Below are 68,064 nucleotides of genomic sequence, written 5' to 3'. Positions count from 1 at the left end.
CGTGCCTCAGCCTAGAAGTCCTAATTCTCATCCCTTTAACCCTTGGTGTTATTCCTGTTTAGCCCTTTAACCCTCGGTTGGAATTCCTGTATGTGGGATTCCAGGAACATGACCTTCCTTCTTATCACATTGGCACATCCAATGGGATCAGTTTGCCTGGCTATGAAGTTATCACCTCGGAAAGTAAAAAAAAAAAAAGAAAAAATGGAATAAGATGGGTGAACAATGAATTTCAGGGTTGGGGAGAGGGTAGGGGGAGCATGAGAGCTGGGCAGCCCCTGGAGAGAGGACTCCAGCAGACCTTGAAAGTCCTTAACATTTTTCCCTGCATCTCCAAAGCAGTTTACAGTTACTACGTCCATCACTTTCCATCATCTTTCCATCAGTTGCTATGTCCATCATCCAGTTTACAGTTACTTTGTCCATCACTTTCTTGGTTCCTTACAGGGTAGAACTGAAGGTGTTCTGATCTCACTTTATTTACTTATTATTTTATTTTATTTTGAGTTGGATTCTCGCTCTGCCGCCCAGGCTGGAGCACAATGGCACGATCGCGGCGCACTGCAACTTCTGCCTCCTGGGTTCAAGCGATTCTCCTGCGTCAGCCTCCCGCCTAGCTGGGATTACAGGTGCACACCACTGTGCCCGGTTGATTTTTGTATTTTTAGTAGAAACGGGGTTTCGCCATGTTGGCCATGCTGGTCTTGAACTCCTGACCTTAGGTGATCCGCCCACCTCAGCCTGTCAGAGTGCTGGAATTACAGGGGTGAGCCCCCGCGCCCGGCCAGGCCAGGATAATTTTTGTATTTTTAGTAGAGAAGGGGTTCCACCATGTTGGCCAGGCTGGTCTCGAACTCCTCTCCTCAAGTGATTCTCCCGCCTTGGCCTCCCAAAGTGCTGGGATCACAGGCATGAGCCACCGCACCCAGCCTTAATTTCACTTTATAGGTGGGATGGAGAACCTTGTAGGAGTTAAGAGCCTGGGCCACCAGCTTATTAGAGTCAGGGGCACCCACCCGGGTACCAACTCCACACTTCCGTCTTCCTCGCCAGCTACCAGGATCAGCATGGGGTGTAGAGCCTCCTGCGTGCAGAGGTCTGTGTGAATGTGCCTGGGTGTGCACTGTGTACCTGGAGGTCTTTCTGCCTGCTGCCCCGCGGGGTACTTTGTGGACTGAGGGGCCTTGTGCACCTGGGGGACCAGGGTGCTCGGGCACCCACACAGTGGTGAGAAGATGGAGAGGTCTTGGCCTCGCTCTGCCCTTTTTGGCCTCTCAATTTCTGTCTCTTGATGTCTCTTCGCCTTCCCGGTGTTCTAAGATTTCTGATTCCCTCGATCAGTTTCCGGGGACGAAGGCTCGGAGTCCCCTTCCCAGCCGCTCTTACAATGGAGACAGGAGATTTCATTGAGGCGTGGCTCCTGGAGGAGGGGGATTTCGGGGCAATGGGGGACCCCCGGACAGAGAACAGAGGTGCTGGGCGTGGGGTGGGGAGATAACTAAGCCAGCAACTTCATCATCACCACCACCAAAACCCGAGACATCCCGATCCCCAGTCCCACTCCCCAGCCGGGACACGGGGCAGAGTCTCGCCAGTAGGGCTTGAAGGCCACCCAGCTGCCCAGGGCGCACCCCGACCCCCGGCCCCGCCAGCAGGGCACGAGTCCACTCCGGATCCGTCCCGGGTTTCTCCCGTGTCGCCGGGGTCTCCGCCCCTCTAAGCTGCCGCCGAAGCGTCGCCGCGGGAGCCACGCGTGCCACCCGAACCCCTGAACCGCTGGGCGCCCCGGCCCGCGTCGCCAACGGAGCTGCTGCACAGCCCCGGCGCTGACCTTCGACGTTCGAGTCGGGCTCCGACAGCGCGGCGGAGTCCCCGAGCGTCATCCTCCTTTGATTCTTGGGGGCTCCAAAGGGACCTCTCGCTTGGCACCGGGGGTGTCTGCGCCCGCCGCCGGCCCCGATTGGCTTTGCGGCATCTCCGCCCTGGCTCCAGCTCCGGGTCCGGCGAGGTAGGGGGGCGGCCGGGCCTGGGGAGTGGGGAGGGGGCTAGCGTGCTCCTTCACCGCGGAATGGGGCAGCGGAAGGCCACCGCCCCCCAGGGGGACCAACAGGCTGCGCCTCCTTCTGCCCACCCCTCCCAGTCCGGTGACCCAGAAAACTGAGTCAGAGGCTGCGCTTCAGGTGTCCAGAAGTGCTCCCCCGCCTCCCTCTGTTGCCATGTCGCTCCCACCGGTCTCCAGGGTCCGGTGCCCAGGGGAACCCCTGCCAAACAGACCGCTCCCTTCGCAGTCTTCCTCTCGCCCAAGCCCAAGCCCCCACTCCGGGATAGAGGCAGAGGGCTGACCCTCATTCGGGAAGACCCTCCAGGACAGCCTCTGTCCTCCACGACTGTGGCCCTCTGGGGCCCCCACCCCCATTCGCTGGGCCATCTTCCTCAGCCCCTGCCTCTGCCCACTCCCTAGGCCTTCCCTCCCGCCCCCACTTCATCGCCTCTTCCTTGTCTCTGTTTCCAAGGTTGTTCTTTTCCAGCTTTTTTTCTGACTTTCTTTTCCCCTTGACCCCTTCCGCCCCCGGATCTCCGCCCTCCACACCCCAGGGCGAAGGGGGTGTGTCACGCTCCTTTCTATTTACAGTGCCCCAGGGGAGGGGGTGCGTGCTAGGATTTTTTTTTTTTTTAATCTGCTGGGCCCGGAGTCACGAGGTGTCATGTCTGTGATTCAGTGTCGAAGCCTCCTCCCGCTTCCCGGTCTGTCCCCTGCGGCCGCATCTCCTGTCTGCTTTTGTCTGCTCTCTGCCTCCATTCGCGTTCTTTTCGCTCTCATCTTTGGGCGCTTTGTGCAGTCGCCTTCTTTGTCTCCGCCTCCCCGGCGACTGGGCTCTCCCTTCCCTCCCTCCTCCCTCCCCCAGTGTCAAGAAGCCATCGGCCTCAAGGGCATCGATATTTCAGGTGTGTGGGGGTGCGGTGGGAGTGGGGTGCGGGTGGGTGGGCTCCCGGCATTCCCAGCTCTGACTCCGATGATGCCGAGCTATGACTCGGATCACCCCCTCCCCAAAGCAATCATTCATATTTATCAGATTTAAAGAATGTCCCCAAGGATGTGGGGATAGGGATGAAGAAAGAAATGCTGTCCCTCTTTTTTTTTTTTTTTTTTTTTTTTTGAGGGCATCTCACTCTTGTTGCTCAGGCTGGAGAGCAATGGCGCGATCTCGGGTCACCACAATCTCTGCCTCCTGGGTTCAAGCGATTCTCCTGCCTCAGCCTCCTGAGTAGCTGGATTACAGGAATGCGCCAGCCCGCCGGGCTAATTTTTTTTTTTTTTTTTTTTTTTTTTTTTTTTTTTTTTTAGTAGAGACAGGATTTCTTCATGTTGATCAGGCTGGTCTCCAGCTCCTGACCTCAGATGATCCGCCTCCCTCGGCCTCCCAAAGTGCAGGGATTAAAGGCATGAGCCACCTTGCTGGGCCAAGAAATGCTATTCCTCTTTTAGGAGGGCACTTGGTCCAGGAGATAACTGGACTACATCCCCCACAGTGCCCTGGACTCACCAGCTGCCTCCACCTCTGCCTAGACATCTGATGAGAGTTAAGAGTTCCATGAAGCCAGGCTGGAGGGTGCTGGACTGGAGGGTAGGAAGCGGTCAGCGTGTGAAGCAAGGGTTACAGGCCAGCCCACAGGTTTGGCTTGGTCTGGAATCCCTGACCTGTTTTATTACCCACTTCCTCCAAGATTTAAGGACCTGGGAAGCTTTGTTCATGTCCCCAAAAAGGCAACAGGGTAGAGGTGGTGCCTAGGTTGAAAGATGGGGGATGCATTGGAAAGTTCTTCCTTCCCGGTGACTCTGGGAACTCCCCACATCCACCCCTACCCTTTCCTCCCGCCACAAACAACCTTATCTGAGATGTAGACATACCATTTGAAAAAGGTCTCCCCACTGTAAGCAAGGGAAGGATACTGGAGCCGAATGTCGTGAATGAGTCAGGTGGGTTCCAGTCTACCCGTTGCTCACACCTCATCACCTTTGGAGGCAGCGAGGGTATTGCTGGAGGCACCACTGAACCACCAGCTTGCATTTTCCTGTGAGCCATGGACAGCTGGTTCATGTTGCCTGGAGCTGCAGATGGAGTCAGGAGCTAACTTGCTCTTCTTTGGGTCGCATCGTCCCCAGAGTGCGGTGCAAGAGGTCTGGGGCTTGGGTTGGTCCCAGGCATGGAGGCTTGTGTGTTGGCATAGGGATTGCTGACCGTGTGGGCCAGACAGTGAGGGAGTTCCCAGCAACCCCATCTCTGGTTCTTCATCATCTTATCCCACCTGGGCCCTTCAACTCCTGTTCAAGGACCCAGTAGTTACCCTCCTTGCTCTTCAGGCTGAGTTCAGAGATCCAGATACACTACAAAGAGATCTTGGCTGGGCATGGTGGCTCACACCTAATATCCCAGCACTTTGGGAAGCGGAGGTGGGAGGATTGCTTGAGCCCAGGAGTTCAAGACCAGCCTGGGCAACATAGTGGGACCCCATCTCTAAAAGAATTAAACATTTAAAAAAGTAGCCAAGTGTAGTGGCACACGCCTGTAGTCTCAGCTACTCGGGAGGCTAAGGTGGGAGGATCACTTGAGCCCAGGAGGTTGAGGCTGCAGTGAGCTATGATGATGCCATTGCATTCCAGCCTGGGCGACAGAGCGAGGCTCTGACTCAAAGAATAAAATAAAATAAACAAACAAGCAACAACAATAATAATAAGAGGTCTTCTCCCCTGGCCTGGAAGCCAAGGAAACTTAACTTTTAGCCTGGCTTTACCCAGACTGAGTCACCTCAGGCAAGGCTAATCTCCTTGATTGTGAAATCAAGGGTAATCTCCTTGATTGTGAAAACAATGGGTTGAAACTTGATGGTCCCTAATGGCCCCAGCAGGGGATCTAAATCCTCTGAGCTTGGCTTCCTCCTCTCCTCTGATAATTCTGGCTCCATATCCAGGTAACCTCCAGGTATTGGAATCAGATGAGAAAGAATCAGAAAACAAAGAGGGAGATGGAACTCTTTTCTTGAAGCGTGGTTTGTATAGCAAGCATATCGCGTTTAGGCAAGCTCTGTTTATGACTTGGAAGTGCAAACCACTCCTTGGTCCCACTGCTGGTCAACCTTCCCCAAACCTAGGAACCTAGGTCAGGCTTTTGTAAAAAAAAAAAAAAAACTCCAGTTAAGTCAATATCACCCCCACAGAGTAGCTGGTCTGTTTGCCCTTGGGATGTTGGTTAATGAGGCTTAATGTAGGTTATCTGAGGTGAGCATTACCATTGGCTGAAAGAGAGAGGGGGGATTTGATTGGTCGATTTGGCTGATCTGGAAGAGACAGGCCCAGAAATAGAAGTCGCTGGGACTTGGATAGGGGGCTTTCTCTTTCATTTTGATGGAACTCGGACAGAACCCTTTTCAAATGGTTCCTAGTCCTGGAGTGGACAGAGCCCAAGTCTCCCTATGGGGAAGAGGGGCAGAAGGAAGGAAAGGAGGGTGGGGGGTGGGGGTTGATTGGCTTAGAAGGAATGGCTCAACCTTTGTTTCCTTCCTTCCTTCCTTCCTTCCTTCCTTCCTTCCTTCCTTCCTTTCTTTCGACACAGAGTCTCACTCCATTGTCCAGGCTGGAGTGCAGTGGCTCAACCTCGGCTAGGGCTCACTACAATCTCCACCTCCCGGCTTCAAGTGACTCTTGTTCCTCAGCCTCCCTAGTAGCTGGGCTTACAGGCGTCCACCACTATGCTCGGCTAATTTTTGTATTTTTGGTAGAGATGGGTGCAGGGGCCATTGGAAACAATATGCTAAGAATAGATAAGGTTCAAGGACAGTATCTCTAGCTAGTTGCACTTTTAATGAACTCCAGTAGTCAAGGACAGTATCTCTAGTTGAACTTTTAATAAACTCTAGTAGGCGCCAAGAAGGCAGACAAATAAGAAAGAGCTTAGAGACAAGGAACTAAGCAGAAGGTTACATCTGGGTGCAAAAAGTTTGTTTTGCATTGTGTTATTTTTGCTGACGTGGGGTTTATGGAGTATAAATAAAGTGAGGCGGAGGCTCTAGGCGCGGCCTCCATGTTCTCTTGTTTGTCTTTGTCTCTTGTGTCTGTTCATTCTTCACCACCCCCAGCGCGGTCCTCAATAGATGGGGTTTCATCATGCTGGCCAGGCTGGTCTCAAACTTCTGACCTCAGGTGATCTACCCACCTTGGCTGAGCCACCGTGCTAGGCTGCCTTGACATTTTCTAGTGGAGCTGTCTATCTTGCTTATATTTGAATGTGTATGTCAAGAGGTGGAGGTGGGGGGACGGGGAACTGGGGCAGCAATATGGAGGATATTTGGGATCTACACCCTCCTCCCTTTGCCCTGGCTGGGATTGTAACTGGCAGTGGCAGGAAATGGGGGTGGGGGTGAATCATCCACTGTTCTCTGGGAACTTTCTTGTGTACAGAGGGGAGTTTCTTTCTCATGTTGTCCTTGCAGAGGTCTTAGAGAGGTTATGGGATCCTTGAAGGAGTGTGCCTCTTTTTTTTTTTTTTTTTCTTTTTTTTAGACAGGGTTTCTCTCTGTCACACAGGCGGGAGTGCAGTGGTATGATCATGGCTCACTGCAACCTTTGCCTCCTTGGCTCAAATGATCCTCCCACTTCAGCCTCCAGAGCAGCTGGGACTACAGGCCCACCGCACCACCATGCCCGGCTAATTTTTTTGTATTTTTTGTAGAGACAGAGTCTCACTATATTGCCCAGGCTGTTCTTAAACTCCATGACTCAACCAATCCACCTGCCTTGGCCTCCCAAAGTGCTGGGAGTACAGGTATGAGTCTTTGTGCCCGGCCTTCCTGTTTTGTTTTTTGGTTTTTTTTAACTACCCCCAAATGCCTTTTTTCTTTTGCCTGGGACCCTGGTTGCTGGCTGGGCCTGGAGGAGATCTGGGGCTGGTCTATGGGGAGCTCACAGGGTTCTGAGTTTCTGACTGTTAGGGAGCATCCCGTAAGAGTGGAGTGGGTAGAGCTGAGATTTCTGGAAGCTGATGGGAAGAGGGAGGGAGCTGGGAGCCCTCCACTCCCAGGGTCTGTGTGGACAGCAGAAAAGAAAGGGTGTTTGTGGGCCAGGTACAGTGGCTCACACCTGTAATCCAAGCACTGTGGGAGGACAAAGTGGGAGGATCTTGAGCCCAGGAGTTCGAGACCAGTCTGGGCAACATAGTGAGATCCCTATCTGTATTTAAAAATAAGAAGAAGTGAAGAAAGGGGCCAGTGCGGTGGCTCACGCCTGTAATCCCAGCACTTTGGGAAGCTGAGGTGGGAGGATCACCTGAAATCAGGGGTTCAAGACTAGCCTGGCCAACATGGTGAAACTCCATCTCTACTAAAAATACAAAAATTAGCGATGGCAGCACCGTGCCTGTAGTCCCAGAAACTCAGGAGGTGAAGGCACCTCCTGAAACTGGCAGGCAGAGATTGCAGTTAGCCGAGATCGCGACACTGCACTCCAGCCTGAGCAACAGAAGGAGACTCCGTCTCAAAAAATAAATAAATAAATAAAAATAAAAGAAAGAAAGAAAAGAAAAGAAAAAGAAAGGGTATTTGTGTAGGAAGGGGCATTAGGATCGTTTGTGTGCAGGGGCCCAGATGTGGAAATGAAGGGCTCTAATCCAGGTGCTGCATTCTCTTTTTTCTGCAGGGTCATGAAGCTGGAAGCCAGCTGTGGCACAGCCACCTCAGAGGTCACTAAGCCGGAAAAGGAGGCTGCCCAAGATGCAGAGCCAAGCTCTGAAACCCGGCCACAGGAGGTGGAGGCCGAGCCCAGGTCCGGATCGGGGCCTGAGGCTGAGGCTGAGCCCCGGGGGGCCGAGTCAGGGCCTGAGGCCAAGGCCGAGTTGTCGGGGGCCGAGCTTGGGTCCGGATCGGGGCCTGAGGCTGAGGCCGAGCCATTGGACTTCGTGGTAGCCACGGAACGGGAGTTTGAGGAAGTGCTGGCCATCTCGGGGGGCATCTACGGCGGCCTGGACTACCTTCCCAGCCGCTACCACAGCTGGCTCCGGGACCCCGACCGCACGGTGGTGCTGGCCAAGCGCAACGGAGGCGTGGTGAGCCCGGGGGCAGGGCCCAGGTGACATGGGGTGAAGCCACCTGCGGGTGCGTGGACCTTAGGAAGAGGAGGATGAGAGCTTCTCCCCAGCCTTCGTCCGGATGCTGAGGAAGCGCAGGGCTTGCAGCGCGGATCCAGGGGCTATGTCAGTGAGGGTGGGGTGGAGGACTCCTAAAGCAGAGGAACCAGAGGGACAGGTGAGCGCTTGAAAGTTTGAGGATCCACTGGAGGATTTTTCTGGGGGTAAAAGCAAAAGAGGTGGGGAGCAGGAGAGACAGGGTAGGCTAGGGGTGGGAGCAGGAAGAGCTTAGAGTTGGGCTGGGGGAGAAGCTAAGAGGAAGTGGGGCGTGGCAAACTCCCGGGTGAAGGAGCCAGAGAAGGGGCGTGGCTAGCGGTCCAGGACTTGACACACTAGGAGCTGGAGCATCTCACCAGGTAGAAGGGCCCGGACGCGTCGGCTCATGCCTGTAACCCCAGCTCTTTGGGAGGCCGAGGCTGGAGGATCACTTGAGGCTAGGAGTTCCAGACCAGCCTGGGCAACATGGGAGACCTCCGCTCTAAAAAATAAAAATAAAGAAAAAGCCGGGAGTAGGGGTGCGTGTCTGTGGTCCCAGCTACTAGAAACGCTTGGGGGTGGGGGGCAGCGCTTGAGCCCAGGAGTCTGAGGTTGTAGTGACCTGTGATCGCACCACTGCGCTCCAGCCTGGGTGAGGAGACCCTGTCCTAAATTTAAAAAAAAAAAAAAAAAAAAATGGTGGACGAGGCCCCGGCGAATGACTGTTCTGCCGGCTCTGTAATCTGAGGCCCAAGGGCCGTGCCAACCCAGGCCTGGCCTGGTGCCCGAGTGGTGACGACGGAGTGCTCAGCGTGTGGGAAGTGGAGAGCCCAGTGAGCCGACAGCCCTGGCAGGGGCGGAGGCGGGGAGGGCCCCCTGCTAACGGCCTCGGTCCGCAGATCGCGCTGGAGTCGGTGAACGTGATCGACGCCGGGGAGACGGCGCTGGTGGAGGGCCTGCGCGTGGCGCCCTGGGAGCGCGGGAAGGGCGTGGCCGGGCTGCTGCAGCGCTTCTGCTCGCAGCTGGTCAAGCGACAGCACCCGGGGGTCAAGGTGGCACGGCTCACCCGGGACGACCAGCTGGGCCCCCGGGAGCTGAAGAAATACCGCCTAATCACCAAGCAGGTGAGAAGGACCGGGAGCTCGGATGGCTGGGCCTCGTTGCTGGGGCACACCAGGAGACCCTCCCCGCCCCCAGCAGAACACGGGCTTGCTTTCTCTCTGGGCTCTACCGAGTGGCGCGGCCCCTGAGCCTTGCCCTGGGACTCCCAGTCCTCACCAGACCTTTTGACCCAGCGGAAGCCAAACTCCCGACTCCCAGCCTGAAACCCTAGTCCTCGCTTCCCAACTTCGGGCACCCTGCCTCCCCTAGGATCCTGCCTCTGTTCAGGGACCCAAGCATCCTCCTCTCAGCCTTTGTCCTCCCTCTGCGCCTCTCCAGTCCTACTGACTGATCGGCCTCCCTGGCTTTCATGTCCCTGGAGTCTCGGGGACCCGCACCCTCGGTTCCCTGGCTACTCCATACTGATCCCACCTCTTCTTGGGGATCCACGTATTGGGAGCCCGTGCCCCTGGTCCCTGTCTGGTACCCTTGAAACCCAGGCTTTCCCATACCCCACGCGGCCCGGAGCCCTCACGGTCGCTCCTCCGGAGGGACGCAGGTGGGAGCCCGTGGGCGTGAACTTGGGAGTGAAGATGCCTGCCGAGAGGCGCCGGGCTCGCTAGCCCTCCCGCGCCCGCCCCGCGCTCACTCGTGCCCCCCGCAGGGCGTCCTTTTGGTCCGATTCAACGCGTCCGCGCTGCTGGCCGGGCTGGGCACGCGGCTGGCGGCTCTGCGGACCTCCGGCACCTTCTCGCCGCTGCCCACCGAGGCCGTGTCCGAGGCAGGCGGCGACGTGGCACGTCTCCTGCTGTCGCCCTCCGTGCAGCGCGACGTGCTTCCGGGAGGGACCATCATCCAGGACTGGCAGCCCTACCGGCCTAGCGAGAGCAACCTGCGCCTGCTGGCGGCCAAGGGCCTGGAGTGGCGCGTGGACAGCCGCGCGCGCCCGCGCGTGCTCACGCTGTGCACGCGCCCCTTCCCCATCCCGCACGGAGGGGACGGCACTTGGCGCTACCTCAACATCGACGCCTTCGGCAGCGACGGCGCGCAGGTGCAGAGCCAGCTGCTGTGGCACCTGCAGCGCCAGGCCCCGCGCCTCGCCGGCCTCAATGTCATGTGCCAGCTCTTCCTGGAGCCCCAGCTGTGGTCGCAGCTGGCTGACTTCTGCCAGGCCGGGCTGGGGCTGGAGCTGGTGAAGGGTTATACTGAACAGTACCTGCTGGAGGCCGACATCTGAGGCCTCTCCTCTGGCGGGGAATAGGAAAGAGAAGTACTTTGGACCCGCCCCCTTCCACAGTTTCCCCCACCAGCCTCTTCCCTGCCATTTCCGACGCTGCGTACCCTGGGAAGTTCCCTCTGAGTCCTGCTCTCCTGCCCTTACCGGCTCAGGTCCCCCCACTCTGTCCCTTTTCCCCTTACTATCTTGCCTCTAGCTCCCCCAAACACCATTGCCCATTCCCTGACCTGAACTTGTGGACTATTGGGTGTGGGGTGGAGGTGGGGGCCTTGAGTTTCTATTATCCACCCTTTTCCCAAAGAACTGGTCCCTGCACAGGCTTCAGAGTCCTTCCTTCCTTCTCCATCACCTCAGCCCGGGCGTGAACTCCCCCTTTCCTGGCTTCTCCCTTCTGCCCCCTCCTGGGTGGAAGTGCTCAGGAGTGTGTGGGATGCCAATCCACGTTTCTTTTCTTCCTCCTGCCCTTTCTAAAGCCCTAAAAACTGGCCCCGCACTGCCCTCTCTACCTCAAGCCCCTCCCCCTCCTCAAGTGCCAGAGATCTGCTCTGGTGCCAGAGATCAGTGCCCTCTCCCCACTTCTCTCTAGCCTCCCATCCTCATCCTCTCTGGATCTCTACGACGCTTAACACCACAGTGCCCATTTTTCTGTCCCTGTTTCTCTTCCTATCACCAGCCCAGTGTGCAATAGAGAGAGAGAGAGAGAGAGAGAGAGATCCTGTAAAATGGAATGTATTTAGATTGCTCCCCCGTTTGAGTCCTTGTTCATCTGGTGATGCACTTTCTGAGCCTGCCTCTCTCACTGGGGTTCCCTCCAGCTTTGCACAACGTTGCTATTTCGCAGGCTCCCCCGTGCTCCAGCTCACCCTGGCGCGGGGGTGGTGTGGTTCTGGCTGGAGAGTTTGGTACAGTGGAGGGCAGGTCCCTCAGCCTGGCATAGGGGTTGTCTCCTGGTTCCAACCAGGCCACCTTCTAGTGCAACTGGAATCCCCACCTCCTGGTATTTCTGGACACCACTCCCTTCCTCTGGATCATTTATGCTTTTAGAACTTTGAGAGTCTTCTATTTAATTGCAAGTAGTAACAGCTGCATCTGCACAGTGCTGTCTCCAATACTGGTTCCCCACATCAAAGGCAGAGGGAGAAAACAGAAGGCTGGGAAAGATCAAAGTGACTTCTAAGTCATTCGTAGTAGCTAGGAGCCTCCCAGCGAAAAGAACCCAGGTGTCCCAAGCCTAGAGCATGACCTAGAACTTCACTCTGTGTGATGATGTTAGCTTGAGCAATGCATAGGTGCTAGGAGAATGTTGGCAGTGAGTTCGGGGTTCGCTGGGGATGGGATCCGAGATGTGGGCAGAGGTGGACACCAGCAGGTGGAAGAATGTAGACAAGGTGGGGGAGGAGGGGCAACCGCCGCTTCGCCACTTGCCCCAGCTCTGGTTTTGCTACTGTGCTGCTCTGCTTGGCTGCCTCCTGTGCCTGGCCACGCTGCCACCCTCCTTGTCAAGGTGACCATGACTGTATGACAATAAAATGGACCTTTTGGCCACCCTCTGTGTCTGTTTCACTTCCCAGTGAAGAGGAATGAGACACATTATCTTCCCTTTTCCCCAGCAGCCTGTATCAGAGAGGATCTCTAAGCCCTGTGGCAATGGGGCTAATGACTCCCCAGGGAGAAGGGGGAGCTGGGGAGGGGTTCTGGGGAGGGCTGCGGGCTGTGCGCCCCTACCCTACCCCTGCCAAGCCGGGGAAAGAAGCCGCTGCTCAGGACTGAGGTGGGCAGCGGCGCGGCATCCTGACTTGCCCTGGGCCTCGCTTTTCCCTGGACCTGGGAGTCGGCTGCTACCCAAATTCTGTGGCATCCAAGTCCCTCTTGGCATCCAAGACCAGCTTCCATCAGCCAGGATCCAGGCCTCTAACCTCCAGTTCCAGACTCGCCCGTGGCCAGCCGGGCTTGCTTTCCCCTTTTCTAGGTGGGCAACCCGTGGTGGGTGGAGGAGGTGGAGAGAGCCTGGGCACCGCCCCCGCGAGCCTGCTCTGGATCTGCGGAGACTGCGATCCCCCAAAGTAACACGCGGGGGCGCCAGGACGTGCGCGGACGCGGGCGAGGCAGCACAAGGTGGTTTTCGTCCGTGTGAGTGTGTTCGTGGGCGTCTTTGTGTGCCTGCGTTTCTGTACATGTGTGCACGAGTCAGGGGGTGTCTGGGTGGGATGGATTCGGGACAACGTGCCTGGTGTACCCCAGAATCAGGTACCTCAAGTGGTTTTTTGCTGTTGTTTGTTTTTTTGATGAGGACGATGCTTGATATGTTACTATGTACGTGTGGACGGGGAGGCAGGCGACTTGTGTGTCTTGTCGAGTGTGCACAGCGCAGCCTGTGAGTCCCTGCAACCGCGTCTTGGATTTCTGAAGTCGCATTCCTTGAGGGTTTTGGCGCCCCTCCCTCCACCTGGTAAAAGGAATGAATGAGAACACTTAGAGCACATCTCCATTGCCCTGCACACATCTCCAGCCTAGGTCTGGGTAACTGCTAGGCTAGGTGTGACATTGTGTTTGTGTAAGTGGGTGTGTCTCCGAATCTCAGTGTGATTCTGTAGGACAGTGTGTTGTGTGTGTGACAGGTGGAAGTTGCAAGAGGCTGGTTCAGGATGACTGAAGTGGTTTTCTTTCTCTTGGTGGGTACCACCTTGATGGTGTGTGTGTCTCTGTGTGTATTTGAGTGTGTGTGTGTGTGTGTCTCTCCAGTGGCTCTCTCCTCGTGTCTCTCCCCATCTCTGTCTCTTTCTCTCTCTCTTGGTGACTCATCTCTGCGGCGTTGCCCTCCCCCGCTTGCTGGGTCTCCCCTCCCCCACTCAGGAGTGGGTGGGGGTCTGAGGGCGAGTGGGACCTCGGGACTAAAAATCAGGGTGGGCACCCCCTTCCCATCACTCATCATTCCAGACCCTCCCATAGCCCCCAGCCCACCCCTCAGTCCCTTCCCCAGGACTCCCCAGCTCTGGGATGGGGAGGGGATAGGGCAAGATTTTAAATGGGGCAATTTTCAGGGGGCTTCACATCTTCTGTAAGTTCAAAGTGGAGACCCCTTCCCCTCTCATAAAGTGCCCCCTTCCTGCCTGCCCCTCCACCATGGCTGACGCAGTTAAAGGCTGCAGAGGTGAGTCACCGGTTGGGGGGAGGGGGAGGAGAAGAGGGGAACGGTGAGCTTCGGGGTCCACAAGCCCCTGCTCTCTCTTTCTCTCCCAGACCTTCTCAGAGAAAAGACCCAGTGCTCTTGCTCACTCTCCTGGTTTTCCATATCTTCAGCTTGGATTCCTACGATGCTGGATCCCATCTTCTCCAGCTACCCTCTTGGAGGGATATTCAGAAACAAATACAAAGAGAGATGATGGATTCACACAAACAAGTCAGAGCCAATACCAGGCATCCCCAACCAGGTCCCCATATCGGCTCTGCCTTTTCCAGCACTCTGTCTCTCCCACTCTCTTCAGTTCTCTTTCTTTTTCTACTGTCTCCCTCCTTTCCCCATCCCAAGAACCTGTGCCCAGTCCAGAAGCCCCTAGAGGCAGCAGGGTATGAAGGGCACAGCTCACCCCCAGTAGAAGGGGGGAATGTGTGAATGAGCTGACCCAGTAGGGAACTGGGATGGAGAGAAGCAGAAACAGAATGAGTCCAGAGACCATGCAGACAGAGTCAAGACCCAGATTGTGGAATCTCCAAGCCTTTGGTGCCCCAGGCATTCACATCCACCCTGTCCCTCACCACAGGATGACTGGAGCCTTGAGGATGCTGATTTCTGAGAAGTTCTCCTGGGCTTTTGAACTTAAGTGGAGGAAGGGAGGGATGGGGAGTGGGGGCATGTGTGTGCTTACACACACACTGTTGTGTGCCACCAAGCCAGGTTGACTTTTTGGACACCAGCGGATGCCCAGAACTGGGTGTGCTCAAAGACTCCAAACTGCACGGGCATACAGGCATCCAGAAGAGATAAGAACCCCCCAACACACACACACACATGCACACACACCTGGAAGCAAACACAAACACAGCCACACAGACCAGAATAGAACATCACAGTTAAATTGGAAACACTAACATGCCCATCCACTCTTGATCTGATTAAATGCACAATTGCTTCCCCCCATTCCCTTTATTTTTCTCCCCGCTCCTGGCCATGTATCTCATTCATCTCCATACACACATAAACACACATGCACAAGCCATGTACATGTACACGCAGGTGTGTGTGCACACACAAGCCCACAGCCAAATACAGTTTCTCTAGGTGCCTGTCTCCTCTTCTCTTGCAACTTGGTCTCTAATCCCCATCAGCTACTCAGTCAGCCCCCTTGGCTGGCTCCCTCCCCTCTCCCTTCTCTCTTGGATGGCTTCCCCTCCCCCTCTCCAGATGTCTGAGCCATCTCTCTCTGATTCATCCTCCTCAGGAAGGTAACGTGACCCCCTCCCCATCCCACTGCTCTCGGTATCCAGGCTGGAAGATGAAGGGGAGATGGGGGGTGGGGAGAGGAAGGAGGGGAGGCTGTGGCTAGTTGTGTGTGGGGATGGGAGGCATTGCCTCAGGGTCTCCTATCCCCTCTTTTCCCTCCTTTCTTTGGAATTTCCACTGTCACCTTGGTTCTCAGTTTTTTTTTTTCTCCTTTAGCTTGCTCCTTCTACCTGCTCCAGATCCCTTCATTCCTTCCTCCTCCCCTGCCATCTCTTCTCTCTTTTCTCCCTCTCCACTCCTCCCCATTTCTTTCCCCGCAGAGCTGATGGGCTTTCTTCTGGGAAAGTCGAGCCACTGATGGAAGCGAGAAGCCACTGCTGGTTATAGAGAGAAAGCACGTGAGTGTGTGTGTAGGGAGGGGGAGGTTAGAAGGAGGGTCAGTGCCAGGAAGAGGTGAGGAGGGGGGCGAGGACCGTTTCTGAAAGAGTCTCTAAGCCCCTGACAGACAGCCCTGACCTCGGTTTCCAGAGTCTCAGGGTGCGGGTGCCCTGCGTGTGCCCACGAGCACCCCTGTGTCCGCAGTTCGTGTGTGTCTGGCGTGTGTCATTGTCATTCCCCCCTTCCCTGCCCACGCCCCCGCACCGCTCTCTGCCAGCACCGCAGCCCCCTCCAGGCTTCCTCCCTCCCTCCCCTTCATTCCTGCAGTGGCTGCCCCCCTTGCCACCCTCTCCTCTCCCCTGCCCCCTCCCCATTTCCGTCCTCCCCCCCACCCCCGCCCACGGCTGGTCTCCCTTCACCGGACCCAGCTCGCTGATGGATTCTCTTTGCGCAAATCTGTGCGTCATCGCCCCCCACCCCCGGAACCTCTAGCTGTCCAAGCCCCCAGCCCCAACCTCTCTGGCAGGAGATACGGTCGAAGGGGCTGGTGGCAGAGAGGGGCTATCTCTGACGTTGCAGGCCCCCCTCCCATCGCGTTCAAACCTTCCCTTTAAGCGGTGGAGAGAGCTGGAGTTGAGTCACCCCCCCACCTGCGCAACCCCCTCCCCACCTGGTCTGGTCTCGCCCTCCAAACGTCCTTGGGGGAGGGGAGCGGCAGGAGGGAAAGCGACGGGGGAGGGTGGGAAGAGATGGGCCAAGGGGGCCTTGACACAAGCGGCAGTCAGGGGACAGAAGGACAGACACACCTTTTTCTCCAGACACAGCACGGGTCGTGAAACAGACACGACCCAGAGGCACACACATGCTCATTCTTTCCCCCTTCTCTTCCAACTCGGATCCTTCCCGATGGGATTACCAAAACCGCAAGATCCACCCATCTGACCCTGCCAGGGGTCTGCCACCCGCACCGCTGATCCGCGGACAGCGCCCGCAGGCGCGCAGATCTGTCCCTCCGCGCTCAGGTTCATGCCGTCCTTGGGCGGGTGGTCTTGGGGTAGGGAGCCCGGCCCCCTCTTCGGCTCTTGAATCTTTATCCTTCCCCTCCCCAGTATTGATCTCCCACTGGTGCCCAGTCAGACGCTGGGGCTGCCCTTTTTCTATTCCACTCAGCAACGCGGGCACCATCCAGCAGCTCCAAGTTGTTCTGCAACCCACCCTCCCGCCTTACAGCGCCTCTGCATCCACCCTTCCATTCATTCTCCCATTCATTCATTCATCCTTTTCTCCTCGTCCCTCCTTCATTCATTCATAGACCCCCGCCCTGCCCGCTTCAGCATTTCATTCATTCATTCATTCATTCATTTCCCGGAGCTCCGCTAGCGCACACCCCTTCAGCCGAAGGCCCCAGCGCGCAGGCGCAGGCCGGGAGAGGCAGGCACCCTCCAATCATAGGGCGTCCTCCCTCCTCCGGGCGCCCGCCCGCTTCCCCATGAATGAACATTGACGTCAATGGGGCGGGGCGCGCCCACGTGACCCCGCGCGCTCCCCTTTATAAGGCGGTGGAGGCGCGGGCGCTGTCCAGCGTGCTGAAGCCGGAGCGAACGAGCCGCCCGAAGCCGCGCCGACCCAGCTGAGCCCAGCCCACGGGACGCCAGACCTCGACCGTCGCTCGTATCCCGGCCACCGCTCCGAGCCGAGGCGGACGCGTCCCGATCTTCCCCTGTCCCCACCCCGCCCCGACCCTCCTCTCCACCTCTCGCATCGTGACACCAGCTGGTAAATACTCCGCTGTCCGTCCCTCAACCCTCGGCAGCCGTGGGCGTGAGGGAGGGTTCTCTCTCCTCTCGATGCGGGTGTTGCAAACACAGTAGGAGCCCCCTGGTAAGGGTCCCCGGTAAACGGGGGAGTCTCAGCTTTTTCTCTCGCTGCTGAAGTCGCCCACGCACCATCCGGGGAGTCCTACGGGGAGGGAGCAGAGATTTTTTTTTCCCCCATATTGCTGCTGCTTAGTACGTGGGCGATGGCAGTGAGATGGCTCAGGGAAGGGGGCGAGGAGGCCCTGGGTAAGCGAGGGCTTCGGGGGTTATTTTCCCATTTACACGGCTCCAGAGATCGGCACATCTTCCTCCTTTGCTCCTAAACGTTACTCTTCTGGGTAAGGTTTGGGGGATCAGGGAAGCCCCGGGTTTCCTGCTGAAAGGTGGGGGAAGGGAACGTAGACCTAGAGAGGGGAATTCTTACAGAAATCCTCTTTTTTTGGTCCCTTTTATTTTTCAGTCTCCGGCAGCCCCTTGGTCATGAAAGCCCTCAGATTATCGGCTTCGGCCCTCTTCTGCCTTCTGCTGATCAAGGGGTTAGGGGCAGCACCCCCGGGTCGCCCTGAGGCGCAGCCTCCTCCCCTCAGCTCTGAGCATAAAGAGCCGGTAGCCGGGGACGCAGTGCCCGGGCCAAAGGATGGCAGCGCCCCAGAGGTCCGAGCCGCTCGGAATCCCGAGCCGCAGGACGAGGGAGAGCTTTTCCAGGGCGTGGATCCCCGGGCGCTGGCCGCGGTGCTGCTGCAGGCACTCGACCGCCCTGCCTCGCCCCCCGCACCAAGCGGCTCCCAGCAGGGGCCGGCGGAAGAAGCAGCTGAAGCTCTGCTGACCGAGACCGTGCGCAGCCAGACCCACAGCCTCCCGGCGCCGGAGAGCCCGGAGCCCGCGGCTCCGCCTCGCCCTCAGACTCCGGAGAATGGGCCCGAGGCGAGCGATCCCTCCGAAGAGCTCGAGGCGCTAGCGTCCCTGCTCCAGGAACTGCGAGATTTCAGTCCAAGTAGCGCCAAGCGCCAGCAGGAGACGGCGGCAGCAGAGACGGAAACCCGCACGCACACGCTGACCCGAGTGAATCTGGAGAGCCCGGGGCCAGAGCGCGTGTGGCGCGCTTCCTGGGGAGAGTTCCAGGCGCGTGTCCCGGAGCGCGCGCCCCTGCCGCCCCCGGCCCCCTCGCAATTCCAGGCGCGTATGCCCGAGAGCGGGCCCCTTCCCGAAACCCACAAGTTCGGGGAAGGAGTGTCCTCCCCCAAAACACACCTAGGCGAGGCACTGGCACCCTTGTCCAAGGCGTACCAAGGTCTGGCCGCCCCGTTCCCCAAGGCGCGCCGGCCGGAGAGCGCACTTCTTGGCGGCTCCGAGGCGGGCGAGCGCCTTCTCCAGCAAGGGCTGGCGCAGGTGGAGGCCGGGCGGCGGCAGGCTGAGGCCACGCGGCAGGCCGCGGCGCAGGAAGAGCGGCTGGCCGACCTCGCCTCGGACCTGCTGCTTCAGTATTTGCTGCAGGGCGGGGCCCGGCAGCGCGGCCTCGGGGGTCGGGGGCTGCAGGAGGCGGCAGAGGAGCGAGAGAGTGCAAGGGAGGAGGAGGAGGCGGAGCAGGAGAGACGCGGCGGGGAGGAGAGGGTGGGGGAAGAGGATGAGGAGGCGGCGGAGGCGGAGGCAGAGGCGGAGGAGGCGGAGAGGGCGCGGCAGAACGCGCTCCTGTTCGCGGAGGAGGAGGACGGGGAAGCCGGCGCCGAGGACAAGCGCTCCCAGGAGGAGACGCCGGGCCACCGGCGGAAGGAGGCCGAGGGGGCAGAGGAGGGCGGGGAGGAGGACGACGACGAGGAGATGGACCCGCAGACGATCGACAGCCTCATTGAGCTGTCCACCAAACTCCACCTGCCAGCGGACGACGTGGTCAGCATCATCGAGGAAGTGGAAGAGAAGCGGAAGCGGAAGAAGAACGCCCCTCCTGAGCCCGTGCCGCCCCCCCGTGCCGCCCCCGCCCCCCCCACGTCCGCTCCCCGCAGCCCCCGCCCCCGCCCCCGCCCCCGCCAGAGACCAGCTGCCGGACTGGAACGAGGTGCTCCCTCCCTGGGATCGGGAGGAGGACGAGGTGTACCCGCCAGGGCCATATCACCCTTTCCCCAACTACATCCGGCCGCGGACACTGCAGCCGCCCTCGGCCTTGCGCCGCCGCCACTACCACCACGCCTTGCCGCCTTCGCGCCACTATCCGGGCCGGGAGGCCCAGGCGCGGCGCGCACAGGAGGAGGCGGAGGCGGAGGAGCGCCGGCTGCAGGAGCAGGAAGAGCTGGAGAATTACATCGAGCACGTGCTGCTCCGGCGCCCGTGACCGCTCCCCCGGCCCCGCCCCCGCGCGCCCCCGCCGCGCGCGCCGCCCCCCTCCGTGTCGCCCGCTCCCCCTCGGTGTTTGCATGCGACCCGGCCCCGCCCCTCGGCCCCGCCCCCGTCCCCGGGCTGCGCCGGGACCTGCCAGACCCCCTTCCCGGGTCCAGAGCCCGAACTCCCAGAGCTCACCCGCGGGTGACCCGGGGCTAGCCCAGGAGGGCGGGTGGTTTGTGCGAGTTCCCTCCCCACGCGGGGCCCCGGCCCCATCAAGTCCCTCTGGGGACGTCCCCGTCCGAAACCGGAAAAAGTTCCAGTTAATCGTGTGAAGTGTGTCTGTCTCCAGCCCTTCGGGCCTCCCACGAGCCCCTCCAACCTCTCCAAGTCGCTGTGAATTCACCCCTTCTTTCCTTTCTCTGTTGTAAATACCCCTCACGGAGGAAATAGTTTTGCTAAGAAATAAAAGTGACTATTTTATTAGGACTTTGTTCTCGGTTATTCACCCGTCCCCTTGGGCCTGTGTGGTCCTTCCCAAGGGGCGGTGAGGGAAGCGCCAGCCACAGTCCCCATGTCCTCCTGCTTCCTGCCCCCAAACTAAGGCGAGGGGTAAGAGGGGAAAGTCTGAAACTGTTTTCAGAGGAGGATATGGCTTGCACCCATTAAAAAACCCGAAATTCCACTTCCAGCTTGGGGGATGGTGGGAAAGTCATCTTTCCCCAGGGCTTGACAGAGAGAGGCCCAGCGGAATGCAATAAAAGAGCCAATTGTCTGCGATGAGTCCAGCCACCTCTGATTCAAAAGAAAAAGGCGACCCGCACAAGGTGTCACAGCTCTGGGCGCCACTCGGCTCCTTCTTCCCAAGATCCTGGGGCCACACGGGTAATGCCAGAGTTTCCTGTTTTCACCCACCCGCCTCCCTCCACTGCTCCCTAAATGCCTGGTCCTAGGTACTTTGCAAGAAATACGGGGAGGAGGGGGTGGCAGCCACAGAGACACCCTGGCTAAAGCCACTTCTTAACTTTTTTTTTTTTTTGAGACAGGGTCTAACTCTGTCGCCCAGGCTGGAGTGCAGTGGTGCAATCACAGCTCACTGCAACCTCGACTTCCTGGGCTCAGGTAATCCTCCTACCTCAGCCTCCTGAGTAGCTGAGACTACAGGTGTGCACCATCATGCCCAGCTAATTTTTGCATTTTTTTGTAGGGATGGGGTTTTGCCATGTTGCTCAGCTGGTCTGGAACTCCTGGGTTCAAGCGACCTGCCCACCTTGGCCTCCCATCTTAAGCCTTTTCTAATCACAAGTACTTGTGAACTGATTCAAATAAAACTAAACTGGGCAAATGAAATCGCCCATAACAGACCCGCATCCTGAAGAGTTGTTCCTCCTTCCGTAAAGGCAGCTCAGGGAGTTGGGGGCAGCCTATTTGGAGACTCATTGGGCATAAAAATCCGTTTAAGGTAGGGTGGCCAGATAAAACACAGGAAATGGAAATTTGAAATTCCATATAGACAACGGATGAAATTTTAGAGTTAAGTGTGTCCCAAACATTGCTGGGACACATTTATCCCCAAAATGATTTGTGTATCTGAAATTCCCATTTAACTGTGTGCTCTCCCTTTCTTCCCAAGGCTGGCAGGATCCCCTTGGCCTCCCGATGATGCCAGCAGCCCTGCCTTCCTTCATAGAGCCCGAGGCCAGCAAAGTCCAGAAATGCTTTTCCTTTTATTTCAGAAGAAAGGAAATAAAGGCAGACACTTCCCCCTCCCCGCCCCTCCCAGCTCCTGCCTCACCCAGAACTGGAGTGAAAGAGGGACAGGGCCAGGACCAGGGTCCCATAAAGCTCGCCCTTCCCCCAACCCTTCCTTCCCTCAAAGTGGCAAGGTTAGAAAAAAATTAACTATGTTGTTCCTCCCTGGCACTGGATAGAGGCCCCACTGCAGCCAAGGAGAAAGAGGGGGACCAGGCTCTCCTCCCAGGCAGAGAAGCCGCCCTGGCTGGCTAGGGGGAGGGTGGAGGTAGGTTATGGGGCAGAGAGGAAGAGAAGTGCCCTGAAAACCTTTTCCCTTTAACCTGACATATTTATATATTTACAGTTATTAGGGAGGGGAGGACGTCTGGGGTGATATCAGTTCTGCAAAGGCAGGGAATAAAAGCCAAATAGCACCCCCATCTGGGTCACATTTTCCTGCCTCCTAGCTCCTAAAACCTTCGGTGGGTAAAGGGGAAAGTGGAGGTAGGGGGTGGAGGGAGGGAATGTTTGAAGGGCCTGAGCCCACAGCTCACTCTGAAAGAAGGTGAGGCAGCAGAGGAGGGGCAGCCGAGTCCCACCAAGAATAGGGCCCTCGGCAGAGGACAAGCAGCCGTTCCCGCCATGCTGCCAGGACCCCATCGCCATGCCCCAGCCCAGCGGGGGCTATGCCAGACCCATCTCCTCCAGCACACTCCGTGGCGACTCATCCTCCTAAGGCAGAGACAGACAGAGGGTGACGCAGAGACACCAGGAGAGGCCGACAGGGTGGGCAAGACAGCAGTCACGAGGAAGAGTCAGACGGGGGAGGCACAGACACGGGGGAGGGGGAGAGAAGTCTATGTGAGCTTGAGGCTGGACCAGCGAGCCCTTCAGGGGGCGCCCACCAGCCTCCCAGGGCCAGCCCCAGGCTAGCCAACGGTGGCAGGTGGGGTCCAGGTTGAGTCCGTCACCACCCAGAGTGCCCAAAGCTGGGAGCTTGGTGAGCAGGGGCCCCGCCTTGACACCTGGGAGTAAAGGCAGTGAAGCCGGGACAAGGAGGTGGGGGGATCTTTCTGGGGCCCTGGGGGGTACAGATGGCTGGGTCCTGTTTTTCAGAGTCAGGTGAGGCAGTGGGAGGTGAGTGCCAGGTCCCTGAGGGAAGGTGAACCAGGCTGCAGGGAGATACGTCATTAGGGTCTGAGCGCAACACTGGTGACACGGTGGGTGTGTGTGCCAGGCCATATGTGTGTGCCAGGGCACATATATGCGAGTGTGTGGGAAGGTGAAGCTCAACCAGTGAGGTGGCAAGTTCAGCTCTGCCCTCTCTCCCACTGCAGAGATGAGCCCCCCCCTCGCCCCCCATCTCTCCCCCTCCTCAGAGCCAGCTCCGGCCGGGCTCGCTCATCACTGCAGATTCCGGTGACTCATCTCCCTGCACCAGGGCTCGGTGATGGCACAGCAGAGAGGGGGCAGGCAGTAATGGGGTGAGAGCGGGGGCACCAGGGAGCAGGGAGAACCAACATCCAGGTGCCCTCTGCCCCAGCCCCCAAATCCCCATAGCCTTTTCCTCCTGAGACGCAGAGGCTTTGGAGTATGTGTGTGTTGAAAAAAAAAAAAGAGGGCTGGGAGAAGAAACCAGGGAAGAAAAGAATGACCTACCAGGTTCCCCTTCTCCAATTCTCCAAGCAACCCTTAACTCCAAAGCAAACCCTTAACCCCTTGGCGTTAAGCCTTGCTCAGAGAATTGGAGAAAGGAGACTGGGTGGCCATGAGACATCTGGGCGCTTGGGGGAAGGACAGAGCTTGGAATGAGGGGTGCACCGGTGGACTATCTGCCACCCTACCTACCTCCCACCCCATGGGGTCAGGGCTTGAGGGTAAGCTGGAGAGCTGGGCGTAGTGGGGGTCAGATACCACAGGGAGGGGGGGCCCTTGGCGACGATGGGCAGGGCAGGCAGGGCGTCCAGGGGAGGGAAGGCCCTGTCCACCACTGTGCGATTCCTCCTCCTCCTCACTGTCCCTGGCCCGTACCTCCTGCAGTAGGTCAGCCTGCTCGATGGCTTTCAGCACACTCTTCTTGGAGGTGTCCTGGACATCCCCCCCCATCAAAAACTCATCCAGGATGAAGTAGGCCTTCTCAAAGTTGAAGATGATGTCCAGCTCGCACACCTGGGAGGGCGGGGAGAGGCTGAGTTGAGCATGGAGGGGCAACTGGAGCCACTTCCTTTTCTAGACCATGCCTCCCACCTTGGGTTCTGCCCTCAACCCCCAAGCCTTAGTAGTTGGTTCAGCTTTTTCACTTTTTTTGTTTTGTTTCGTTATTTTGTTAGAGACAGGGTCTCTTGCTCTGTTTTCCAGGCTGGAGTGCAGTGGCATGATCATAGCTCACTGCAGCCTCGAACTCCTCGGCTCAAGTGATCCTCCTGCCTCAGCTTCCTGAGTAGCTGGGACTACAGGTGCACGCTATCATGCCCAGCTAATTTTTAAAATATTTTGTAAAGACAATGTCTTGCCATGTTGGCCAGGCTGGTCTCGAACTTGTGGCCTCAAGTGACCCACCTGCCTCGGCTTCCCGAAGTGCTGGGATCACAGGCATGAGCCACTGCACCTTGCCTTGGATCAGTTTTTTCCCTCTTCCTCTTGCCTCTTTCCTCCTGATCATGAAACATTAATTGCTTTATCTACCCTTGCCTGTGGTTCCCCTTGCCTTCCCCACAAAATCTGTGACGTTGTTCCCACCAAAGGTTGCGGTAGCCCCGCTTCCTCGACACCATGGGGCAGGGAAGGAGAGAATTCTGGACCATGGGGTGGAAGACTTGAGTTCCAAGCAGGGCTCTGCCACTAACCATCTAGCTAAACATGTCCTTAAACATCTAAGTCTCAGTTTTCTGGCCTCAAAAATGGAGATACCAACACCTACTGCTAGGATGGGATAAGGAGCAAACAAGAGGACCCAAAAGCACTTTATAAATTGTTAAGTGGGACACAAATTATGGAGTTATTACTACGCCCCATCTAAGATCTGAGCTGTCCCTCAGATAAGTTAATTCAGAATCTCTGATAGTAGAACCTGGACACTGCTATTCACAAAAATTCTCCAGAAAATTCCAATGCAAATCCAAGATAAAGAACCAGTGATAAAAATCTGAATATGGGGCCAGGTACAGTGGCTCACCCCTGTAATCCCAGACTTCGGGAGGCTGAGGTGGGAGGATCACTTGAGCCCCAGAGACGAGCCTGGGCAACATGGCGAGACCCCATATCTAAAAAAAATATATATATACAAAAATTAGCTGGGCGTAGTGGTGTGCACTTGCAGTCCCAGCTCCTCAGGGTACTGAGGCAGAAGGATGGCTTGAGCCCAGAGGTTAAGGCTGCAGTGAGCTATGATTGTGCCACTGCACTCCAGCCATAGGAGGCATTCCTCCAGGTGACAGGTGAGGCTCTGTTTCTAAAAAAAATAAAAATTTAAACTAAACAAAAAATCTGAACTTGGTCTCTGTGTGAAAAGTCCAAGCTAAGCTCTAAGTGGAGATTAACTGCCTGATCCTGCCCCCACTCTCCCCACTCAGGGACGATTATGGGACATGGTTAATAGGCTTAAAGCTTAAAAAGGGAAATTAATTACTGTTCTTACTGCTCCAACTTCACCTCTCCCCTGAGACTTCCAGAGGAGAGACTGGAGGGGCCTCAAAGTTTGGTAGATTACCAAAGGGGATTGCTGGGAATGGAAACTGGTGGGCAGAGGAGACTTACACTGCCAAAGTATTTGTCTAAGAGCTCCACGTATCGGTGGATCAGCTCCAGTGTGATGAGCTCATTGTCTTGGCCCTCGATGGCGCAGCAGAAGTAGAGGCTGGCATATCTGCGGAGAGGAATGCATGAGACATGCTACAAGCTTGCTTCAGGACCCAGGCATTCTGGGCTCAAACCTCCCACCAGCCTGGGGGTGGTCTGTGCCCTGGCTGGCCACAGGTGGGGTGGCCCCAGGGCATGTAAAGAGTAACTCACTTGCCTCTTTGTGCTGTCCTAAAAACATGCAAAGAACGCACGCTTTTTCCTTCCTGCCCTCTGACCTCCTAAGTCTGACTCAGCAAAAACCTGAGCCAAGTAATTTACCTGCTCAGAGGAGAAGGAACTGGAAAGGGTGTGTGCGCGTGTGTGTTAGGAAAAGTAGGGCAGAACTTTGACTGCAAGGGACATGTGTGGTGGGGCAAGATAGGGCCCAAAGGGACACGTGAGTGAGGCAGGTGTTGCGCATGAGCAAAACCAAGTGGTAAACAAAAACTTCTTTAAGAAGAGTTTGCGGGGGTAAAAAAGGAAGTTGACATTCATCACTGTCCTCCCGAGGTCCTCAGCTCCCAGGTCTCCCTGACCTAAGGGACGACCATTTCTCAGCCATTTTAACCCACTGCCCAACTCGAATCTAGGCAGATCTGAAAGTAGATGGGGAGTCACCTCTTATAGACAACTTTGAGGTCCCTCCACTCCAAGAAGCTGCACATCTTGGGCTTGCGAGCCAGGACAACCTGCATAAGCTCCCGCACCATCTTCTTCCGTTCCTTGTCCGAAGTGGCCAGGTACCATTTTTGCAGCCGCAGTTTTCCCTGCCGGCTGAATAGCAGCATGAACCGCATCTGCGGGGGATGGGAGGGCAGAACCCAGGGTAAACACACATTCCCCAAACTCATCCTGGCTAATTCTTCTCTACTTTCTTCCAACATCCAGCCCCTTGCTCTCAACACTGGGTGTTTCCACCAGCAGGGGGAAGTAGAGCTTCTGAGTCCATCATTTGGGTTCAAATCCTGGCTCTACTAGTTACGCAGGGCCTTGGGCCAATTACTACTGTAAGTCTCTGGGCCTCAGTTTCCTTATCTGCAAAATGGACATCGTACTTGCCTTGCACAGTTGTTGAGACTAAATGAGTTGATATATGCAAGTCCCTAGCACAGGCAGGCAGTATAACATGTTAGCTATTACTATTAATATTTTTGAGAGTCTCTCTCTGTCATCTCTGTCACCCAGGCTGGAGTGCAGTGGCACAATCACTGCTCAGTGCAATCTCCACCTTCTGAGTTCCAGCGATTCTCCTGCCTCAGCCTCCTGAGTAGCTGGGATTACAGTCATGAGCCACCACACCCGGCTAATTTTTGTATTTTTAGTAGAGACAGGGTTTCACCATGTTGGCCAGGCCCTGGTCTCAAACTCCTGACCTCAAGTGATCCGTCCACCTCGGCCTCCCAAAGTGCTGGCATTACAGGTGTGAGCCACTGCGCCCGGCTGTTAGTTATTATTATTATTACCATGATTCTCTGACTTCTTGCTTACTGGTTCTGCTTTCTAAAGGCAAGTAGAATGCCTAGCACAGTGACAAGAAACCAGTAACCAATGCCAAATAAATGCCTGTTCTCTTCCACCCTCTCTCTACCCACCACCGTGCTGAAATCTGGCATTTTGTCCCTGGAGAAGCTACCTCAATTTTCCACCCCATCATAGCCATAAGATCTTAATGATCTCCCAAACACACCACTCTCCAGTGCCAGGCCTAAGCCCAGGGGTATCCTCCTTTGCAGTATGTATTTCCAACACCACACAGGGTATGGAGATGCCCAAATCCCACCTTCCTCTCTGCAGGCACCCAGATGTCTTTGACATTTGTCTTTAACTTTTCTCCCTTTTAGGGTGCCTCCTGCTAAGCGCCCACTCCTCCCCAGACACCAGGTGACCAATCTCCCTCAGGGCCCCACCACCCAGGGGGTTCCCCTAAAGAATGTCTGCAGAACAGACAGCAAGCTGGGTCAAGTGGGATGGAAGACAGAGCCCTCACTGCCCAGTGCACCTCAGCTTCCCAGTTCCAGGGGGTCTGGGCCACATCCTGGAGTCTTCTCCTTCCCCCAGCAGCTCTCCTATTCATGGACATGCCCAGGGTTGGAATCCCTGGGCGTGTGGCACTGTATAGCTTAGTAGGTGAAAAATCAGAATTCAGGAGAACTGATTTTTTTGGTGGAGGGGAAAAGAGGGGCGCCGGGGAGCCTCGTGCGCCGCTCAGATAGGGGGGTGGGGAGCGAGCAGGAAGATGGAAGGCCTGGGTTCCGGAAAGAGTGGGATTAGGGGCAGAGAGCCCTGGAGCCCGGGATCCCAAAGCCTGGGTCCTCCGGAGCAAAACCACGAGTCCACTTCGCTTCCTTACCTGGGCCCAACCTCTAGGCAAGCACCGCCACGAACCCAATAGGGCGCTCCCTTTTCCGACCCGGAAACTCCCCTCCTACACCTCTCTCCCCACCCGGGTCCCCGCTCTCGCCTGTGCCGCCCGGGAAGGGGTTCTCGGTGACCGATGACCCCCACTCCCTCCCTCCGCAAAGCGACCCCCGCAACCCTCTGCTTTAGGCTGCTTCCCTGCGGCGGGGATCGAGGGACCCCAGGGAGCCAAGACCCGAGCGCCTCTCCCAGCTCGGGACGGCCCCGCCGCCCCTTCGTCAGCCCACGCTCGCCCTGCAAATGCACCCCCTCCCCGCCCCTCTCCCGAATGCCACCTCCCACTCTTCCTCCCGAGCCCGGCTCGCCCACCAGCCGAGGCAAGGGAGGCCTCTGAGGACCAGAGGGAAGACAGAGCGGCTCACCCCGAGGGCGGCCCCCGAGGACCCCCGCAGGTGCAGCCCACGCCCCTCGCTTCCCCCTCCCCTCCCTCTTCGCACAGCCTACCATCCTGCAGCCTCCGGCTCGGCGCGTCCCACTTCGGCCACCGTAGGCGCCAGTCCCACTCCCTTTCTTATCCTTTCTCCGGCTTCCCTCCCTCTCGGCCGAAGCCCCGCCCCGTCCCGCCCAGGCTCTGACTCCCGGCGCGCCACACACTGCGCAGGCGCCGACGCCGCGGGGAGCGCGGGCGGGGCTGGAGGCGGAGAAGCGGAAACCATGGCAACCAGGTCCTTGACTGCAGCTTCTAGGAGCCCGGTCGTCATGGTAACTCGGCTGTCCTGTGGGCTGGTTGGAGGATGGGGGAGGAGGACAATGAGGTCCTCGCGCTTTGAAGCCTTGTGGGACAAAAAGGCGGGAAAAGGGGTGAGAGGTGAATGGGACGATCATTGGAGTTCGAGGCAGCAGGCAGGACTCCTGGAAGGGGCGTGGGCTGTGAAGAGGGAGCAGGGTGGGAATTAAGTGTAGGGGAGGAGTAATGACCTGGAAAACAGGAAGACAAACGGTCATGAAAAAAGTATAGAACTCGAGCTAAATATCTATCGAGAGCGTGATAGATACACCCCTCTATTTATTTTTTTTCTTTTTAGAGACAGGGTCTGGTCGCCTCACCCAGGCTGGAGTGCAGTGGTGAGATCATGATTCTCTGCGGCCTTGAACTCCTGGCCTCAAGCGAGCCTCCCGCCTCAGCCTCCTGAGTAGCTGGGACTACAGACGCACACCATCATGCCCAGCTAATTTTTAAATTTTTTTGTGTAGAGACGGGGGTCTTACTATGTTGCCCAAGCTGGTCTCGAACTCCTGGGTTCAAGAGACCCTCCCGCCTGGGTTTCCCATAGTGCTGGGATTACAGGCGTGAGCCACCGCGCCTGACTTCTGATCTTAAAGTAAGAGAAATGTGTAGAAAATGAATAAAAGAGAAAAAGAGAGGCTGCTATAAAAGGCATGTAAGGAGAAGGAGGAGGAACGTGAATTGAGGCAAAAGGGGAAGAAATAAAGAGTGTCTTAAAAGGTTAACTTGGGTCAAAACTCAAAAAGGGACCGATGTAACCCAAATCTCAGTGTGAAGATGAGGTGGATGTACGTTGTAATATGGGCTTTTAAACTGAATGTGTGTGTGTGTGTGTCTACGTGTTACTGGAAAAAGAGGTCCTGATCCAGACCCCAAGAGAGGATTCTTGGATCTCATGCAGAAGAAATTCAAAGCAAGCCGCAGAGTGCTATGAGAAGAGAGAGTTTATTGAAAGGTGTCCCCTTACGGAGTAGGGCGTCCTCAGAAAGCAAACAGAGGAACACACTGTCTTAATTTTTTCTTTTCTTTCTTTCTTTTTCTTTTTTTCTTTTTTTGAGACAGAGTCTTACTCTGTTGCCCAGTCTGGAGTGTAGTAGCATGATTATAGTTCACTGCAGCCTCCACCTCCTGGGCTCAAGCGATCCTCCCACTTCAGTCTCCCAAGTAGCTAGGACTACAGGCGTGCCCCCCCCCCCCACACACCCAGCTAATTTTTGTATGTTTTGTAGAGACAGGGTTTTGTCATGCTACCCAACCTGGTCTGGAACTCCTGGGCTCAGGCTATCCAACCTCCTCGGCCTCCCAAAGTGTTGGGATTACGGACATGAGCCACCGCCCCTGACCTTTAAGTTTTTCTTTTTTTCTTTTTGAGACAGAGTCTTGCTCTGTCGCCCAGGCTGGAGTGCAGTGGCGCGATCTCGGCTCACTGCAAGCTCCTCCTCCCTGGTTTAGCCATTCTCCTGCCTCAGCCTCCCGAGTAGCTGGGGCTACAGGTGCCCACCACCACACCCGGCTAATTTTTTTGTATTTTTAGTAGAGACGGGGTTTCACCCTGTTGGCCAGGATGGTCGCAATCTCCTGACCTCGTGATCAGCCCGCCTCGGCCTCCCAAAGTGCTGGGATTACAGGCGTGAGCCACCGCGCCCCGCCAAGTTTTTCTTATATAGGAGTCTTGTTTTTGTAGAGACTAAACTAAGCCGAGTCAATGTGCAGATGGGCCAATGGCATGACAAAATTTATTGTTCTGTTGATTTAACTATCCTTGACATTCTAGTAGGTAAGTACATTAAAGCAAAACTATAATTATCTTTCTTCCTTTTTTTTTGTTTTTTTTTGTTTTTGAGACAGTCTTGATCTGTCGCCCAGGCTGGAGTGCAGTGGTGTGATCTCAGCTCGCTGCAACCTCCACCTCCTGGGTTCAAGCCATTCTTGTGTCTCAGCCTCCCTAGTAGCTGGATTACAGTTACATCCTTCCATTTCAGCCTCCCAAGTAGCTGTGACTGCAGGCATGAACCAGTGCATCCAGTTAATTACAAAAATATTTTGTTGTAGAGATGGGGTCTCACCACTGGGATTATAGGCATGTGCTACCACGTCCAGCTTATTTTTGTATTTTTAGTAGAGAGGGGGTTTTCGCTATGTTGGCCAGGCTGGTCTCGAACTCCTGGCCTCAAGCAATCCTCCTGCCTTAGCCTCCACCCCCAGCCAGAACTATAATTATCTTAAAAGCATATATTGTTATGGGTATTGGGGCATCTGGATTTTCTGTAGTTGGAGGAGTCTGTCCTTGCAGGTATCTTTAAACTGTTTCCCCAACTGTAAACAGCTATGGGTTGTGACTGACAAGGAATGTGCCTTGTTAATTTCAAGGGAAATCAAGATGGAGCTGAACTTAAAATGGTTTTAGACTGGCTCTCTGAGGCCCCTGCTTCCCTAGCACAAGTGATAAAGCAAAGAGGTCTGGATAGAAGGATAAGAGAAAATCTTAAATTTTGTCATGCAGAAAAGTTAATGATAGATCATTGTTGGCAACTAATGTGCTGTTATTTTTGAGTAGCACGTGATGCAGTTGTTGGTAAGGCCTCACTTCCTGTCTCCACTTTATTTATTTATTTATTTTATGTATTTATTTTTTTGAGATGGAGTCTCGCTCTGTTGCCCAGGCTGGAGTGCAGTGGCGCAATCTCGGCTCACTGCAACCTCCACCTCCCAGGTTCAAGTGATTCTTCTGACTCAGCCTCCTGACTCAGTCTTCTGTCTCAAAAAAAAAAAAAAAAAAAAAAGAGGACAACAGTACATATCTTGCAAGGTGGTTCTGAGGATTAGAGGTAATTATAGAAAGTATCTGTAAACACTTCATAATGGTACCTATCATTTCCTCTTCCCAGCCTCTTCTTCTTCTTCTTTTTTTTTTGTTGCTGTTGTTGAGATGGAGTCTCGTTCTTGTTGCCGAGGCTGGAGTGCAGTGGCCCAGTCTCGGCTCACTGCAGCCTCCACCTCCCCGGATCAAGCAATTCTTCTTCCTCAGCCTCCCAAGTAGCTGGAACTACAGGTACCTGCCACCACACCCCGCTAAGTTTTATATTTTTAGTAGAGATGGGGGTTTCACCGTGTTGGCCACGCTGGTCTCGAACTCTTGACCTCAAGTGATCCGCCTACCTTGGCCTCCCAAAAGTTCTGGGATTACAGGTGTGAGCCACCGTGCCCGGCCCCAACTTCTTTCTTCTTTTACTTTTTCTTCTTCCTTTTGCTTTTGTTTCCTTTTCTCCTCTGCCTCCACCTTAGCTGCCGGGCTTGGTGGCTCATGCCTGTAATCCCAGCACTTTGGGAGTCTGAGGTGGGAGGATCACCTGAGGTCAGAAGTTGGAGACTAGCCTGGCCAACATGGTGAAACCCCATCTCTACTAAATACAAAAGTTAACCAGGCATGGTGGTGGGCACCTGTAATCCCAGCTACCCAGGAGGCTGAGGCAGGAGAATCGCAGGAACCCAGGAGGCAGAGGCTGCAGTGAGCAGAGATCACACCACTGCACTCCAGACTGGGCTACACAGCAAGACTATGCCTCAAAAAAAAAAAAAAAAAGCTGGGCACAGTGACTCACACCTGTAATCCCAGCACTTTGGGAGGCTGAGGCGGGCGGATCACCTGAGGTCAGGAGTTTGAGACCAGCCTCAACATGGAGAAAACCCGTCTCTAGTAAAAATACAAAATTAGCCAGGTGTGGTGGTACCTGCCAGTAATCCCAGCTACTCAGGAGGCTAAAGCAGGAGAATTGCTTGAACCGGGGAGGTGGAGGTTGCGGTGAGCCGAGATTGCGCCACTGCACTCCAGCCTGGGCAACAAGAGCAGAAAACTCCATCTCAAAAAGAAAGAACGAAAGAAAAAGAAAAAGCAGAGGGCCAGGCAGCAGCTTGCAGAAGTTTGGAAGCTCTAGAGATATCAACTCCTACACTTCTTGGAAAGCCGACACTCTTTAAAATTCCTTGCCTCAATGTGATATGCGTAACTGCAGGGAAGATAGGCTTCGTGAGAGAATTGTTAGAAATGTGGGTTTTGCAGCCAGGCACAGTGGCTCACGCCTGTAATCCTAGCACTTCAGGAGGCTGAGGTGGGAGGACTGCAGGAGCCCAAGAGTTCAAGACCAGCATGGGCAACCTGGCAAAACCCTGTCTCTACAAAAGATACAAAAATTACTCAGGCATGGTGGCACACATCTGTGGTCCCAGGAGGTTGAGGTGGGAGGATCGCTTGAGTCTGGCAGGTGGAGGTTGCAGTGAGCCGATATCTCACCACTGCACTCCAACCTGGATGACAGAGCAAGAACCTGTCTCAAAAAATTAAATAAGTTACAAGTGAAAAAGAAATACGGGTTTTGCTTGTAGGGAGTCATAGAATTCAAGTGGTTGAAACTAAAGTCTTGCCCTGTCTCCCAGGCTGGAGTGCAGTGGTACGATCTTGGCTCACTGCAACCTCTGCCTCCCAGGTTCGAGTGATTCTCCTGCCTCAGCCTCCTGAGTAGCTGGGACTACAGGCATGCATCACCACACCTGGCTAATTTTATCGTATTTTTAGTAGAGACGGTTTCACCATATTGGCCAGGCTGGTCTTGAACTCCTGACCTCAAGTGATCCACCTGCTTCAGCCTCCCAAAGTGCTGGGATTACAGGCATGAGCCACCACACCCGACTTGGATTTCTTCATTGTTAGCGAATGATGAATGTGGAGGATCTATGAGTTAGTGGATCCGATACAGCTTGTGCATGGAGCTGAATTGAGATTTGATGCAGTTGTCAGTTGAGAGTCATTATGGCTATGTGAACTAGTGAATAACTTGGTGAAAACAGTGTTAAGAAAGTTAATCTTGGCCAGGCACATGGTGGCTCATGCTCATAAGCCCAGCACTTTGGGAGGCTGAGGTGGCAGGATTGCTTGAGCTCAGGATTTGAGACCAACCTGGGCAACATAGACCCTGTTTCTAGAAAAAAATAAACAAAATTAGCCAGGCATGGTGGCACGTGCCTGTGGTCCCAGCTACTTAGGAGGCTGAGGTGGGATGATCGCTTGAGCCCAGGAGGTAGAGGCTGCAGTGAGTCATGATTTTTCCACTGCACTCCAGCCTGGGTGACAGAGCAGGACCCTGTCTCAGAATAAAAAAAAAAATTGATCTTATAGTCATATGTGGGAGAATTTGAAAGGACAACAGGAAAGCTGAAAGATTATCTGAGAGTTTTGGGAATCCTGGTTCCAGGATGAAATGGGAGGGACAGATTAGAGAGATCCCTTAAAGGAACTGGTGATCTGAAGTTGATCATCATCTAAGTAGAGAGGAAAGGAGAAAAATCCTGGAGGGTTAGTGGTGCCACTTGTATAAACGGAAACATGGAAGAGGTGAGATTCTGATTCTTATTCTTATTCTTCTCTTTCTCCTTCTCCTTCTCCTTCTTCTATTTTTGAGATGGAGTCTCGCTTTGTGGCCCAGGCTGGAGTGCAATGGCGTGATCTCAGCTCATTGCAACCTCTACCTCCTGGGTACAAGCAATTCTCCTGCCTCTGCCTCTCCAGTAGCTGGGATTACAGGTGCACGCCACCACACCTGGCTAATTTTTGTATTTTTAGTAGAGATGGGGTTTCACCATGTTGGCCAGGCTGGTTTTGAACTCCTGACCTCAAGTGATCCACCCACCTCGGCCTCCCAAAGTACTGGGATTACAGGCCTGAGCCACCGCACCTGGTCGAAGAGGTGAGATTTTTCTTCATCATTAGGAATGGTGTTTGTACTGTCATCCTATAAACCACACTGACACCTCCCTATGTCTTTACTCATGTGGTTATAGAGGTGGTTCCTGTGGTGGTTGAGAGGGTGGCCAGATGGCTTCTGAAACCTCTCATCTTTGTGAGTCTATGATCCATGTTCCTCCCCACCTTTTTTTTTTCCATTTTTTTTAGAGTCAGGGTCTCGCTTTGTTGCCCAGGCTGGAGTGCAGTGGTGTGATCATGATCACTGCAGCCTTAAACTCATGGGCTCAAGTGATCCTCCTGCCCCAGCCTTCCAAGTAGCTGAGACTGTAGGCACGCAACACCATACCTAGCTATTTTTAAATATTTGTTTGTAGGGCTGGGTGCGGTGGCTCACACCTATAATCCCAGCATTTTGGGAGGCTGAGGTGGGTGGATCACTTGAAGTCAGGAGTTCAAGACCAGCCTGGCCAACATGGTGAAACCCCATCTCTACTAAAAATACAAAAATTAACTGAGGCCGGGCGCGGTGGCTCAAGCCTGTAATCCCAGCACTTTGGGAGGCCGAGACGGGCGGATCACGAGGTCAGGAGATCGAGACCATCCTGGCTAACACAGTGAAACCCCGTCTCTACTAAAAATACAAAAACTAGCCGGCGAGGTGGCAGGCGCCTGTAGTCCCAGCTACTCGGGAGGCTGAGGCAGGAGAATGGCGTCAACCTGGGAGGCGGAGCTTGCAGTGAGCTGAGATCCGGCCACTGCACTCCAGTCCGGGCGACAGAGCGAGACTCCGCCTCAAAAAAAAAAAAAAAATTAACTGGGTGTGGTGGTGCACACGTGTAATCCCAGCTATTTGGGAGGCTGAGGCAGGAGAATTGCTTGAACCCGGGAGGCAGAGGTTGCAGTGATCTGAGATCTCAACACTGTACCCCAGCCTGAGCAATAGAGTGAGACTTTGTCTCAAAAAAAATTTGTTTGTAGACACCAGGTCTCTCTATGTTTCCAAGGCTGGTCTCAAACTCCTGGGCTCAAGTGATCCTCCTGCCTCGGCCTCCCAAAGTGTGGGGATTACAGGCGTAATCCCATACACCACACCTGGCTGGAACACTCTCTGTGGTTGATGTTTGTCATTCTTTCAGCACTCAGGTTCTAACCCCGCTTCTTGGAGTGTGGGAATCCCCTGTCTTATGAATCTAGGGAGGAGATAGACCAACCTCCCAGAGTAGCATTTGCAATTTCCAGATACTCACTTTTGCAGCATTGTTTCTGGGCATAGCATGGGCATGTCAGCTGGACTCTGCCCATCTGTGCACCTGCCAGACTTTGCTCCAGGAGAGACTGGGGTGGGCATTAGGAGATGGAGGGTAGTTAAGGCCCTGGCAGAAGGACAGGATCAAGTTCCTAGGGTGGCAGTAGAGTGGTGCTAATGGCAGTGTCTTGTGTCCGCAGGACAGGCAGAGGCACAGGTATGATGTGGGGCATTGTTCCTAGTGTGATAGTGTGAGACCTCCCTCCAGTTTGGTTCTCTGGCTGTCCTGGTGATTTCCTGAATTGCCCAATTTCCTTCTCTTCTTTTCTTCCTTTCTTCCCCTCCTCCTCCTTTTTTTTTTTTTTTTTTTTTGGAGCCTCACTCTGTTGCCCAGGCTGGAATGCAATGGCGTGATCTCGTCTCACTGCAGCCTCCGCCTCCAGAGTTCAAGCAATTCTTCTGCCTCAGCTTCCTGAGTAGCTGGGTTTACAGGTGCCCGCCACCATGCCAGGCTAATTTTTGTATTTTTAGTAAAGATGGGGTTTCACCATGTTGGCCAGGGTGGTCTCAAACTCCAGACCTCAGGTGATCCACCTGCTAGGCTTCACAAAGTGCTGGGATTACAGGTGTGAGCCACTGCACCCAGACAGTTTCCATTTTTAAAAAATAAAATGAAATAAAGTAAGTATTCCATTGTCATCTCAAACTTCACTTGCCGAAAACATGCTGCCACTTCCTTCCCCTGAAATTATCCCCTCTTGGTTTCCCACTGTGGTTGATGTCACTGCCTTTTTCTAGCCTTGTGAGCTGTAAGCCTGGGACATGAGGCAGGTAACACGAAATTGTGGCTTATTCAAGGGCCGTAGGGAAGACTTGCTGGACTAGATTGGGAGAGAGCCTGGAGAGGAATGGCTGGGTTATCAGAGGAGGGACGAGGGGACAGGCTGAAACCAGCTGGAGATCTGAGACTTCATTCTGAAGTGTCCCTTGCATCTGCCTTGCTATACGTTTTCCTTCGTGATTTTGTTCATGCTGTTTTCTGGAATGCCCTGCCATTCCCTCCCTATAGACGCAAACCATCTGATTTATCCTTTATGGTTTCAAATAGCCCCTCCTCTAATGAGTCTACATTCTAGTCCAGACTATAGTGATCATTTATACAGTGTTCCTTTCAATTATTTTTGCAGTGACTTGCATAGCTTTTCTTCCGTTTCTTTTCTTTTTTCTTTTCAAGACAGGGTCTCGCTCTGTTGCCCTGGCTGGAATGTAGTAATGCAATCACAGCTTACTGCAGCCTCGACTTCCCAGGGCTCAAGTGATCCTCTGGCCTCAGCCTCCGGAGTAACTGGGATCACAGGCGTGCACCACCGTGCCTGGCTAAGTTTTTTGATTTTTAGTTGAGACAGTGTTTCGCCATGTTGTCCAGGCTGATCTCAAACTCCTGGCCTCAAGTGCTCCTCCCACCTTGGCCTCTCAAAATGTTGGGATTACAGGCATGAGCTACTGCACCTGGTCAGCATAGCTTTTTTGCCCAGCTTTTTGATGTCCTTTGTCCTTAGATATTTGCTATTAAGAATAGCTGGCCGGGCGCCGTGGCTCACGCCTGTAATCCCAGCACTTTGGGAGGCCGAGGTGGGTGGATCACGAGGTCAGGAGATGGAGACCTTCCTGGCTAACATGGTGAAACCCCGTCTCTACTAAAAATACAAAAAAAAAAATTAGCCGGGTGTCGTGGTGGGCGCCTGTAGTCCCAGCTTCTTGGGAGGCTGAGGCAGGAGAATGGCCTGAACCCGGGAGGCGGAGCTTGCAGTGAGCCGAGATCTCGCCACTGCACTCCAGCCTGGGCGACAGAGCGAGACTCCGTCTCAAAAAAAAAAAAAAAGAAGAAGAAGAAGAATAGCTGACACTTTCTTTTTAGTGCTTCCCAGTACCCGGTGTAAAGGTCAGCTTTTAAATAAATACTCATTAATTTGAATGGAGTTCCAACTTGGCAAGATTTTGGTGGAAGCCACAGCTGCTTTGCTTCAGGGAAGAGCTTTCCACTGGAGCGAAAGCGACCTCTGGTGGCGAGGGGATCAAAGACCCCGTTCAGCAAGCGAGTGTTCAGGCTGGCCAGGCGGCTGGTGGCAACGCAGAAGCTGCTGATGACTGGCACGTGAGGGCAGCACTTTTCTTTTCTTTCTTTCTTTCCTTTTTTTTCTTTTTTGAGCCGGGGTCTTGCTCTGTCACCCCAGACTGGAGTATAGTGGCATGATCTTGACTCACTGCAACCTCGACCTCCCTGGCTCAGGCGATTCTCCCATCTCAGCCTCCAGAGTAGCTGGGACTACTGGCTCCCGCCACCACGCCCAGCTCAGTTTTGTATTTTTTTGTGGAGACAAGGTTTCGCCATGTTGCCCAGGCTGGTCTCGAACTCCTGGACTCAAGTGATTCACTTGCCTTGGCCTTCCAAAGTGCTGGAATTACAGGCATGAGCCACCGCCCAGCCAGCACCTTTATACTTGACCACGTCTGAGCCCTTCTTTTCTTCTTCCTTCCTTCCTTCCTCCCTCCCTCCTTCCCTCCCTCCCTCCTCCCTCCCTCCTTCCTCCCTCCCTCCTTCCTCCCTCCCTCTCTCTCTTTCTTTTTTTTTTTTTTTTTTTTGAGGCGGAGTCTCGCTCTGTCGACCGGACTGGAGTGCAGTGGCCGGATCTCAGCTCACTGCAAGCTCCGCCTCCCGGGTTGACGCCATTCTCCTGCCTCAGCCTCCCGAGTAGCTGGGACTACAGGCGCCCGCCACCTCGCCCGGCTAGTTTTTTATGTATTTTTAGTAGAGACGGGGTTTCACCGTGTTAGCCAGGATGGTCTCAATCTCCTGACCTCGTGATCCGCCCGTCTCGGCCTCCCAAAGTGCTGGGATTACAGGCTTGAGCCACCGCGCCCGGCCCCTCTCTTTCTTTCTTTCTTTCTTTCTTTCTTTCTTCCTTTCTTTCCTTTCTTTCCTTTCTTTCCTTTCTTTCCTTTCTTTCCTTTCTTTCCTTTCTTTTCTTTCTTTCCTTTCTTTCTTTCTTTCTTTTTTTCTTTCTTTCTTCCTTTCTTTCCTTTCTTCCTTTCTTTCCTTTCTTTTCTTTCTTTCCTTTCTTTCCTTTCTTTCCTTTCTTTCTTTTCTTTCTTTTCTTTCTTTCTTTCTTTTCTCCTCAGGCGATCCACCCACCTTGGCCTCCTAAAGTGCTGGGATTACAGGCCTGAGCCACCGTGCCTGGCCACTTGCTACTATTATTTCAACAAACCTTACTTGAGAAACCACCTAAAAAATGATTTCAAAAACAGATGGTGTCTCCTTGACAAATTTCCTTTGATAGAATATTTTTACCATCAAGGGATTTACAGCATTCATACTCTTTGCCCACACATGAGCAGATAAATAATTCCACTGTTTAAGGTTTACAAGAAATCTACAATAATGGTGGCTGGAGGCAGATCTTGTTAATTTCTCATCCCTAAAGAATAGCGGGCCAGGCATGGTGGCCCAGCACTTGGTAATCACAGCACTTTGGGAGGCCGAGACAGGTGGATTGCTTGAGCCTAGGCATTTGAGAGCAGCCCAGGCAACACAGTGAGACACCATCTCTACAAATGCAAAGATTAGCAGGGCTTGGTGGTGCACACCTGTGGTCCCAGCTACTCGGGAGGCTGAGGTGCAAGGATGGCTTGGGCCCAGGGGATGGAGGCAGTAATAAGCTGAGATTGTGCCACTGCGCTTTTGCCTCAGCAACAAAGCAAGACCCTGTCTTAAAAGAAAAAAAGAACAAAACAAACAAACAAAAAGCAATAGAGAAGGGAAGACAAACTTAGAACAGGCAAGGAACAGGGCCAGGCAAAGTCAAACAGGGCTGGGCAAGTCTCGTGCGGTGAGTCTACATCATTTTTATCCTCACAATAGCTGACAGTCTGTTACATGGGGCATTTCCTGGAACAAGCCTCCTCTGTGGTGAGGGGGCTTTTTGAAGAACTCTTTTTCCTCTAGAGCCATCTCAGCATGGGTGGGCAGTTTTTGAACTGTATACTGCAGAGTTGGGGCTAATTTGTTCCGCTTTTTGAAGCATTTTGTGCAAAAGGAGGCTGTTTAGCTTTCCAAGCAAATCTGTTACAGACGGGTAACTTTTCAGCCACTAGCCTAGGGCCTGGAATTAGTCATATTTACAGGGTATAAGGAGGTTGAAAGATATACCTGGGCCAAGCTGGGCATGGTGGCTCACACCTGTAATCCCAGCAATTTGGGAGGCCGAGGCAGGAGGATTGTTTGAGCCCAGAAGTTCAAAACATGGTGAAACCTGTCTGTACAAAAAAAAAAAAAAGTTTAAAAAGCAATAGAAATGAGCTGGGTGTTCAGAGGGTCACATCTCTGAATCCTATCTTCAGGTTTCTGGAGTTAGACAGTATACGAGTTTGACAGATGGTTATTGGTCTTTTTTCAGTTTAAAAAATTATTTTTGAATATTTGAACAGAAACTAATGGAGGGAAGTGTGCTTCTCCCAAGAGCCTTTAAGATGCTGCAGGAAGATAATAAAAGACTTTTCAGGAAGCCATTTTCAGGAAGATGCTAGAGTATATATAACAAGAGAGCCTTGTTTTCAAGAAACCTGATACCTTGATGGGTTTGGGGAGGGTAAGACACACACACACAAAGCTAAAGAACACTCCACAATCCAAGCACTGTTACAGACCAGGGAGAAGAAAACTCAGTGTCAAGTTGAGAGTGATGATGTTTTGATCCCCTTCCTTCCTTCCCTCCCTCCCTCCCTCCCCCCTCTCTCCTCTCCCCTCCCTCCCTCCCCACCTCTCTCCCTCCTTCCTTCCTTTCTCTCTCTCTCTCTCTTTCTTTCTTTCTTTATCTTTCTTTCTTTTCTTTCTTTCTTGTCTTTCTTTCTTTCTTCTTTCTTTCTTTCTCTTTCTTTCTTCTCTCTCTCTTTCTCTTTCTTTCTTTTCTTAGAGGAAGGGTCTCACTTTGTTGTCCAGGCTGGTCTGAAACTCCTGGCCTCAAGCAATCCTCCTGCCCCAGCCTCCCAAAGTGCTGGGATTACAGGCGTGGGCCACTGCTCCAGGCCTGATAGTAATGATATTGGCTGGATCCATGGGAATTCCTAGGTGGAGGAACTGGAACTTGAGCTGGGTTTGAAGAATGGGGAGTGGGAAGCATTTGGTGCTGGAAGGAAGTGGGGTGAACAGAGTTGGGAACCCACAGGGACGGTGACTTATGAGCGGGCCCATCTGGATAAGTGGAAAGTTTATGGCAGGGGAGTATTTTTTTCCTTTCTGAAGATGATTCGCAGGGGCAGAGAATCAATGTATCCTTGGGGCTTGTGGCAGAGCTGAGGTGACCATTCCATGGACACCCCCATGTTGGGTCAACCTGGATGTAGGAAGTTCCCTTCCACCCATAAGGTCTATGGACCAACAGAATTTTGATTTCTGAGTTTGTTGTTGTTGTTGTTTGTTTTCTGAGAGGGAGTCTGGCTCTGTCACCCAGCCTGGAGTTCAGTGGCACAATCTCAGCTCACTGCAACCTCTGCCTCCTGGCTTCAAGTGATTCTCTTGCCTCAGCCTCCTGAGTAGCTGGGATTACAGGCACATGCCACCACGCCCAGCTAATTTTTGTATTTTTAGTAGAGACGGAGTTTCACCATGTTGTCCAGGTTGGTCTCAAACTCCTGACTTCAGGTGACCCACCCACCTTGGCTTCCCAAAGTGCTGGAATTACAGGCGTGAACCACAGCACCCGGCCTAGGCTTCTGATTTCTTGTATGGTGTGAAATGGAGAAGGTGAGGGCAGTGACTGTCCCAAAATATTTTTTATATTTATTTATTTTATTATTTTTTGAAACATTTTTACGTTTATATATCAAAAGTGAAAAAGCATACAATTCAACACAATTCAATAGCATCTGACACCACCCCTGTGGATCCTGTATGTGGCTGACATCACTGTCCAGTGCAAAATCAAAAAAGAAAGAAAGAAAGAAAAACCCCAAAGAAAGAGGATTTTTCAGTGGAGAACATGGTGGGCTGATTAGGCTTCTATTAGATGACATTCATTTCACATCTATGTGCAATTCTCCCATAAATGGTCTTTAAAATATATACATATATATTTAAAGATATTAGAAATATATATTTAAATATATTTAAAATATATATTTTAAAGAGACAGGGCTCTTGGTATGTTGCCCAGGCTGGTCTTGAACTCCTGGGCTCAAGTGATCCTCCCGCCTTGGCCTCCCAAAGTGCATTACATCCGTCTTTGTGCCCTACCCTCTGGCTGGTAGGTTTTCAGAAATATTATCTAAGGTAGTTGAATCCGAGCTGCCTGTCTCTCTCACCCACCCCCCCTCACGTGTCCACTGCTCACACACAGCAGCCGGAAATGACACATTGAAGTGAGTCACCAATGCGGCTGTGAGTCACCCTGTAATTGGGGAAAGTTCTGTCCTGGTAGGTCATGCAGCCCCTTGCATTGCTGCTCCTAAATCTATTGAACACATTGGAAGCCACTCTGTCCTCGTCTGAGTCTCTCTCCGCCACTCCGTCCTTTTGGTCCCCTGAAGGAGGCTGAAATTGGATGGTCAATTTCCATCAAGGGGAAAGAAACGAGGACAAGAGGGGCGCGAGGGGCTTGGGTGGCCACAAGGTGGCAGTGTGGGCTCCATCACGCTGGATGTCCCGAGGGGTGTGTGCCAGTCAAGTGGCCGGACTTCCTGAGATACGGTGACACAGACCAGAAAGAAACACTAGGGAGCAAGTTTAAATAATATTATTTTCCTTAATAGTTCTCTTTCTCTCTAACAAGCACACAAGGGCAAGGATATGATAAATATTCAGGTACACCCCTCCCTACCAAGAGATTGGGGGGTGAAGAGCTGGGCACACATCTGACCTTTCTTCCTCTATTCCTATAAAAATAAAAGGAAGCAGAAATCTGCTTCAATGAGTAAACAAGTCACCTACACTCCAAAATAACCCATGCACACTGTTTCTGGGGAGGGAGACAGCCAGGCCAGGAGGGGTTGGGCCACGTGATGGGGGACATTCACTCTGTCACGTGCAGCACCCCTGTACTGGGGAGGGGTGGCCAGTGCCAGAATGGACTCTGAGATGAAAGGCCTTCCATTGGCCTTTGGCCTGTCACCAGCCTCCTCCACCGTGGCAGACAGTACAAGAGTTATGGCAATGTGACTGGAACAGAAATAGTTTCTACTAGGCACACAAAAGCTCCTGTAAACCCCGTAGTTCCGTCCTGCAAAGGGCCTCAGTGGGAACCAGGTCTGCAGACCCGAGTGGGCAGAGAGACAGGCGGAAGCAGGTGCCCCAGATGGTCCCGCAGTCGTCACCGTCTGGTTTGGAGACCTTAAGGGAGTAGTCTCCCAGGGTTCCAGGTGGAGACTAGGGATTTTGACCTAAATGTCCTCCAAGGAGAGGCTGAGGTCTTGGAGACAGATCTGGGTTACCATATTTTAACAAAAGGCAAATGTCTTCTCTTCCTCCAGAAAGAGTCATTAACACTAAAATTCTTTTCTTTGGAGTTTCTTCTTTCCCGATGCATCTCCAGTTTCATCCCAGATGAAGGTGTCTTTCCCCAGGGTCAGGGTTCCATCACTTGGCCCATGAAAAGGACTGTTCCTGAGGATGGAAGAACCGTGGGAGTTGAGAAGTGGAAGGAGTGGGACAGCTCATCGGGCTGGATGTGGGTGGAAGGACTGAGATCTGGGCAGATGAGTGAGCTGTCTGGAGTCTCAGTTTTCTGAGTGACAGAGCAGGGATGGTGGCCCGGCACTGTCTGTGGGTGATAGAAGGTGGCCTCCTCTTGGGACAGGAAGCAGGGTAGGGTTATGGATTCCCTGCCCAGAGCCCTCTCAGGGGTAGAGAGATGTCTGCATCTGTCAGGACTAGTTCCTGAGAGAAAGAATGGGTGGGAGGATGTGGAACATGATGGGTTCCAGGCTCACCTGTGGGGTTGTGCCGGACCACAAAGAGGAAGGGTCTGTCCATGATGATCTCCTCGGGGGCCATCCGGGCTGAGACTGTGACAGCTGCAAGAGAAGGGACAATGCCTTAGAACAGAGGGATGATGGCACTGGCACCCCCCACCCTTTTTCTTAGAGACAGGGTCTCCCTCTGTTGCCCAGGCTGGAGTGCAGTGGTGCCTTCATGGCTCATCACAGCCTCGAACTCCTGGGCTCAAGTGATCCTCCCACCTCAGTCTCCCAAGTAGCTGGGGCTACAGGTGCATGCCACCATACCTGCCTAATTTTTTTTCTAATTTTTATAGAGACAGGGTCTCCTTATGCTGCCCAGGCTGGTCTCAAATGCCTGGGCTTAAGTGATCCTCCTGCCTCAGCCTCTCAAAGTGCTGGGATTACAGGTGTGAGCCACTGAGCCCAGCTGGAAGTTGTTTTCCTGAATATGAACCTTAAAAGTTTAGGGACATCCTCTGAGACCTGGTTTCCTCCAGGAGCTTAGTAGCAGTGGATCAGCTCTTCCCTTACACACATTTATCTAAATCCTTTAAGGGCTTATTGATAAGCTCTTTTCTTTTCTCTCTCTCTCTCTCTGTCTCTCTCTCTCTCTCTCTTTTCTTCAGAGTTGCGTTCTATTGCCCAGTCTGGAGTGCGGCAGCATGATATCGGCTCACTGCAACCTCTGCCTCCTGGATTCAAGTGATTCTCCTGCCTCCGCCTCCCGAGTAGCTGGGACCACAGGCACACGCCACCAGGCCTGGCTAATTTTTGTATTTTTAGTAGAGACAGGGTTTTGCCATGTTGGCCAGGGTGGTCTCGAATTCCCGACCATAAGGGATCCACCCGCCTTGGCCCCCAAAGCGCTGGGATTACAGGTTATGAGCCACCACGCCCGGCCTGATAAGCACATTTCTTAAGTTTACTTCCCACTGTGGGAACAACTTGGGTTTTCCTTTAGGAGGCCTTTTCACAGTCAGGGAACTTAGGAGCCATCAGGTGAGGAAACAGGGTTCCATGGTCCCAAGCCCGGTTTCCAGGCTGAGAAACAGGTGGGGAACGGGTGATGGCTGAGCACAGACAGAGCTGCTCTGTGCAGAGAGGTCTTTGTGGAGAGGGATGCGGGGTCCTTCCTGGGTCTGGGGACCAGTTATCCTGAAGGGTGATGGAGGGGACAGGCCCATGGAGCCTCACCTGAGCCAGACTCACCTGTGGATGAGGAGGCCACCGTGCCACTCTCGTTCACCTCGATCTTCACTTTCTGCAGCGCTTGCGCAACGTGGAGAGGCTCTTGGTCTGAAACAGACGTGGATACAGGATTAGATCAGCTGCCACTCTCAAGGAGAGGTTCCTTTTTCCTCTTAGGGGCCCCCGCACTCCACTGGGGTAAGAAAAAGCAAAGGAAGGTCCTCTTACTTGAAAGACTCGTGAAGTCCGCCTGAAATTGTCTGAACATGTCGGTCATTCCCAGGTTCTCTAGGGGCTTCCTGAGGTCAACTTCAGTCTCCAGGGAGAACCTGCGGATAGCAGTAAGAGGCTGCTCAAGCCGGGGTCCCCTTTGGCTGGCAGCCTGCACCTTTCCCCGTCCCCTACCAGGTGTCCCCCAAATCAAGTGGCTAGAATAGGAATGGAGGTGAAGGTTGGAGAGGGAGGCCTGGTCCTCTCCCTTCTTTCCTTCCCTCCCTTCCTTTCTTCTTTCCTTCCCTCCCTCCCTCCCTCCCTCCCTCCTTCCTTCCTTCCTTCCTTCCTCTCCCTTTCCTTTCCTTTTCTTTCTTTCCTTCCTTCCTTCCTTTTTTTCTTTTTTTTTTGAGACGGAGTCTCATTCTGTCACCGAGGCTGGAGGGCAGTGGCGCGATCTCAGCTCACTGCAAGCTCCGCTGCCTCCCGGGTTCATGCCATTCTCCTACCTCAGCCTCCCGAGAAGCTGGCACTACACGAGCCTGCCACCACGCCCGGCTAATTTTTTTGTATTTTTAGTAGAGACAGGGTTTCACCGTGTTCACTAGGATGGTCTCGATCTCCTGACCTCCTGATCCACCCGCCTCGGCCTCCCAAAGTGCTGGGATTACAGGCATAAGCCACAGCGCCCAGCCTTCTTTTTTTTTTTTTTTTGAAACAGAGTCTTGCTCTGTCCCCCAGGCTGGGGTGCAGTGGTGCGATCTCAGCTCATTGCAGCCTCTGCCTCCCGGGTTCAAGCAATTCTCGTGTCTCAACCTCCGGAGTAGCTGGGCTCATAGGCGCTTGCCACTATGGCCGGCTAATTTTTGTATTTTTAGTAGAGACAAGGTTTCACCATATTGGCCAGGCTGGTCTCGAACTCCTGGCCTCAAGTGATCCACCGGTCTTGGCCTCCCCAAATGCTGAGATTACAGGCATGAGCCACAGCGCCCAGCTGGCCTGGTTCTTTTTCTAAAGCTGTTTACAAAGTCCCCCTTATTGCTGGAAATCCTAATATTCATGAACATTCTTCTGCAATCTCCCCATCCCCTCCCACCTATGACTAATTACTTTCCTCAAATAAGACAGTAGTTTCAGCATAATTTTATTCAGCCTGGCTGGGGCGGGGGAAGCTAAGGGCAAATTCTCCTGCAAGGATGTTGGAACAAAAATCTGTTCTGCAGATTGTGTTTCTGAGAGCTAACCCTGAAGAGGACTCAAGCAGGGGGCCTTTGAGCACTCTCTGCTTCTCACCAGGGCACGACTAATTACCTCGATTTTTATGAGCCAGAGAGAGAGGGGGGAAAAAAATAAAGAGGAAGAGAGAGAGAGAGGATGCAAGTGAGAGCATGCACCAGCTAACCAACTACATTCTCCTCTTTCCCCAAGCCTAGCATTGTAGCATCTGGAGATTTGGGATGAGCGTGGTGGGAGGCTTCCCTATAATTCTGGAGTTCCCCAGCCCCAGCCTTCTTCTGCAGAAGGATTTCGAAAAATCTCTTTCCTTCCTTCTGCAGAAGGATTTCGAAAAATCTGCTTTCTTGGAACCCCAGCTAGAAGCTGCACTTTGAGCTGCTCTGTCCTTGGAAGTGATTTCATTTGTTTGGATGTTGACTTGAAAGGGTGGGGGATGGGAGTGCTGGTGGGGCGACCTTAAGTAGATGTGGACTGATTGGGCCTCCACCTCCCTCATTTCTCTGGCTCTCCTTTTGGGGGCTTTTGCTGAGTATTCTGGGGGGATAGTCAATGTGGAGGTGTGGTCTGGAAGAGCTGTTCCCTGCCCTCCAGCAGAAACAGGGGGAGGGATGATTGCAAGACTCATAATCAAACCCAGGCCACAGTTTCCCATCAGCCTCCCACACATGCATGTCCCTGCACTGCAAACGTCACAGATTGGGGAAATTCAACCTGGGGGCGGCGACTTTGGGGAGCCTGGAGAGAGGGGTGGGTGGGTGGGTGGGAGAGATAGCAGTTGTGACTTACTTGGGCAGAACCAGGAGGCGGGGCAGCCTGGTCATATTGCCTTTCCAGTGGCTGATCAGCTGGGCACTCAGAATGTTGGTGAGGGCAGAGAGAGGCACCTGTTTTTCATAAGGGGCAGCAATGAACATGCTGAGGGTGTTCCCGTGGTAGGGCAGTTCCAGGATGTCGTAGTAATGGCCATCGGGCGTGGTGAACTCAGCTGTGAAGACAGCAAGATGGCTCGTTGGAAATGGGCTCCAGCTCTCACTGACGGCAACCCAGCACTGGATTTTCACCTAGTTCTCCTGGCTTCTCCACTTTTTCTGGAAGCCAGGCTCTCTCTCCTTCATGGCTTTTGGAGATCCCCTGTTCACTGCTCCCCTATTCAGTATTTTAATTTCTATTTCCCTTCTCTTCTGCCAATTCAGTATCTTCTAGTTTCTCTCTCTCTCTGTGTGTGTGTGTGTATCTGTAAGAAACAGGGTCTCACTCTGTCACACACTGGTGCAGTGGTGCAATCATAGCTCACTGCAGCCTCCAAATCCTGGTTCAAATGTTCCTCCCACCTCAGCTTCTGTTTTTTGTTTGTTTGTTTTGAGAAGGAATCTCACTGTGTCACCCAGGCTGGAGTGCAATGGCGCAATCTCGGCTCACTGCAACCTCCCCATCCCCGGTTCAATCGATTCTCCCACCTCAGCCTCCCGAGTAGCTGGGATTACAGGCACCTGCCATCATGCTCAGCTAATTTTTTATTTTTGTAGAGATGGGGTTTCACCATGTTGGCCAGGCTGGTCTTGAACTCCTGACCTCAGGTCATCCACCCGCCTGGACCTCCCAAAGTGCTGGGAATGCAGGCGTGAGCCAACGCGCCTGGCCTCACCTCAGCTTCTTGAGTAGATTACAGATGCATGTCACCAAGCCTGGCTAATTAAAAAAAATTTTTTTTGTAGAGGCAGGGTCTTGCTATGTTGCCCAGGCTGGTCTTCAGCTTCTGGCCTCAAGCAATCCCCCTTCTCAGCCTCCCAAAGTGCTGGGATTATAGGCGTAAGCCACCGCGCCAGGACTTCTCTGTCTCTTTAGGCCTTCCTTCACTTCCATTTTCCTCACACCCAGCCACCAATTCATCCCAGTCCTCATCCTTTTTTTATTTTATTTTAATTTTTTTTTGAGACGGAGTTTCACTCTTTCGCCCAGGCTGGGGTGAAGTGGCTCAATTTTGTTTGGCTCACTGCAACCCCCACCTCCCAAGCTCAAGTGATTCTCCTGCCTCAGCCTCCCGAGTAGCTGGGATTACAGGCGCATGCCACCACTCCTGGCTAATTTTTGCATTTTTAGTAGAGACGGGGTTTCACCATATTGGCCAGGTTGGTTTCAAACTCCTGACGTCAGGTGATCCGCCCGCTTTGCCCTCCCAAAGTGCTGGGATTACAGGCGTGAGCCACCGCACCTGGAGTCCTCATCCCCTTAACCTCAACTCCCCCAGCAGGATTTCTCATCCCCAGGTAATCACACCAGCAACACATGAAGAGAAGACCCTGGAGTCAGGTGGACAAATGTGGCCCTGAGGGAATTTCTGGATTTCAGCTTCATCCTTCATGGGATAAACCTCCTGTCTTCTCTTCCCATTATCCTGACGTCTCCTGCTTGGGGAATCTTTGTCAAAGCTGGAGTATATTCTAGGGTCTCTCTTCCCTTACAGGGGAGCATTCCCTGTGGTCTTCCTCCCTCGGAGGGCAACAATTTGGGCATTCCTTGGGATACCCCAGGAATGAGATGCAGTTGCTGTGGGCTGTGGGGAAGGGGCTCTTGGACTTACTATAGTTGAACTTGTTGGTCTGAGCCATCATGGGCACAGAGACGGTGCTGCCATCTGATTTGTGGAAGAGGCGGTGGTGGGTGCTGGAGTCGGGGAAGGGGGTCTTCCAGTGGCCGTTGAAGTAGAGGGCATTCACCAGCACCAGCCGTGTCAGCTGGTCCACGGCTCCTTTCCCAAGCAAGTCGCTGATCATACCTGTGGGAAAACCAACGATCAGGAAGATCAGGAAGTTAGACAACTTTTGTTGTTGTTGTTGTTTTGAGATGGAGTATCGTTCTGTCGCCAGGCTGGAGTGCAGTGGCGCAATCTTGGCTCACCGCAACCTCCGTCTCCTGGGTTCAAGTGATTCTCCTGCCTCAGCCTACTGAAAAACTGGGATTACATGCACCCGCCACCATGCCTGGCTAATTTTTGTATTTTTAGTGGAGATGGGGTTTCATCATGTTGGTCAGGCTGGTCTCAAACTCCTGACCTCATGATCCACCTGCCTCGGCCTCCCAAAGTCCTGGGATTACAGGTGTGAGCCACCATGCCCGGCTGAAGTTAGACAAAATTTTTTTTTTTTTGAGACGGAGTCTTGCACTCTCACCCAGGCTGGAATGCAGTGGCGCGATCTCAGCTCACTGCAAGCTCCGCCTCCCGGGTTCACGCCATTCCCCTGCCTCAGCCTCCCGAGTAGCTGCAACTACAGGTGTCTGCCACCATACCCAGCTAATTTTTTGTATTTTTTAGTAGAGATAGGGTTTCACCGTGTTAGCCAGGATGGTCTCAATCTCATGACCTTGTGATCCGCCTGCCTCGGCCACCCAAAGTGCTGGGATTACAGGCATGAGCCACCGAGCCCGGCCTAGACAAAATTTTTAAGCCTTTTAGATGTTTCCCGGAGTTCACAGTCCTCAACTGGATGTATGTCAAAGGGATGCAGTCAGGGGTTTAAATGAACCTGCCTAGTTCCTTTTTTTTTTTGGAGACAAAGTCTTGCTCTGTCATCCAGGCTGGAGTGCAGTGGCACGATCTCAGCTCACTGCAGCCTCCGCCTCCCGGGTTCAAGTGATTCTTGAGCCTCATCCTCCTGAGCAGCTGGGATTATAGGCAGGTGCCAACACAACTGGCTAATTTTTTGTATTTTTGATAGAGACAGGATTTCACTATGTTGGCCAGGCTGGTCTCGAACTCCTGTGCTCAGGCAATCTGCCCACCCCTGCCTCCCAAAATGCTAGGATTAGAGGTGTGAGCCACCGTGCCCAGCCTAAGATTTGGTTCTTAAAGCATCCAGCCCAGAAGAGATGCTTTAAAAAGGAGAAGAGAATGCTGAAAAGGAGCATTGTTTGGGATATGTGGATTTGGTTTTCGTTTGTTTTTTTAGAGATGAGGTCTTGTTCTGTGGCCCAGGCTGGAGTGCAGTGTTGCAAACATAGCTCAATGCAGCCTTGAACTCCTGGACTCAAGTGATCCTCCCACCTCAGCCTCCCAAGTGGCTGGGACTACAGGTATGCACCACCATGCCCGGCTGGTTTTTAAATTTTTTGTAGAGATGGGGTCTTGTTATGTTGGCCAGGCTAGTCTCAAACTCCAGGCCTCAAGCCATCCTCTCACCTAGACCTCCCAAAGTGTTGGGCTGGGATTACAGGTGTGAACTACTGCACCCAACTGGGATGTATGGATTTGTTTCCCAATTCCCTTTCTCTTGAGGCCCGAGGAACGGGCTTCCTTTCCCTGCCTGCTCACCTTTTGTGTGTGTCTTCACCCAGTCATTGATGATGAATCTGGCTCTCTCCGCCTCTGAAAAGTCCACCTGCTTGACTGTACTCCGGAACAGCCTGAAGAAGTGGGGCATGAAGCCCTGGACCAGCTTCAGATCTCGCTGGACGAAGATCGCGTCTGTGGTGCTGATCTCATCCTTATTCCACGGCCCCAAGAGCTCCTTATACAGATGCCGGAGGGCAGGAGCCATGCCCTTGTCTGCGCAGGGGCAGAGAGGAGAGGACATGTCAGGCTCGTGCTGAATCCAGGGTTCCCAGCGGAGCCCACTTCCCCCACAAGAGGCTCCACCCTGATGAATGGGAGCTACGGTGCTTTCCCAGGGCTCTCTGGAGGGAGATTTCATTCCAGGACAAAATCTCTTTTCTGTATCTCTTCCTTTCTTCAAACATCTCAGATCCCAACCCTCTCTTTGGGCTAGAATATTTTTCTCTGTTCTTAAGTTGTGAACCCTAAATATTTTCTTCCTGTTTTTTTTTTTTTTTTAGACAGAGTCTCACTCTGTCGTCCAGGCTGGAGTGCAGTGGTGCGATATCAGCTCACTGCAACCTCCACTTCCTGAGTTCAAGCGATTCTTGTGCCTCAGCTTCCTGAGTAACTGGGATTACAGGTGTGCACCATCACATTGGACTAATTTTTATATTTTTAGTAGATAGGTGGTTTCACCGTATTGCCCAGGCTGGCCTCGAACTCCTAGCCTCCAGTGATCCTCCTGCCTCAACCTCCCAAAGTGCTGAGATTACAGATACGAGCCACTATGCCTGGCCTTAGATTTTTTTTCTTATAGTGATGGCTGTGCTAAGCATTTCACAAGTGTAATTCCATGAATTCTTTCTTTCTTTATTTTTTGAGACAGCGTCTCGCTCTGTTGCCCAGGCTGGAGTGCAGTGGCACGGTCTCAGCTCACGGCAAGCTCCACCTCCCGGGTTCATGCCATGCTCCTGCCTCAGCCTCCTGAGTAGCTGGGACTACAGGCGCCCGCCACCATGCCCGGCTAATTTTTTTGTATTTTTAGTGGACACGGGGTTTCACCATGTTAGCCAGGATGATCTCAATCTCCTGACCTCCTGATCCACCCGCCTCAGCCTCTCAAAATGCTGAGAGCCACCGTGCCCGGCCCACGAATTCTTTAGGACAGCCCTATGTGGTTGGCATTTTTATGATTCTCATTTTATAGATGGGCAAACTGAGGCTTAATGAGGATAAGATCATGCGGTGGTGAATAAGCGGTAAATCCACTGGCCAGACACCCTTGGCGATTCAAGGGTCCAGTGACTTGGAGTGTAGTGGGAAGAAGATGGGGTGGCCCCAGCAGCACAGCTGTATGGGGCTTGGCTTGGCTAAGCCAGAGCCAGCCTTTCCTTGGCTTCTGGTTGGTCTATTTTGCATGCCTCCCACCTCCCCCAGTGTCCCGTGGCTCACCATCAATCTTGAATCCCATGGCCGCTTGGATCTGCTGCCGGGTTTCTCCTCCCGTTGTCAGCTGGAGCATGGCCAACACCGAGGCCACCCCATAGGGTGAGAAAACCACATTGCGGTCTTTGGAGGCCTGCGCCACCTGCTGAAACACCCTAACCCCGAAGTCTGAGGCCAGGTGGGCCACATAGGATGGGGGATGGTGCACGGTGGACCCTTCACCAAAGACGAAGGCCAGGCCCAGGACTAGGCAGGCGAGGGCTGGAGACATCTGCATCCTAGAGCAATGGAAAGAGGGCTGGTGAAGGAATCTTTCTGGAAGACAGGCGGGAGGGGAGGGGAGCTGGCCAGCTGTGGGCCCTGCTCTTCTTGTTTCCTGCAAGCAGGTGGTGGGTGAACACTAGGGCAAGGTGCAGGAACAGACCATGACACATTCAGATTCTTAGCCCATCCCGCTCCATCTCACTCAGACTGACTTATCCCCGGGCAGTGGCAGAGAGTCTTTGGTCATCTTGCCCTATGGGAATCTTGGAATCCAGTCCATCTCCCTTCCCTCTGTGTCCCGCTGCCTTTGCAGCACAGGGGGGATTTAGCCCAGGCTCAATTATCAGTTATCAAAACATCTTTGATTTGCATGAGCCTTTACATTTTGCTTTCTTTTCCTTCCTTCCTCCCTTCCTTCCTTCCTTCCTTCTTTCTCTCTCTCTCTTTCTTTCCTTCCTCTTTCTCTTTCTCTCTTTCTTCCTTTCATTCATTTTTTGAGACAGTGTCTTGCTCCATCACCCAGGCTGGATACAATGGCTCAATCTTGGCTCACTGCAGCCTCTGCCTCCCTGGCTCAAGCAATCCTCCCACCTCAGCCTCCCAAGTAGTTGGAAATACAGGCACACCAGCATGCCCAGCTAATTTTTGTATTTTTTTTGGGAGAACAGGGTTTTGCCATGTTGCCCAGGCTGGTCTCAAACTCCTGGGCTCAAGTTATCTGCCTGCCTCAGCCTCACAAAGTGCTGGGATTACAGGCATGAGCCACAGTACCTGGCCTTAATTCTCTTATAATGCTTTCCCAGTGATTGTTTCATTCAAGTTAGCAGGCATGAGGTGGGAAGTGGGTAAGTATCTTGATGCAGAGGGACCGAGAGAGTCAAGGTTCTTGTTTCTGGGTGATGGGGTTGTTGGTGGGGCCTGACCATCCTCCCTGTTCTCTTGCAGTCACCCCAGGATAGGGTCGACTCAAGGCTGCAGGTCTGAGAAAAAGAAAATAGAGGAATAGCGGGGGATGATGGAGGGAGGGGACTCTGGGGAGGCAAGTTCTCTGCCTTACTTCTAAGCCCGAAGTAAGAGGTTGGAGGGAGTTTGCTTTTCTCCTACCTGAAGTTCTCAGAGGTGCCTTGCGATTGGCGGTTCGACCTGCCCTGGCGGCGGCTGCTGAGCTGCAGGAATTCAGTTGCTGGAGGGGGGCGTGTGGCTCTTCTTGACAGCGCTCTTGGCCCTGCAGCCAGACACAGCTGTGCTCCTCCGTGGGCCGCTGCCTCCTTTTATACCAGATGTGGGCAGGAAATAGATGAACTCATACTCCAGCCCCACCCACTCGCTGGCTCTGGGAGTCGGTCTGTACAGCCAGCGGGTCCCCCTTCCCTCGACACCTCCCTCTCCGGGACTTGCTGAGGCATGTATGTGTGTGTGTGTGTGTGTGTGTGCGTGCTGCTCTGTGCGTGTACGTGTGTAAGAGGGTTCAGGAACAATTGAGCAAACCCCAATAGCCTTGGCCTGAGGACCTCGCTTGACCCTTCTGCCCTCTGCCTATGTCTGTCTCTCCCGGATGTCCTGCCAGGTTGACCGTCTGCCATATTGGAGCACCCAAAGAGCCCAGGACCCCTAGTGTTTAGCTTGGAGAAAAAAAACCAGCTCACGTTGCCTGCTTTTCCTTTGGAGAACCAGGTCACTGTGGAGTTATCAAAGATAACCTCCATCAAAACGTGGATGTTTTTCCCCCGGGGCTGTCCACCCGGTGCCCCGGGCCACCTCCAGGAAACAGCGCCCCTCCCTCCTCCTGGGCCTAGCCCAGCAGCCACAGGGCATGCAGCCAGCCACGTGATTGTCTAGGTTTTGTCTGTCTAGGACTTTGGTCCAACAGAGGACTCTTGGTCTTTCCCTCATCCCCGCCATGTGCCCAGCCGCCTCTGATGATACATGGCTGACTCCCCCACGTGTCCAGACTCTCTCCGTGCCCCTGAGGGCTCTCTTGTGTCAACAACCTTGTCTGACTGGGGTTGGAGGTGTGCTGGGTGGGGTGGTGGTGGCTGAACGGAACCAGGGGTTGTTACCGTGGTAAAGGCTTGGCAAGGAAACAGGAGACCAATGTGTAAGTTTCACTTCTTCGAGCTGCCCGCGAGGACTTGGGGCAGCTTGTCCTTTATCCTCTTCCTCCAGACACAGACACGAGGGGAAGAGGGATAGAAGAAGAGTGTCAATTCACGGCGGGTTTGCAGGGTGTGCTTCTAGGGCAAGGGGGTGAGGGGAGGAAGAGTGACTGATAGATTCTGAGCAGCAGTGGTCCTCAATGTTTTTGGCACCAGGGACCGGTTTCATGGAAGACAATTTTTTCACAGACCAGGGTGGGATGCTTTCAGGATGATTCAAGTGCATTACATTTATTGTGTGCTTTATTTCTATTATTATCACATTGTAATATATATATAATGAAATAATTCCACAATTCACCATCATGTAGAATCAGTGGGATCCCTGAGCTTGTTTTCCTGCAACTAGACGGTCCATCTGGGGTGATGGGAGACATGACAGATCATCAGGCATTCGATTCTCATAGGGAGCGTGCAACCTACATCCCTCACATGAACAGTTTAGAACAGGGTTCGAGCTCCTATGAGAATCTAATGCTGCCGCTGATCTGACAGGAGGTGGAGCTCAGGTGGTAATGCAAGCGGTGGGGAGTGGCTGTAACTACAGATGAAATTTCACTCACCTGCCACTCAACTCCTGCTATGCAGCCTGGTTCCTAACAGGGCATGGACCAGTACCGGCCCCTGGCCCAGAGGTTGGGGACCTCTGCTGTAGAGGGTGGAAACTGGCTAGCGGTGGGTGAGCATGTAGGACTAGACTAGTGGATTTTGCTTTTCGTTTTTCTTTTTTTGTTTTTTTTTTTTGAGATGGAGTCTTGTTTTCTTGCCCAGGATGAGTGCAGTAGCACTATCTTGGCTCACTGCAATCTCCGCCTCCTGGGTTCAAGCGATTCTCCTGCCTCAGCCTCCTGAGTAGCTGGGATTACAGGTGCTCACCACCATGCCCAGCTAATTTTTGTATTTTAGTAGAGACGGGGGTTTCACCATGTTGGTCAGGCTGGTCTCAAACTCCTGACCTTGTGATCCGGCTGCCTCAGCCTCCCAAAGTGCTGGGATTACAAGCATGAGCCACTGTGCCTGGCCGCATTTGGGGTTTTGACAGGGTCAGGCACCCTTGGCCATGTGGTCTAGATGTTGTGGATGTAAGGGAGGCCAGGGTGCTGCCCAGGGGGTCCTGTATCGGAGAGATGGCATACTTGGGGTCCACACACAGTCGAGTTTTGTGTAGATGGTGGGGTTTAATTGGGAGAATCCATGGAGACAGCTGGTAGCAGAGTCACAGGAAGTTTCAGTGGGTGGAAGCGTCGGATGTTTGTTTTGGATTTTTTCAGTAAACAGATACCAAGGGCAACCACTCTAAGCAGTCCTCCTGCTTTTTAATCTGCCTTAGGCTTTGTTTTCTCACAGCTGGCGGGCAAAGAGCGGAGAACTTTGGTAGGTCGGTCGGAAAGTTAGGCTCACAGACACATTAGGAGAACTCTTCCTGTGAAACTGCCTCTTGTTTATGTCTTTTTCCTTTTCTTAGTTGTGGTTTGGAGTCCCTGAGAGTGTGGTTAGCGGTGAGGAAGAATAAACTGCCCTGACCTCTTGGATGAAGATAAGTCCAGCCCCATAGCCATCTTTTTTTTTTTTTTTTTTTTTTTTGAGACAGGGTCTCACTCTGTCACCAAGGCTAAAGTGCGGTGGTGTGATCATAGCTCACTGTAGACTTGAACTCCTGGGCTCAAGCAAGTAAGTAGCGGGGACTACAGGCAAGCACCACCACGCCCAGCTAATGATTATTTTTTCTTATAGAGACAGAGTCTTGCTATGTTGACCAGGCTGGTTTCAAACACCTGGGCTGGAACAATCCTCTCACCTTTGCCTTCCAAAGTGTATAAGCCACCATGCTCAGTCCCAAACTTATCTCTTGTCCTCAAAAGCACCCCAAGGTTGGGTGTGGTGGCTCACACCTGTAGTCCTAGCACTTTGGGAGGCCAAGGCAGGTGGATCACTTGAGGCCAGGAGTTCAAGACCAACCCGGCCAATATGGTGAAACCCCATCTCTACTAAAAATACAAAAATTAGCTAGGCATGGTGGTGCGTGCCTGTAATCCCAGCTGCTTGGGAGGCTGAGGCAGGAGAATCTTTTGAACCTGGGAGGTGGAGGTTGCAGTGAGCCGAGATCATGCTATTGCACTCCAGCCTGGGTGATAGAGTAAGAATCCGTCTCAAAAAAAAAAAAAAAAAATGGTACCCCCCAAGGCTTTGCTCTCTGACCTTAAGGATCAGAGGGGAACAGGGATCAGGGAGTACCAAGCCTCAAGGACTTGAAAGATCAATGGGTCTAGACATCGCTAGATGTGGCCTCCTCAGGTGTCAATACCGGCCTCTCCAGCCTGCAGCTTAGCCTCCATCCCTTCCTCTGCCTGTCATACCAGGAGCCATTGTCCCATGCCTTGCCAGGTCTCTGCTATTTTCTGTGGACAGGAAGTGCTCTGCAGGAGCAGTCAACAATTTAGTCCCCACTGATAGACTGATTGGATGATCCTGATGCTGATCCAAAACAGACACCCCAGCTGGGTGTGGTGGCTCACACCTGTAATCCCAGTCTTTGGGGAGGCTGAGGCAGGAGGATTACTTGAGCCCAGGAATTTGAGCCAGACTGGGCAATACAGTGAGATCCCATCGCTACCAAAAAAAAAAAATTAACCCGTGTGCCTATGGTCCCAGCTACCTGGGAAGCTGAGGTAGGAGGATCGCTTGAGCCTAGGAGCTCAAGGCTGCAGTGAGCTATGATCGCACCACTGCACTCCAGCCTGGGGGACAAAGAGAGACCTGTCTCAAAGGACAAGGCAAAGAGCAAAAAGGACATTCTATCCTTGAGCACGGGAGAGCTGGGGAACAGCTCTAGTCCTGACTGGGGTGGAGGGTGGGGAGCGTTTTACTTTGGACTCAGAAGTGACTGACTTGCTAAGGAGTCTTTACCCAAATCGGTGGAAACTTGTAGGCATAAGGAGGATGTGTATTAGAAACAGAGGCAGAACCTGTGTTACCGGGTCCATGTGAAGTTTCCGATTTCTCCCTTGACTCTGATGAGCTGGGGTTGCCTAGCTGCTCTAGAACCCGGACTTGGAGTGAAACCCCATCTCTATTTTAAAAAAATACAAAAATTAGCCGGGCATGGCGGCACGCACCTATAGTCCCAGCTACTCGGGAGCCTGAGGTGGGAGAATCTTTTGAACCCGGGAGGTGGAGGTTGCAGTGAGCTGAGACTGCACCACCGCACTCCAGCTTCAGAGACAGAGCAAGATTGTCTCAAATAAATAACAAGATTGTCTTAAATAAATAAATAAATAAATAAAACCCAGACTTGGCCATGACCCCTGCCTCTACTTCATGCACGTGGCCCTGCCTTCTCTTGCCTGCCTTAGGCGCTGAGCCCTTCCATCCCAGGGTCCAGCTGCCTGCGGGCTGCTTCCCAGCCGACCCCTCAGAGTCTGACTCAAGGGGTTACCACTTTCCCCTTTTCCCCTGAATCCCAAGTTCTCTCTTCCTTGATCCAATCCTTTCTTTCCAGCTTGGGCTCTTTTGTAAGGGGTCACACGGGCACAGAGAGAAAAGTCCGTGCTGTTGAAATAGCTAGATCTCTGGCTTCCGGAGGGTCAGAGATAAGAGAGTGAGTTACCGGGCTGTGGATTTCAGGGGAAAGTTCTGTCTCCAGCCTACTGGGAAAGATGTCTCCATCTGTCCTGAGCAGATGGTTTGTGACTGTAGATCACGCTCAGATTTTCCATGAGTGTCCCTCTGCCCCCCACCCACTGGTGGGCCCTGGGTGGACACTGGCCTTCCCACCACCCATCGTCCCCTGACCTCCTGCCTTCTGGCCCGATCTCTGCTCTTCCTCTTTGCTTCTGTCTTCCCTGCTCTCTTTTTCACTTTCCTTTTCTCTCTCTGAGCCTCCTGCTTCCTGCTTTCTTCTCTCTGACCTCCTGCCTAACCTTTCTCCCCAAACCTTCCCTCCTGTCCCCTCTTCTCCACTGCAGGAGGTTGCCCCCCATTTCTACTCTCTCTCTCTCTCTTTTCTGCTGTCTCTGACTCAGTCCCTCTGTCCCTCTGGAATCCCAGAATCCCATTTACAGTCAAGTGCTCAGCTCCCGAGCCCTTCCGGTAGGGAAGAGAGCACTGCCCATTACATAGGCTCCCAGGAATGTGGGGCCCGGCCTCCCTGATTCCTGGTGATTTCACTGGGAGAGCCGGGGGTGGGAGAAGGCAGGGTCTTGCTAACAGCACTATTTCTGGCTTGGTTGCTCTCCAAACAACACAACTCCAAAAATAGCCTGTGTTTGGGCTCGGCTCTCTGCCCCTCTCTAGGAGGGAACCAGTACTAGGTGTCTCCACTGTCTCTTTTTTTCTTTTGAGATGGAGTCTTGCTCTCTTGCCCAGACTGGAGTGCCGTGGCGTGATCTTGGCTCACTGCATCCTCCGCCTTCCAGGTTCAAGCGATTCTCCTGCCTCAGCCTCCTGAGTAGCTGGGATTATAGTCATGCACCACCATGCCTGGCTAATTTTTGTATTTGTATTTTTATTTTTATTTTTTTTAATTTTTTTATTTTTATTTTTTTTGAGACGGAGTCTCGCTCTGCCGCCCAGGCTGGAGTGCAGTGGCCGGGTCTCAGCTCACTGCAAGCTCCGCCTCCTGGGTTTACGCCATTCTCCTGCCTCAGCCTCCCAAGCAGCTGGGACTACAGGCGCCCGCCATGTCGCCCGGCTAGTTTTTTTTTGTATTTTTTAGTAGAGACGGGGTTTCACCATGTTAGCCAGGATGGTCTCGATCTCCTGACCTCGTGATCCGCCTGTCTCGGCCTCCCAAAGTGCTGGGATTACAGGCTTGAGCCACCGCGCCCGGCCAATTTTTGTATTTTTAGTAGAGACGGGTTTTACCATGTTGTCCAGGCTGGTCTCGATCTCCTGACCTCATTATCCACCCGCCTCGGCCTTCCAAAGTGCTGGGATTATAGGCGTGAGCCACTGTGCCTGGCCCTCCACTGCCTTTTATTTAAGATGGTGGCCCTGGGACAGCCTGTCCAGGGGCCCTTCCTTACCCTGGCTCTGTGCCTGACTTCCCCCTCCTCTCCTGCTGTGTCCCCTCTCCCCTGCCAGCCCCTGGCTGGCCATTTCTCTTTAAATTCCTGAACACTCTAACTGGTGCTGCCTCACCCAATGTAGCCCTTGCTTGTCCACAATTGCATTTTTTTTTTTTTTTGAGTGGGGGCCACACTCTGTCGCCCAGGTTGGAGTGCAGTGGCACAATCATGGCTCCCAGCCTTGGCACAATCATGGCTCCCAGCCTTGGCACAATCATGACTCACTGCAGCCTTGACCTCCCAGGCTCAAGCGATCCTCCCATCTCAGCCTCCCGAGGAGTTGCTAGTTGGCACTACAGATGTGCACCACCATGCCCCACTAATTTTTTGTTTGTTTGTTTGTTTTGAGACAGAGTTTCACTCTTCTTGCCCAGGTTGGAGTACAATGGTACGGTCTTGGTTCACTGCAACCTCTACCTCCCAGGCTCAAGCAATTCTCCTGCTTCAGCCTCCCAAGTAGCTAGGATTACAGGCACCTACCACCACGCCCAGCTGATTTTTGTATTTTTAGTAGAGATGGGGTTTCACCATTTTGGCCAGGCTGGTCTTGAACTCCTGACCTCAAGTGATCCACCTTCCTCAGCCTCCCAAAGTGCTGGGATTAAAGATGTGAGCCACCATGCCCCGCCTATTTTTTTTTTTTTTTTCAGATATGGGGGTCTCTCTATGTTGCCCAGGCTAGTCTCAAACTCCTGGGCTCAAGATTGAAGTGCAGTGGTGCCATTTCAGCTTACTGCAGCCTCTACCTCCCAGGCTCAAGTGATCCTCCCACCTCAGCCTCCCAGTAGCTAGGACCACAGGCATACACCACCACACCTGGCTAAGTTTTTGTATTTTTGGTAGAGACGGGGTTTCGCCATGTTGCTCAGACTGTTCTCGAACTCCTGAGCTCAAGTGATCCACCTGCCTCAGCCTCCCAAAGTGCTGAGATTACAGGTATGAGCCACCATGCCTGGCCCTGACCTAGTTCTTCTAATTTGCAAGCAAGGGCACTTAGGTCCGGAGAGGTCCGCTGTGCTTGAAGCCACACAGTGACTATACCATAAATGAGAGAATAGGGGTCATTGGATCAGGCGGACCCGGCCGCTAGTTAGGGATCTGACATTGGCTATGTGACTAGGTAAAACTTAATCTCTTCTCCTTCTCTTCCCCCTCCTCCTCCCGTCCTCCTCCCCCTCCCCCTCCCTCCCTTCTTTCCTTCCCTATGATTGAGGGATCATAGCCTCAGTATTCTTATTTGTAAAAGACAGATAATGATTCCTATCTTTCAAGGTTGCAATGAGAATTACGTAAAACATCGTCTGCCAAATGTCCGATACATTCTAGGTTCTCCCTGGTGGCAGCTGCTCTTGGTGGGCGGCAGAGCCAGGACAGGAACCCAGACAGACTGAGCTGTCCATTTTGATATAATGCAAGCTCCTTGCGGGATGGATGTTTTAGGTGTTTGTTTTTACATCTCTCAGCATTTAGCGGAGCGTGGGCCTTAAATGCCTCGGAAGTGGACTGGCTGCTTACCCGAGGGGATGCCTGGCAGCCCCTCTCCTCCATTTCATACCAGATCCTTCTGCTGTCTCCCTGGTCCTAACATGCTCCCACTGGCTGACTTGACAGGTTTCAGATCCCAGGAAGATATTCCCCTCGGGCTGCAGGTCATGGATGTACCCCACTGCTGTTCCAAGTGTATCCTTATCGTCCGAGCGTACCAGGGAGGAGGGGGACTTGATTACCAAAATAGAGCTGAGCTTGACCCACTCTTCCAGACTAGGCCCCTGCAGCCCCATCTCCCATCTCTTTTTTTTTTTTTTTTTTGAGGCGGAGTCTCGCTCTGTCGCCGGGACTGGAGTGCAGTGGCCGGATCTCAGCTCACTGCAAGCTCCGCTTCCCGGGTTCACGCCATTCTCCTGCCTCAGCCTCCCGAGTAGCTGGGACTACAGGCGCCTGCCACCTCGCCCGGCTAGTTTTTTTGTATTTTTAGTAGAGACGGGGTTTCACCATGTTAGCCAGGATGGTCTCGATCTCCTGACCTCGTGATCCGCCCGTCTCGGCCTCCCAAAGTGCTGGGATTACAGGCTTGAGCCACCGCGCCCGGCCTTTCTCCCATCTCTTATCGATTCCCCATGACACCTATAATGCTTTAATCACTTTAAAAAAATGTATGTTCTACCATAGCCAATTTTATCTTTTTTTTTTTTTTTTGAGACAGAGTCTCGTTCATTCACCCAAGCTAGAGTGCAGTGACATGATCTTGGCTCACTGCAACCTCCACCCCATGGGTTCAAACGATTCTCGTGCCTCAGCCTCCTGAGTAGCAGGGACTACAGGCCTGCACTACCATGCCTGACTAATTTTTGGATTTTTAGTAGAGACAGGATTTCACCATGTTGGCCAGGCTGGTCTCAAACTCCCGAGCTCAACTGATCTTCCCACCTCAGCCTTCCGAAGTGCTGGGTTTACAGGCATGAGCCACCGCGCCCGGCCGATTTTTTTTTTTTTAAAGATAGGGTCTCACTTTGTTGCCCAGGTTGGAGTGCAGTTGTGTGATCAGGGCTCACTGAAGCCTCCAACTCCTGGGCTCAAACAATCCTTTCACCTCAGCTTCCTGAGGAGCTGCACCATCACACTCAGCTAATTTTTAGCTTTAATCACGTTTATACATTTGCATTCTCCCTTCTCTTACAGTTATTTCTGTATTTAAACTTATGTGGCCATCAAAGTGTCTTATTTCCTGAGGGCGCTTAGTGCTGGGCCTTATGTAATGTGGGTATTCCAAATGTCCTTTCACCATCAGACAAGAATGAGCCTCCCCAGCTGGGCGCAGTGGCTCACGCCTGTAATCCCAACACTTTGGGAAGCCAAGGTGGCAGGATCGCTTGAGGCCAGGAGTTCGAGACCAGCCTGGGCAACACAGGGAGACCCCCACCTCTACAAAACATAAATAAATGAGTCAAGCATGGTGGTATGTGCCTGTAGTCCCAGATACTTGGGAGGCTGAGACAGGAGATTCGCTTGAGTCCAGGAGTTTGAGGCTTGCAGTGAGTCATAATTGCATTGCTGCCCTCCAGCCTGGGCAACAGAGCGAGACTCTGTCTCAAATAAAATAAAATAAAATAAAATGAAATGAAAAATAAATAAATAAATAAAATGGGGGGGGAAAAAAAAAGAAACGTGCCTCCAATGTGGTCACCAAGGGGAATTTCAACGACAGGGAATGGTGCAGCACCGGGCTTCTGGGGTAGATGTGGCCATGGAGCCAATTACGTCAGGCTGATGAGGCAATGCAGGCCTGCAGGGCGCCTCCGGGCCACTGGCCAGATTCCATCCCTCCATCCACTTCTCTTTACCCACATATGTGGCTTATCTGACTCTGATTCACTTTCGTTCATCTTTACCAGAACTTGCTCCTCATTCTCTACATTCCTGTGTCTCTCTTTATGCCTTTCTCTGGATACGTTCTGCTTTTTTTTTGTTGTTCCTGTTTGTTTTGAGAAAGGTTCTTGCTCTGTCACCCAGACTGGAGTGCAGTGGCGCGATCACGGCTCACTGCAGCCATCACCACCTGGGCTCAAGCCATCCTCCTGCCTCAGCCTCCTAAGTAGCTGGGACTGCAGGCGCACACCACCAGGCCTAGCTAATTTAAAACATTGTTTTTAGAAATGGGGTCTCACTAGGCTGGGAGCAGTGGCTCACACCTGTAATCCCAGCACTTTGGGAGGCTGAGGTGGGTGGATCATGAGGTCAGGAGTTTGAGACCAGCCTGGCCAATATAGTGAAACCCCGTCTCTACTAAAAATACAAAAATTAGCCGAGTGTGGTGATGCGTGCCTATAGTCCCAGCTACTCGGGAGGGCTGAGGCAGGAGAATTGCTTGAACCTGGGAGGTGGAGGTTGCAGTGAGCCAAGATCTTGCCACTGCACTCCAGCCTGGGCAACATAGCAAGACTCCATCTCAAAAAAAAAGAAAAAAAGAAATCGGGTCTCACTATATTGCCCAGGCTAGTCTTGAACTCCTGGGCTCAAGTGATCCTCTCACCTCTGCCTCCTGAGTCGCTGGAACTATAGGCTCGCACCACCATGCCTGGCTTGGACACAAAAGTTCTTTTTCTAGTCTCCATTCTGGCTCTGGATATGACTATATGACTGAGCTCCTACTGAGTTGGGCAGGTGTCCAGAGAGACGGTGACCCAAGGTCATTGGGGGATGGGTAGGGGTGGAGGTCCCAGGGATGAAGCCGTCTGGCTGATACAGTGCAGATGGAATTCACCGTGGGACGCCAGCATGCCCAGAGTCACTGGCCATTGTTATCTCCCCAGCTTCCCCTCCATATGGGAGCAGGCTTCTTGCATGTCTCTTCATCTGAGTCACCCTGGGCTCCCTCAGCTGTCCTCACCACTGTCATGCAGCTGGGCTGCTGGATTGCTTGGATCTGTCTGGGCCCAGAGCCCATCCCAGAACCCCTTGTGTAGGTTTGTGGCTGGAGGGCTGGGAGAGCAGTGAGGTATGGGAGAGAAGGAGAGCAGGGACCCTGGCCTAGACCGGGGAGACATGGTATGGCTGCCTCCTGCCTTCCTCCAACACAGCCAATGAGAGCATGGAGTGGGGCATCTTAGCATCTTTTCTGGGATGGTTGTATGGGACCTTAACAGATGCATAGGACAGACACGCCTTGTCTCAGGAACTTGCACAGTAGTCTCTGTCCTGAGCAACGCCCTCTACTCCAGTGCAGACTGAACGCCGCGTAGGAGGACTTTCCCAGGCTGCCCACACTCGGCTTCCTCCTTCTGTTTTTTGAGACAGTCTTGCTCTGTCACCCAGGTTGGAGTGCAATGGCGCAATCTCGGCTCACTGCACCATCCGCCTCCCGGGTTCAAGGGAGTCTCCTGCCTCAGCCTCTCGAGTAGCTGGGATTATAGGCCCACGCTAACACACCCGGCTAATTTTTGTATTTTTAGTAGGGACGGGGTTGTGCCATGTTGGCCAGGCTGGTCTCGAACTCTTGACCTCAAGTGATCTGCCTGTCTTGGTCTCACAAAGTGCTAGGATTACAAGGGGGAGCCACCTCGCTTGGCCTCTCCCTGCTTGGACAGAGCGAGACTCCATCTCAAAAAAAAAAAAAAAAGGATTCAAATCCAACCTGCTCTGGACACAGACTTCTCCTGTGGTCATGACCGTGACCATACAGCTCTGGCTCCAGTGAGCTGGGTGATCATGAACAGGTTCTTTACCTTCTAGAACCCGTCTCTGGAGAAAGAGGCTGACAGGGCACATGTACAAGCAGGAAATTCTGGGCAACTCCCATTTCTCCTCTGAGTCTTAATTTTCTTTCCTGTAAAGTGGGAATAATGATGCCAATTCCATAACAGTGGCATTCGGATTTCAATGGATGGTATGAATGAAAAGCCCAACTGCATCCATCCATAGAAAGTCATCAGTAGGTTGCAAAAATAGTGGCTGGGCGCGGTGGCTCTTCCTGTAATCCCAGCACTTTGGGAGGCCAAGGCGGGTGGATCACGAGGTCAGGAGATGGAGACCATTCTGGCTAACATGGTGAAACCCCATTTCTATACAAAAAAAAAAAAAGTTAGCCGGGCGTGATGGCGGGCGCCTGTAGTCCCAGCTACTCGGGAGGCTGAGGCAGGAAAATTGCTTGAGTCTGGGAGACAGAGGTTGCAATGAGGTGAGATTGCCCCACTGCACTCCAGCCTGGGTGACAGGGCGAAACGCTGTCTCCAAAAAAAAAAAAAAAGTACTTATTTAAAAAAATATGTCTTTTCTTGAGTCCATTGGTTTCCTGAGGGTCTCCTGTGCTAGAAGGGGGTTCATCAATGAGGCTCTAAGGTGATGAAACTCCAGACAGTCACCAGGTGGCGCTGCACCAGGCCCTGCTTGGACAGGGAAGGCCACCAAGGGCTGTGGCCTGTGTCTGGCACTGGCCTGTAAGAACTGTGGAAAAGGAGGCCCAACGAGGCCATTCATACCACAGTAAGAACTTGGATCTAGGCTGAGTGAGGTGGCTGACGCCTGTAATCCCAGCACTTTAGGAGGCTAAGACTGGAGGATCATTAGAGGCAGGGAGTTTGAGATCAGTCCGGGCAACATAGCCAGACCCTGTAGCTACAATATATTTATTAAAAAAATTAACTGAGTGCAGTGGTGCACACCTGTGGTCCCAGCTACTGGGGAGGCTGAGGCCAGGAGTTCAAGACCAGCCTAACCAACATGGTGAAACCCCGTTTCTAGTAAAAATTCTAAAATTAGCTGGGCATGGTGGCACACGCCTGTAATCCTAGCTACTCGGGAGGCTGAGGCTTGGGAATTGCTTGAACCCAAGAGGCAGAGGTGGCAGTGAGCCGAGATCACACCATCATACTCCAGCCTAGGTGACAGAGTGGTCTCAAAATAAATAAATAAATAAATAATAAAAACAAATTAAAAAGACATGAAGCAAACAACGAACTCGAATCCAAAGCCGACCCCTCTAGTCTGCAATCCTGATGCCTCCACTACTCCCAGGGCCCGAAGGCCCATCTAAGAGTTATGACATGCTCTCCCCTGAGTCCCCTCCTGGGGGGCTCTGATGAGTCCCCTCTGTGCCCCCCTCCCCCATCTGTGTCAGGAACTCCCGGGACTGTGTGAGTAACGGCTGATGCAGGCAGGACGAGTAACTGTTATTCACACAACAGCACTGCCTTCCCGGGTGCCTGGGGGAGGGAACTGGGGCTGATGGGGTGAGGGGGCGCTGAGGTGGCAGATATGAGCAGCTAAGACTTGACAAAGGGCTCTGGGGCCCCTTCTGCTCTGGGTCTGGGAGGGCAGGATGATCTGGGTGTATTGAGCACCTCAGGGATCAGACTCAGGCTCTTTCCCAGAATCAGCACTCAGGCTAGGGGCTAAGACAGGAGAGGGGAGGCCATCGCCAACCCCACCGCATCTCCCCCTTCTCCCCACCTCGCAAAACCCCACAGGGAATGCCATGGGCAGGAGAGTTGGCACAGGTATGGGGCAGAACCACCCCCTGCCCCGTGATGACATTGGAGGTTGGCCTCAACCGTTACCTGTCCGTCTGAGCTCTTTGCCTTCCTCATTAGCTGGGAGGGTCTTATAGCAAATGGCAGGAGAACCCGATTTGGGAGTATGAAATTCAAAGTGGTAGGGTGTGCCCCATCTGTGTGGAACTTCCTCATCTGTCCAGTCTGGATTTGCTCCATGGACTCACACTGCTCCACTGCAGAAAGGAAGGACCACTTGCTTTTTCTTTTTGTTTCTTTTTTTTTGAGACAGAATTTCCCTCTGTCACCCAGGCTGGAGTGCAGTGGCACGATCTCAGTTCACTGCAAACTCTGCCTCCCGGGTTCAAGTGATTCTCCTGCCTCTGCCTCCTAAGTAACTGGGATTACAGGCGTGCACCATCACGCTCAGCTAATTTTGTGTTTTTAGTAGAGATGAAGTTGACGGGGTTTTACTGTGTTGGTCAGGCTGGTCTCAAACTCTTAACCTCAAGTGATCCACCTGCCTCAGACTTCAAAAGTGCTGGGATTACAGGTGTGAAACACTGCGCCCGGCCAGCTTACTTTTTCTTTTATTATTATTATTATTATTATTATTATTATATTTTTGAGATGGAGTCTCCCTCTGTTGCCCAGGCTGGAATGCAGTGGCACAAACTTGGCTCACTGCAACCTCCATCTCCCAGGTTCAAGCAATTCTTCTCTCTCAGCTTCCTAAGTAGCTGGAACTACATGCACGTGCCACCATGTCCAGCTAATTTTTTTATTTCTGGTAGAGACGGGGTTTCACCATATCAGTCAGGCTGGTCTCGAACTCCTAACCTCAGGTGATCCACTCGCCTCAGCCTCCCGAAGTGCTGGGATTACAGGCATGAGCCACTGCGTCCAGCTGGCTTGCTTTTTCTTTACAGTTCTTTCTCTCTCTCTTTCTCTTTTGACAAAGTCTTGCTCTGTCACGCAGGCTGGAGTGCAGTGGTGCAATCTCAGCTCACAGCAACCTCTGCCTCCCAGGTTTAAGGGATTCTCCTGCCTCAGCCTTCCAAATAGCCGGAATTACAGGCATGTGCCACCACGACCCGCTCTTTTTGGTATCTTTACTAAAGACAGGGTTTCGCCATATTTGCCAGGGTGGTCTCAAACTCCTGGCCTCAATTGACCTGCCTGCCTTGGCCTCCCAAAGTGCTGGGATTCCACGTGTGAACCGCTGCGCCCGGCCTTCTTTAGAGTTTTAGAAGTCCCATTCCCTTAACTTCAGCAATAACAGGGCTAGTATGTACAGGGCACTTGCTGTTTGTTTGCTAGGCCCTGTTTCATACCATTATTTTATTTCATTTTCATACAGCTAAACTAAAAAAATGGGTATTGGGGACCAGGTGCATTGGCTCATGCCTGTAATCCCAGCACTTTGGGAGGCCGAGGCAGGAGGATCGCTCGAGCTTGGGAGTTCGAGACCAGCCTGGGCAACATAGTGAGACACCGTCTCCACAAAAAATACAAATATATATATATACACACACGCACACATATATGTATATATTTTTGTGTGTGTGTGTGTGTGTGTGTGTATATATATATATATTCAGGCGTGGTGGCCTGGGCCTGAAGTCCCATCCACAGTGAATGCACCGCAGGCCCCTGACCCAGGAAGAATTCCAGCTTCCCTCTTCCTGCTTCAACTCTTTGCTGTGTTCGGCCCCCGTCCTCTGCACGAATGGTCAAGGTCCTGGCTGGTGGCCAGCCCTGTCTGGACAGGAGGAAACCGTTATGTGAGGGGTAGAACACGAAGTCCTCAAGAACAGAAATTCCAGCGGAAGGGAAACAATGCGTAGGGAATAGAGTCATCCCCACGGGGCAAGGGAAGGGACAGGGCCTTCCTGCCCCAAGTGGGGTAAACAACCCAGGCCTGGGGAAGCCCACAGCAGCTAGCGTCTTCCAGGCAGGGCTGGAGTGCTGGGTGAGGCACCGCCTTGGACCAGCTGGAAGAAATGTATCCCTGCACTGTTTTCTGGCCTTTCAAGGCTGATATGCTCCTATGGGGAGGAACA

General features: G+C 53.2%; 4 protein-coding genes and 1 long non-coding RNA gene across 5 annotated transcripts; 3 read left to right on the top strand and 2 right to left on the bottom strand.

Annotated features, from left to right (window-relative positions):
* The first annotated feature begins 7,610 nt into the window (after positions 1-7,610).
* On the top strand, positions 7,611-12,036 carry NAT16 (N-acetyltransferase 16 (putative)). The gene is made up of 3 exons (XM_033192839.1): positions 7,611-8,096; positions 9,053-9,277; positions 9,919-12,036. Exons 1-3 carry the CDS (start codon positions 7,647-7,649, stop codon positions 10,489-10,491), a joined length of 1,248 nt encoding a protein of 415 aa, XP_033048730.1. The 5' UTR covers positions 7,611-7,646; the 3' UTR covers positions 10,492-12,036.
* Positions 12,037-12,590: 554 nt separating this feature from the next.
* LOC117072534 lies at positions 12,591-15,370 on the top strand. Its single transcript, XR_004432834.1, has 3 exons — positions 12,591-12,606; positions 13,792-13,891; positions 15,253-15,370. It is a non-coding gene; the product is annotated as an uncharacterized LOC117072534 (long non-coding RNA).
* Positions 15,371-16,866: 1,496 nt separating this feature from the next.
* VGF (VGF nerve growth factor inducible) lies at positions 16,867-19,926 on the top strand. Its single transcript, XM_033192836.1, is given in 4 exon segments — positions 16,867-17,086; positions 17,588-19,105; positions 19,108-19,137; positions 19,140-19,926. Coding segments are annotated over 3 exon segments (1,842 nt in total). The 5' UTR covers positions 16,867-17,086; positions 17,588-17,607; the 3' UTR covers positions 19,454-19,926.
* A 1,221-nt stretch (positions 19,927-21,147) lies between these two features.
* Positions 21,148-28,001, bottom strand: AP1S1 (adaptor related protein complex 1 subunit sigma 1). Its single transcript, XM_033192837.1, has 5 exons — positions 27,877-28,001; positions 25,633-25,811; positions 24,931-25,039; positions 23,206-23,343; positions 21,148-21,906 (listed from the first exon to the last, which is right to left on the bottom strand). The coding sequence occupies exons 1-5, from the start codon at positions 27,877-27,879 to the stop codon at positions 21,859-21,861; spliced, it is 477 nt and encodes a 158-aa protein (XP_033048728.1). The 5' UTR covers positions 27,880-28,001; the 3' UTR covers positions 21,148-21,858.
* A 13,919-nt stretch (positions 28,002-41,920) lies between these two features.
* On the bottom strand, positions 41,921-53,053 carry SERPINE1 (serpin family E member 1). The gene is made up of 9 exons (XM_033192639.1): positions 52,898-53,053; positions 51,536-51,807; positions 50,081-50,314; positions 48,353-48,547; positions 46,558-46,756; positions 44,554-44,654; positions 44,347-44,433; positions 43,129-43,212; positions 41,921-42,802 (listed from the first exon to the last, which is right to left on the bottom strand). The coding sequence occupies exons 2-9, from the start codon at positions 51,804-51,806 to the stop codon at positions 42,765-42,767; spliced, it is 1,209 nt and encodes a 402-aa protein (XP_033048530.1). The 5' UTR covers position 51,807; positions 52,898-53,053; the 3' UTR covers positions 41,921-42,764.
* Between the last annotated feature and the right edge of the window lie 15,011 nt (positions 53,054-68,064).

This window comes from Trachypithecus francoisi, unplaced genomic scaffold (assembly GCF_009764315.1).
Source record: "Trachypithecus francoisi isolate TF-2019V2 unplaced genomic scaffold, Tfra_2.0 Lachesis_group4, whole genome shotgun sequence".
Classification (NCBI taxonomy): domain Eukaryota; kingdom Metazoa; phylum Chordata; class Mammalia; order Primates; family Cercopithecidae; genus Trachypithecus; species Trachypithecus francoisi.
This window is presented reverse-complemented; position numbering and strand designations above follow the sequence as displayed.

What these genes read in the sequence shown, in the direction of transcription:
- SERPINE1 (XM_033192639.1), bottom strand. Translation starts at nt 51,806, where the DNA reads ATGCAGATGTCTCCAGCCCTCGCCTGCCTAGTCCTGGGCCTGGCCTTC. An exon ending in CGCCTCCTGGTTCTGCCCAA is followed by an intron (nt 44,655 to 46,557) that starts GTAAGTCACAAC and finishes TGCTATCCGCAG; the next exon opens with GTTCTCCCTGGAGACTGAAG. An exon ending in GGACTTCACGAGTCTTTCAA is followed by an intron (nt 44,434 to 44,553) that starts GTAAGAGGACCT and finishes CGTCTGTTTCAG; the next exon opens with ACCAAGAGCCTCTCCACGTT.
- AP1S1 (XM_033192837.1), bottom strand. An exon ending in CTCAAAGTTGTCTATAAGAG is followed by an intron (nt 25,040 to 25,632) that starts GTGACTCCCCAT and finishes TCCTCTCCGCAG; the next exon opens with ATATGCCAGCCTCTACTTCT. An exon ending in AGGCTGACCTACTGCAGGAG is followed by an intron (nt 21,907 to 23,205) that starts GTACGGGCCAGG and finishes TCTCTGCCTTAG; the next exon opens with GAGGATGAGTCGCCACGGAG.
- NAT16 (XM_033192839.1), top strand. Translation starts at nt 7,647, where the DNA reads ATGAAGGGCTCTAATCCAGGTGCTGCATTCTCTTTTTTCTGCAGGGTC. An exon ending in CCAAGCGCAACGGAGGCGTG is followed by an intron (nt 8,097 to 9,052) that starts GTGAGCCCGGGG and finishes CTCGGTCCGCAG; the next exon opens with ATCGCGCTGGAGTCGGTGAA. An exon ending in ACCGCCTAATCACCAAGCAG is followed by an intron (nt 9,278 to 9,918) that starts GTGAGAAGGACC and finishes TGCCCCCCGCAG; the next exon opens with GGCGTCCTTTTGGTCCGATT.